We start from the raw sequence: 72089 nt of genomic DNA, 5'->3' as shown, positions 1-72089 counted from the left end.
AAGGGAAATAAAGGAGGTGTAGAACATGTATCAAGAGAATAGGTTAAATATGTCTGCTTAAACAAACCAATAACCAGAGTAACCAGACTAGAGAAGGGAAGAGATGAGAAAAGGAAGGAAGAATATATCTATATAATAAGAGTTGTCCAAGAATTAAATCAGACAATGCAACAGCGCTGGTCTGGAGGAGGGGCTGTCTGGTTTGTCAGCTACAATCCCACTCTTGGAGATAGGCAGTTACCAGGCGTGGAGGGATGTAGTTTGGTGTAGGCAGGTCCCGCCTCCACTGTGGGTCCACTCTCCATTCCCTGAAGCCCTACCTTGTTGGTAATAGGGAGAAAAATGGAAACATCCCACTCTCTTTCCATGGACTGGGGGTCCCAAACCATTCTGTTCAGGCTGTCCTCACTGTGCTGCGGGCACAAACAAGCATGTCCTGTGTTTCCCTGGCCCTTGGCTAGGATTTAAACCCCAATGTGTTTCAGGCTCCCACTCCATCCACCCCTGTTTTGGGGACGTTTCACTCCTTTGAGTGTATATATATTTTCTTGCCACAGCACTCCAAGGAGGGGATTGTTTTCTCCCACTGAGGACTGCACCTCTGAACTAGTTACTGAGCCCAGGGCTGGCTTTCCTCCTCCCCAGGTGCATGAACAAGGCAGCGCAGCCGGCCCCAGTACAGAGAAAGCCCCTCATTTAGAGATTGGATCTTTCTCTTTCCAGTTCTGTGATTTTTCTCTTGTCCAGATACAGGCCTACACTTCCACAGCCTCTCTTTCTCTTCTCTTTGTCTCTTCACAGAAGGGGATCCTTTCCCTCTGTTCCTTTTATCTCTCATAGTTCACAACCACGTACCTGTGGCCTATCAGGTTGTCCTAGTGGGTCCCTGGAAGCACCTTTATCACTTTTCTGCCTGGACTCTTGGAGTTCAAATTCGTTTGGCCTCAATATTGCTTTGTTTGGGAGACGAGAGAACTTGGGATCGCCCTACTTCACCATGTTGGCCCCTCAAAATCTACACAATTTATCTTTAAAAATAGTCAGCAAATGAATCAAAAACCTGGCTATAGACTTAATTCTTGAATGGTAATAGGAGTGGAGTAATCTGATACTACACTAGAATTAGTTGTTTTAACCCCTTTTAAATATGACATTGGTGCTTGAGTGGAAACTAGCCATGTGTCATCTAAACCTCCTGAAAAGTTCTTATAATTTGGAAGTCCAAATTAAAAATTTTCAAACTTCAAGGGTAAGTTCTACCTTCTTTCATGCTTCCAGAGTCAGGGGGAAAAGCACACACACCTTAACGTCAGATAAAATTTTCTACATTCTCTAGCTGAAAAGAATTATAGGGGGCAATCATTAAATAAGAAACACTTTCATGAGGGGTTTCTGAAATGATTCTGATGTGAACAGTGAAAATCTGTAGTTCCATGGAGTAGAAAGACTTGTCCACAGAGGAAATCATCTTTTATAGTCATTGTTAAAGATAAAAACTGATTAGGTAACCTATTAACTTTACTCACCTATTGCAAGGTATTTGCTTAAGACAAATTAGTAGCTACAGAATATCTGCTATAAATGAAACTGTGGAGGGACTCTGGGGGCAGGAGGAAGATGACTTTTTTTTTTCCCCAACAATAATTACTGAATATCTCCTGTATGCCAGGCACTACTCAAGATACTCAACATTTTGGTCGTGAGTAAAAGACACACAAATTTCTACCCTATGATGTAAGTTCTAGGGGGAGGAATAGACAATAAACAGGATACACAGCAATAACAAGTGTTGTAAAGAAAAATCAAGAAAATGGACTAAAGAGTAATGTTAGGAGGCATACACCAATTGCAAGTGACAGGGAAGAATGGTTCTCCATTGAAAAGATGGTGAAGGAGGTAAAGGAAGAATCAGGGAGGATGGCTGCAGGAAGATCATTCCAGGGAAAGGGAATGAGCACAAAAGCTCAGAGACAGGAGATTGGTAAAGTGGAAGAACAGCATGGAAGCCAGAATGACTGGAGTAGCGTATGGGAGAGAAAGAGGAGTAGGAGGTGGGGACAGAGAGGTAAAAGGGGACAGATTCCCTAGTGTCTTATTATAGGTTATTGTAATGACTTTCACTTTTACTCTGAATGAGAAGGGAGCCACTGTAAGAGTTTGAGTAGAGGTGAGAAATGTTCTAAATTGGGTTTTTAAATGTTCTTTGAAAGATTCACACACACAAAAATAGCCTGATATATAGCAAGTAATTACACCACCAAAGAATGAAAGCAATCACTAATATATTTTTAGCTAATGAATTGAGTGCTTACTATATGGCTAAGTAGGTTATTTCACAAATGTGCCCAGTAAACCTATTCTCTAATTTAGTTGAGGAAATTGAAGCCTGGAGAGTTTATACAACTATTTCATTATCAAACAGCAAAGTGTAGCAGAGCTGGCCTTCAAACCTAAGCATTCTCAATTCTGACTCCTTGAAAGGAAAGCTTATGCTTTCTGGGTTCTTCAATGCTCAGGGCAATACAACAGAGGGACTGATTTGCTCTCTCTGGTAAGTTGAAGAGGGCTCTGCAAAGAAAGCAATGGTTGAAAATATCCTAGAAGAATGACTAGATTTCTTGGAAAACAGGAGGTGCAAAGTCATCTAAGCAAAGGAAAGCATGGTAGTTCAGGAAGAGGTTTCGTGCGGCTACAACTTGGTTAGCCCATAGCAGCATCTTGGGATGACATAAGACAGGTGATTTTAACAGGCCCTAACCCAAAGGGAAGATTTCCTCTTTGCTGAGATATATATTTTTTTCTGCAACCAATCAAGGGTAAGAAGAGCCCTACCAAAATGTTTGCTTCTAGGCAGAAAAGTTTGCCTTCTGAGGACAGGAACCTCCTCTCTTATTTGCTGTTGCTTCCCAGCTCCTAAGACTATTAGATTATATGTATTTTCAGTAACAATGTATACTTCTTTTGTGCCAATTCAAGTCCAGGAGTGGGTGTGAATGATAGCCATGCAGAGCTAGGTGCCATATTTTTCTGCCCTCCAAGGGAAATGAAGCATTCACAAAGTTAGCATATACTACACCTACTGGTTTGGCAAATTTGCTCAGCCTAGATGTCATTGATTCACTGGACTCTTGGTTGTCCCTCGTGGCACACAGTTTCCTCAATTCCAGATCTTATTATCTGAGAGGAAAGAATCAACTCAACTAGGAAATGAGTAGACTTTGTTAGGTTATCAACCCTTGGCAGGGGACATCCTCTCATCTCCATGTCTTGCTTATCAGGGGTAGCACCAATGATGTCATGCAAGAGACAATATAGGGATGAGACAAGTTCCTGTTCCCATAGACTTAACATTTGAAAGAAAATAACCCGCTTCTGGAAAAGGAAGTTATTCCTGATTAGACAGATACAAGAGTCTCATGTGTATAAAATGGAACCACTGAAATTCTGTCCATTTCAGAAATATATATAGATTTATTTATTTTTTGTGTATATCTAGATTTTAAAAAGGATTTGGCAATCAAAAATAATGAAATCTTGCCATTAACAACAGCAGGGATGGAAGTAAACAATATAAGTTAGAGAAAGATAAATATCATATGATTTCACTCATATGTGGAATTTAAGAAACAAAGCAGATGAACATAGGAGAAACGAAGGAAAAATATAAAAACAGGGAAACACACCATCAGAGACCCTTAAATACAGAGAAAAAACTGAGGGTTGCTGGAGAAGTCTTGAGTAGGCCGATGGGCTAAATGGGTGATGGACATTAAGGAGGGCACTTGTTCGGATGAGTACTGGTATTTTATATGTATTGTTGGATCCGGTTGGCTAGTATCCTGTTGAGAATTTTTCCTCCATGTTCATCAGGGAAATTGGTCTCTACTTATCCTTTTTAGTGGGGTCTTTGTCTGGTTTTGGAATCAAGGTAATTCTGGCTTCATAAAATGAGTTAGGAAGTTTTCCTTCCATTTCTATTTTTTTGGAACAGTTTCAAAAGAATACATGTTAACTCTTCTTTAAATGTTTGTAGAATTCCCCTGGAAAGCCATCTGGCCCTGGACTCTTGTTTTTTGGGAGATTTTTGATTGCTAGTTCAATTTCTTTACTGGTTATGGGTCTGTTCAAATTTTCTATTCCTGTTTCAGTTTTGGTAGTTTATATATTTCTAGGAATTTTTCCATTTCTTCCAGATTGCCCATTTTATTGGCATATAATTGCTCATAATATTCTCTTATTATTGCTTTTATTTCTGCTGTGTTGGTTGTGATCTCTCCTCTTTCATTCTTGGTTTTATTTATTTGGGTCCTTTCCTTTTTCTTTTGGATAAAACTGGCTAGGGGTTTATCAGTTTTGTTAATTCTTTCAAAGAACCAGCTTCTGGTGTCATTGACCTGTTCTACTGGGGTTTGTGTTGTTGCTGTTTGTTTGTTTGTTTTTGGTTTCCATAGTATTGCTTTCTGCTCTAATCTTTATTATTTCCTGTGTTTGGCTGGTTTCGGGTTTTATTTGCTGTTCTCTTTCCAGCTCTTGAAGATGTAACATTAGGTTGTGTACCTGAGACCTTTCTTCCTTCTTTAGGAAGGCCTGGATTGCTATATACTTCCCTCTTAGGACTGCCATTGCTGCATTCCAGAGGTTTTGGGCTGTGGTATTATCATTTTCTGTGGCTTCCATGTACTTTTTAATTTCCTCTTTCACTTCTTGTTAGCCCATTCATTCTTTAGTAGGATGTTCTTTAGTCTCCAAGTATTTGTCCAAATATTTTCTTGTGGTTGATTTTGAGTTTCATAGCATTGTTGTCTAAAAATACGCATGGTATGATCTCAGTCTTTTTGTGCTTGTTGAGGGCTGATTTATGTCCCAGTATGTGATCTATTCTGGAGGATGTTTCATGTGCACTTAAAGAATGTGTATTCTGCTGCTTTAGGATAAAATGTTCTGTATATATCTGTTAAGTCCATTGAGCCAGTGTGTCATTCAAAGCCACTGTTTCATTGTTGATTTTCTGTTTAGATGATCTGTCCATTGTTGTAAGTGGGGTGTTGAAGTCCCCTACTATTATGGTATTATTATGAATTAATTTCTTTATGTTTGTGATTACTTTTATATATTTAGATGATACCATGTTGGTGGCATAAATGTTTACAATTGTTAGGTCTTCTTGGTGGATCGCTTAATTATGATATAATGCCCTTTTTCATCTCTGTTACACTCCATATTTTAAAATACAGATTGTCTGATAAAAGTATGGCTACTCTGGCTTTCTTTTGGTGACCATTAGCATGATAGATGGTTCTCCATCCCCTTACTTTGAATCTGAAGGTGTCTTTAGGTCTAAAATGGGTCTCTTGTACACAGCATATTGATGGATCTTGTTTTCTTGTCCGTGCTATTACCCTATGATTTTTGACTGGAGCATTTAATCCATTGATGTTTAAAGTGAGTACTGAAAGTATGGATTAATTGCCATTATGTTGCCTGTAAATTTGGAGTTTCTGGTGGTGTTCTCTGGGCCTTTATGTCTTTGTTGCTTTTGGTTTTTTTTCCCCATCTTTTCTCCCTTCAGAGTGTCCCCCTTAAAATTTCTTGCAGGGCTGGTTTAGTGGTCATGACGTCCTTCTGTTTTTGTTTGTCTGGGAAAGTTTTTATTTCTCCTTCTATTTTGAATGACAGCCTTGCTGGATAAAGAAATCTTGGCTTCATATTTTTCTGATTCAGCACATTGAGTATATCCTGCCACTCCTTTCTCGCCTGCCAAGTTTCTGTAAATAGGTCTGCTGTGAACCTGATCTGTCTTCCCTTGTCGGTTAGGACTTCTTCCCTTGCTGCTTTCATGATTCTTTCCTTTCCTGAGTATTTCTTGAATCTGACTATGATATGCCTTGTTGATGGTTGTTTTTGTTGAATCTAATAGGAGTTATCTGTTCTTCCTGGATTTGGATGTCTGTGTCTAACCTGTGTCCCCAGGTTAGGAAAGTTTTCTGCTAGGATTCCCTTCCATCAACCTTCTACCCCTTTTTCTCTCTCTTCATCTTCTGGGAACCCTATGATTCTGATGTTATTCCTTTTTAATGATTCACTGAGTTCTGTAATTCTTATATTGTGCTTTTCTGTCTTAGTCTCCCTCTTTTTTCTGCTTCATTATTCTCCAGAAGTTTGTCCTTTATATTGCTGATTCCCTGCTCTGCCTCATCCATCCTTGCCACTGTGGCATTCATTTGAGATTGCAGCTCAGGTATAGCATTTTTTATGTCATCCTGACTAGCTTTTATCTCCACAGAAAGGGATTGTAATCTATTTTCAACCCCAGCTAGTGTTCTTACTATCATGATTCTAAATTCTGCTTAAGACACATTGCTTGTATCTGTGTTAAGTACCTGGCTGTCATTTCTTCCTGTTCTTTGTTTTGGGGGGAATTGCTTCATTTTGTCATTTTGAAGGAAGAAAAGAAATTAATAAAGTAAAAAAATAAAAATTAAAAAATTAAAAACAACACAAAACAAGCAAATAAAGGATACTAGATACTAGGTATGTTTTGGTCTGGTTGTTGAAAGAAGTTTGATAAAATAAAGAAAAAGGGGAAAGAAAAGAAAAGAATAAAAAGGAAAACAGTTGAAATTTGAAAAGTGAATACAATAAAATAGAATAAGATGAGATGATAAAAGTAAAATAAAATTTAAAAATAGAATTACAAAAAAGTGAAAAATATAATAGAAAAATATTAAGGAAAAATTTTTTATATAAAAATGGAAAATAAAAATGTTTTCTTTGTATATTCAAGAATAAGAAAAAGGAAAAAAATTAATAGATGGAGCAGTGAACAGAGTGAAATATGACTGAAATTACATCCATTTTCCCCTAGAAGTCAAATTATGAAGCACTTTATAATCCATAAAGTAAGCAGGTGGAGACACTTGTGCTCCTCAAGAGTGTGGTTGCCCAGTTGGGTGAGGCTTAGGGTAATTGTTCCATTCTCCACTAGATGGTGCTGCTTAGCTTACTGCGGTGGATTGTTGCAGCGGGTGTAGGCATGTATGCACATGCGCAGGAGGGGTGAAAATGGCATCACCCCGCTAGCCAGTCTCTAGTTTCAGAACTCTGTGCTCTCCCAGACTGTAAATCAAGCACCCCTCCTTTGTCTACAGATTCCATGTACTCCCCACACCTACACTGTCTGTGACAAAGCTGTCAGGCTGCCAGGAGGCACTTCCCTCCTGAGTTTTATCTCAGATGGGGTGGTGTTTCTCAACCTCTCACTTCTGAGGGACTGCAGCCTTGACCCACTCAGTGCCTTTGGGGGTGGTTCTTGTTGAGCAATGGCAGGGTACCGGCTGCCCCCAGGAATATTTGTGCAACCATGCTGCTGCCAATATCTAGGGACTGCAGCTGGGCACTACCCCACCCCAAAAAAAGTTCACACATGTAGCAGCACTGTTTTAGGGACTCCAGAAAATCACAACACACATCTGGCACAAAGCTTCATCCCCATCATTCTTGTTCCAACACCAGTGAATGTGGATGTCTGGTGTCCATGTGGACCCTTGCCTGTGCGGTGGCCATACAGGCTCTACCAAATGTCTTCCCAGGAGGGGAACCCCCTCTCCCCATGTGACCAGAGGACCTCTTGGACCTCCATCTTTGCTCCTGGGGGTTCACCCTTCCCACCAGAGCACTGCCAGGTATCAAGCTACAGAGCCTCACACTCTGCACTCCCCCTGTTTATAGAGTCTTGATAGAATTTAAACCCTCTCCTTTCTCCTTTCTCCCTTTTCTGTCCACTATTTTGCAGATGTTTCCACTCTTCCTCTTTCTCTCCAGCTGCTTTTGGTGGGGCAATGGTTGCTTTTCCCATACTCTGCCCCTGTTTCCATCCTGTCTCCACAAGCAAAACCAGCTCCCTGCCCTCTGCAGATTCCCTCTCCCGCAGCAAACCTCCCCACGTCAGGTACCTGCAGAGTTCTGTGGTTCAAGTTGTGCAGATTGTTGTGTTAATCCTCAGATCAGTTTTCTAGGTGTGCAAGATGGTTTGGTGTTGATCTGGCTGCATTTCAGGGATGACAAAGGCAAAAAAAACTTCCATGATGTTCAGCCATCTTGGTTCCCTCCTATTCCTTACAAATGGAAGAGTTGAATTCCATGTAATAAATGGACATCACTGCCCTAGTAAGATGTCAACTTAATGATTTTCCTTAACATACTGCTGAATATAAAAAACATTATTGAAAGCTAGGGAAACTGAGGGAGGACTTGTTATTTCCATGTGTTTTTTGAATCTTAAGGATCTAGAAGGAGAATCGGGGACCCTATGCTATCAGTGTACTTGTTTGTACACAAGAAACAGTTACATCTTGAATGTCAGTTTGAGTGTGCCTTGCCACCTTTTTTTTTATCTTTGCTTCCTCATTCTGATATAAAATAACTTCAGATTAGTATTTCACTCACATTGTTTTTATCAGGGAACTCATTTATTAACAGTAGATACAGCTTGTAATACAAACTCACATGAGTACTTTGAATAATTGAATCCATTACAGAGAATTCTATAGGATAGCCCATGATAGACTTGCAACTTTAAAAGCAATGAAAGCAATTTTTAAAATGTGCTTAGATTTGACTTGACATATTTTCATATTTCATACTAGTAAACTGAAGAAGTACATTTTAAAATACTTTGAAATCACTGCTATTATAAATAAATATGATAACATTATTTTCTGGGAATCAAGACAGGTAATAGTGTTTGATGATACTGCCCTGAATATGAATTTTAATTTTCAATCTCATGATGGTAATTCTTAAAAACTATTTATTCTTTGGTGGTTGCAGCTGTAGAGCTGAATGTCATGTTCACAGTTTGCATATTTGTGCAGATTTGTTTAGAAAATGGGCTCTGTTGTGAACTTGTTTCAAAATTGCCAAATGGGTGTGTAATGAAAACACATCTGCTAAACAAAAAAAGAGAAAACCAAGTATGAGAAAGGAATTAGCAAGGAAACATTAGTTTTAAAAGTTCTCTTATAATTGAAGTGTGTTGCAAATGAAGTGGATCTTTGCCCAAACATGCTATTCATAGCATCCAGAATCATCAAATAGTAGGCACTCCAGGCAGAGCCAGAAGTAGATAAGCCATAACCAATTACGAATAATGCAGAAGAAGAGGGGATGGCAGATTGGAGGTGAGGTAGTAGTGGCGTGATTGTCCAATATCAAGTACCAAGAAAACATATGTTGAAAAAAACTAACAATTAAGGTGACCTTGTGTGTCTTGCCCCAAGGAGTGAAGATAAAATTTTGAAAGGGATTTTTAAAATTTGTTTGACTTACGGTGTCAGCATTTTGACCAGCTCAGATGCTACCCCATCAGTGAGGTATTCTCTGCAAATACATATGTACACATAGACATATATTTATACATACATACATGTGTGTATATGTATATTGAGAGAAAAATCTTACTGGTGGTCATGTTATAAATTTTATTTACAAATTATTTATGAATTATAAATAAATATATACTAAGACCTCCAGTGGCAGTCTTGAAATCCCAACCCCCCCTTTGTTTGCACCATATGATGTATGATAAACAGTAAAACCTTAGTTTGTGAACATAATTCACTCCAGAAACTTGCCTGTAATCCAAAACACTTGTATATCAAAGCAAATTTCCCCATAAGTAGTAAAGGAAACTCAGATGATCCCTTCCACAAGCCAAAAATATTCATATAAAAATGATTACAATAGTATAATATACAAAATAATAAAGAAAATACAAAATATAAACAAAAAAACTAACCTACTCTTACGTTTGAAAACCTTCATGGCTGGTGTGAGGGAGATGACAGAAGAGGGTTCTTGCATAAGAGACAATTTTCCCTATCACTAACAAAATCATTGCTATCTATTGGCTCAGTGGAATCTCTTTATTTTTGTGCAACTTTAACAAAGAACCTATTCAATTACCTAGAATGAAGCAGAGCATTCCTAAGCTTACTCTTATATGGAAAAGCAAAGTACTGTCCATAGGTGCTTTGAAGGAACAAAAAATACACTAGTGCCTGTTGTGGGCACCTTCCAACATTCTGAAAAATCACTGATTTCTGCCAAACACCACAGCCTGAGACCAAGCATTTGAGTATGGGAGAAGATCACCCACAATCCTGCAGCGAGAAAGAGAGAGAAGAACCATTGTCTCAGTAGTGATCATGTGATTTTCGGCATCAGAAACTACTCATATTGCAAGACATCGCTCTTTACCAAATTAAAATTTATTAGAAATGTTTGCTCGTCTTGCAGAACATGCACAGTACAGGTTACTCACAATCCAAGGTTTTACTGTATTGCCCTATTACCTCTTTATTATCTACTCCATCTAAAATATATGCCTCATAGGGGCGCCTGGGTGGCGCAGTCGGTTAAAGCGTCCGACTTCAGCCAGGTCACGATCTCGCGGTCCGTGAATTCGAGCCCCGCGTCGGGCTCTGGGCTGATGGCTCAGAGCCTGGAGCCTGTTTCCGATTCTGTGTGTCTCCCTCTCTCTCTGCCCCTCCCCTGTTCATGCTCTGTCTCTCTCTGTCCCAAAAATAAAAAAAAAATAAAAAAAATATATATGCCTCATAAGAACAGAAACTCTGTTCTCTCTTCAGTCCTCTATTTCTAGAACCAATACTTGACACAGAGTTGATGTCCATAAAAATGTGTTTAATAAATGAATAAATCACCAAATATGAGCCCCTTTTTAGCACATAGAGAAATATTACCTCTATCTGTGTACCTCTATCTGGGTAAAGAGGCTCCTTTGATCTCCTACTTCTATAAAACATCCATATTTCTCAGATGGATGAGAAAACATCCCACAGACAATTAGAATGTCTTTGTAAATAAGGAAGTATGTCTTGTCTTCTCTATATGGCATTATATTCATTTGGGAAAGAATTTTGCTTCTAGCTTATAAATCTGTATTTGTCCATTGATTATTATTTATCACTCTGTCTTCATACTCAGTTTGAGAACTCAAAGTTTTTTAAGTGAAACTTAGTGAATTCCTTTTCCAAGTAGCTTTTTTTCCATTTGAAAAAGCCAGACTTGATAGTATTAAATCCAGAAAGAAGGAAAGAAATTCTTAACAGCATTATATAGACCACATTCCTCATTTTTTTCTCCCATCAAATCTTAACAATAATTGCGCATTAGAGAACAAAATTGGTAAATGAGTTCCCTTCCACTAAGCTGAAATTCTGCCACGAACAGAAAGTAATTTTTCTAAAATGCAAAGTACATCAATCATTTTACCCCCTTGCTTAAAACCCTGCAGTAGCTTCTCATTGCTCTTGAAGTGAAGAACAACATCTTCATCTCTGCTCACATGTCTACCTGGCCTGGCCCTTGCTTATCTCCCCAGTCTCATTAATCATCCATCTCTCACTTGGCCTGTGAGCTCTGGCCAAACTGCCTTCTCTCAGTTTTTAAATTCCATTCTTTATCCAAATGCCAGGCTTCTATGATTTCACTCCCACATCCTTCAGATCTCAGCTCTGAGGTCCCTTTCTCTGGCAGCTTTCTCTCCCTCAAATTCTCATTCTAGACCAGGATCTTTTGTTACAAGCTCCCATAGAAACTTTCCCTCCCTCCCACTCTTCTCTCTCCTTTCCTTTCTTGAAGAGCACATACCTCCATTTCTAATCATACATTCTTCTGCATTCTCATGTGACTAACACCTTTCTCCCAATTAATCTGTAGGAGAGCAGAGATACCTCTTTTACTCACCATTATTTTCCAAGCTTGAGAACAGTGCCTGGCATATGTAATAGGCCACTAGTACTTGCTACATTAATGAAAACAGTTCTCAAACTCTATGATTTGCCTTGCTGATGGAAGTCAACTATTTAAGTAGTGTTAAATACTCTTAGCTTAATACAGCAATAATTGAGGTAGGGAATTATACTGATGTTTCCTTGTTGCCATGAACATAGGTAGTTAAGGAGCAGCAAAGGAAGAAGGAATGTTAAACAGTTAGAAGTAACTTCCTCAGGGGCTTCTTCACTGTGCTGAGTGCCTATAAGTCCATCTAATCTTGGGACATTCGTTTCCACAGGGAGTATAAAATGCAGTAACATTCATGAAAGTACTCTAGATTCGTTTTGCCTATAATCTCCAAGAAAACGATTTATGACAAAATGTTGATAGTAATAATGAAATGAATATAAGAGAAAAAGTTGGGAAGTGTGAAAACAAAGCACCCAGACCCTGCTGAACATTTCCAGGGAAATAAATATTTAGTTACTCCATAGTGAGAAGGTCATGTTTTGTAATGCGAAATGTTTCATGCCTCATAGCACGGAAGTTATGAAAGATCAGTCAGTAATCAAAGAGTAACACCATCCGTTAACCAAAGCAAGAGATGACACAAAGATGATAAATGAAGTGTCTCTTTCGAAATGGGGAAAAAATGAATGAAGACTTCAGACATTGAAATCAGTCTGGTTTCCCTCTGGGATTTCGGAGAGGATTTTACATTTTTTCTCACTTGGCTTCTTCCATATTTTTGTGTGGACATGAGGCCTGTTAATACTTTCAGTACAAACTCAAATCAACAAAAATAGTTAGAATACATGGAGAAAAGAAACTGGATGATGGCCGAGCTTGTTTTCCTGGATCTGATATTGAATAGTTGTGTGACCTTGATGAAATAACTTGACCTCTTGCTTGGGTCTGACTTTATGCAGTACAGAATTTAATGAGAAACATACAAATGATTGTTGTTATGCCTCCTAACATACCTGGAAGAGGGGATATGTGTTAATGTTTCCTTTTACCTAACCTTATGTGACTGTGTATGTGTGTGTGTGAACTCAAGGTGTATTCCAGAGTGCTGGGATGGCTTTTTTTGGTTTCTTTCAGAATCTCTTTCTAACTTGCCCATTGATGCCTGGAATTCCTCAAAAGGGGCACAGCATTTCATTCTATAATTAGCATTATAAATTAACATACAAATCATTCTGGGAGAGGTGACACATAGAATTTCATACTATGAGTTAAAAAGACTTGAAGGAGCTCTTTTTCTGAGAATAAATTTTGACAGGGTTAAGAAGCTGAAGGAATGAATGCTGACAAATGGGGAAGCATAAACATGAGAAAGCTTAGAGTACCAAAAGCACATTTTACTTGCTTCACATTTTTGTCTGGAGCTGGCCCTGGGGAGCAACTTGAAGAGGACCATTACATAGACTTTGAGTTTTGGTAGCAAACATCTCCCCTCCATCCTCCTCAAGAGAATGTAAGCTTGTAGGGTTGTACCCTGGGCCCACTTCACATTGAGAACACTTAAATTGTTGAGCAATGCTACGCAGTACCAGGAACTGCACCAAAGGGAGCCTATCTGATGGTAAAATAGCAAATGGCATATACTTCAATACCAGTGTTTAGAACATGAAGAGCAATGACGGTTCAGTGAGGTTAATGTAACAACTTTTGCTTGTTTTTTTACTGTTTATATAATTTCTGTTTGCTTATTTATTTGGCAGCCAGCATGGAAAGCCTATCTTTTAAAACTATCCATAGAATATGAGGGCACTCTAGGCATTTTACATTACCTTATACTTAATAATAACAACCCGTTGCTAAGGATCACAGTACAGATGGCATATGAAATTACTAGGAGGATGCAGCATTTCTGACAGTCTCATTTAGTCTGATTTTGATAAAATAACTATTCGTTGAAAATGAGTTTCTGTGTTTTGAGTATTCTGGCATATTCTGGCATGTTGTAGATCGAACATTAAATAATAGTGTCTTGTTCTGTATCTAATATTAGTTCCCAGCATATCTGTCCTCAGTACCCTTCAAACCCAGTGTTCCCTTGGTTTCATTTTCTTTGCCTTTTGTCACAATCATCAAGATGAAAATGAAGTTAAGGAAGCTGCTAAGTCTCTGCATGTGTATATAATGGATATCATGTTGACCCATATTCCAAAGACCTCTGGAAAACACAGGGACAGGTAAAAAGGAGTAAAAAAAAAAGGGGGGGTAGTTATTGATAATGTACAGAGAGCTAGCAGTCTGATACCAGGGACAAGAACTATTTGGGAACCAGACAAAAAATACAGGTATTCTAGTCAGAAAGAGGATTGTGTCTGGGACCACTTTGGTCATCTCTCCAAAAGCCTTTCATTTGAGTAGTATTTACTAGATAAGTCCCACTCTCAGGGGCTTTTTCTTAAAGACACTGCTGGTCTTCTGACACCTGCAGGTATGTAGACTTCCCTCTTCTCCTGCACTAAACATTTTTGTAGACTTATTTAGCAATTCAAGAATCCTTTCAAGATTTTAAAATCCAAACTACTATCAAGAATAACTATCCTAGGGGGCACCTGGCTGGCTCAGTTGGTGGAGCCCGCGACTGACTCTTGACCTCAGGGTTGTAAGTTCGAGTCCCATGTTGGATGTACAGATTACTTAAAAATAAAAATCTTAAAAAAAAAAACTATCCTAATTATGATGGGGTTGAGATTGCTATCAGACTAGATGCATGAGGGAAGATTGCACGAAAAAGGAAAGATAATTATAGTGAAATCCAGGATCTGCAAATCCCAGCACACCACTCCATTGTGCCCACAATTGCTGATACTTGGTACTGCTCTGAACTTAAGTACTTTCTCCTGAACGCTCTTGAAAGGGCCAAGAAGAATGAATAAATTCTTAATATTAAAGAATGAATAAAGAATAGGAAGAGACGAGTGTGTTTTTTGGTATTTTATTCTCCCAGCAACACAAGGCATGTAGACTATCAAAGACAGAAACTATCAAATTACAGATTTTCAAAGGACCCCTAAAAACACCTAGTTCCCACCTCTGTTTCTACATAAACTTGTCATTCTGAAAACTTTAGGTAAGATTTTATCTATATACTTATTTTAAAAGTTTTCTGACAGCCATATAGCATTGTTTTTCCTCAAATATTTCAGTTAGAATTAGTTTCTAATATGTAATACAAGTTTGGCTGTAATTTAAGGCAATTTCTTTTTTTTTGTTTTGTCTTTTTTCACTGTTTTTCATGTTGGTTTTCTTCTTATACATACCTGCTGTTACATTTTAGATAAAGATATTAGGTGATTTTATTCCCTTGGTTATGAGATTAAAATTGCTTAGGATTGCACATTCATTTTTTATCTTCAAGTTCTAGTGGCAAATTCATTCTTTATAAACATGCTTCTTTATATGGTGTGTTCCCGGGTGGTTTGCAGTTCCAAGGGCAGCAATGACGAAAATTCTTGAGGTAAAAGCTCATCTGTGACTTGATTCCTCCAATTCAGTTCTCACAACAATTCAGTGTCTCAGCTTTACTCCCTTTTGAGTGTTCTCCTTGAAACTAATACTATGGAAAACAAAACAAAAACAAAACCCCTCTTAGATATGGATAATACAGAAGGAGAGGGAAAATCTACAAAAGATCTCTTATGGACTGCTCACTGCTTGCTTCAGGGATATTTTTGAAAACAGAAATTATATCTACACAGCCAAAAATGCCTGGAACCAGGGCTGTGCTGAGTTGCAGACTCTGTCTGTCTCCACAGCCAAGCTGGGGCAGCTCTGGCCACTTGGCCCGGGCTCTGGGCCACTCTGGTTGGCAGCCTAGCCACCAGAACATGCCAGGGAGGTGGGGCTGTGGGGCAGCCTTGCTGTATCCCCAGGACTGTGCAAGTGAAAACTCTAATAGGATTCCTGAGAAGGATTAGACCCAATCAGAGTGCTGATGCCACGTTAATCCTTCGGCTACTTTAACTCAAGTCCCCAGTGAGGCTGAGGAAAAAATGGAAATTATCACTTTTCCTGTTCCTCCTTCACTATGAAAGCATGACTCTGCACAACCTTCAAAAAGCCATCTTTAACAATCCCACTATCTTTTATCTATTTCTCTAACTGGATTTTTTGGCAGTAAAGGAGGATGTGAGCAAGCAACGCATGTGCAACTAAACTTAACAAGAGCAAGAGCCAGCCTTGCTGGCTGATGGAACTGATACTCAAAGCAGTGGTTCCAAGCGTTGTAAAACTGCCATGATGTGGAGATTTGGCTATATGTATGTCAACTAGAGGATTGCAAGTCACCAAACCAGGTCATTTGGGTCCATCATATTCCATCTGGGAACTGAATTACTTAATCTGGCTGCCTAAAATAATCAGATTAACTAGAAAACTGCCAGACTATTACCAGAAAACTGGTAAATATAAAACAGTAAGATAAAGAAGTACCATGCATTGCAGATTATAGGGAATTTAAAAAGTGCCATCAGATCCTTCCCATAGAGTCCTCTCTGGCACATATGTGCTTGCTTCCCAGTAGACTGCAGGCTAATATTGTCTCTATCCTAGAGGTATTAAACATACCTTCCCCTTCTCAGCTTTTGCATTAGGAGGGAAACCCGTAATGCTAACTGACCAGCTGGAGATCTCATTATTTTTGGTGATCAAAGAAACACAATTGATCCTTGGACATTGTTTTCCCTTGTGGAACAAGAATTGTAATTTGTGCCATTGGTTGGTTCTCTCCCTACCCAAAGGAAAATTAGGAAATTAGAGTGCAAATCCTAAAATAGATTGTACTTCTGAACTCACTGGTGATTAATAATAGATATCTCTAACCCCTAGACAATTAGTGTTCATATATAATTCCCTTGACTCAAAGAGGGGAAACAAAAGAAACAAACAAAAAAAGAGTAAAGCCAAATGTAAAATCGAATCAGATTTTGTACACTGTTCCCCATAGCCAAAATGGAGACTTGGAAATTTATGCTATCCAATTACAATGTTGCTTCACATTTAAAGGAAAGAAGAATAGAGCAGTTATCTAAAATACCATTCCAGGTCAGAGCATACCACTGTCACTGACTGCCTAAATTTGTCTCCAGCTTTGTGCTTATTCTCCCTCCCCCAGCTTCTGGATCCTTCTCTCTCAGGTTTGACCTTATAATTGTACTGACCCAGACCAATCTCGGAGCAATGGAGACCCTCAATTCAAAACAGATTAATCTCCCCAGGATTGATAATCTATCTAAGGTCTACATCCCCTTTCATTTCCAGCACTGTCAGTAAGATGGACAGTTAGCAGTCAGCAAGAAAAACTCCCTTTGGTCACCTATGGTGCAGTAGCACATACATTATAAAATAGAAATATGTATTTATGGCATGCTGTAAAGAAAGCTCTAATCTGAACACTGAAAAAAAAAAGTGAATGATAATGTCAACCACATACATTCATCTATTTCATCCCCTTGCATTTAAGTTTTGCTTTGTCTTTTTCCCCCAAACTGGGTAGTTTAGACATTTCCTATAATACATCTTCATTAGAGTCCATAAATGTTTTATGGATGTGCATTTAGAAAAGTTGCTTTAAAACTTGAATTTGAGCAAGACCATCACTACAAGAAAAAAAAAAAGTATCATTGACATCTGCTGAAGTGTTAATTTCTCTGAAAGCACAGAGGGTATTAACACAGACTCTCTCTCTTGTTAAATGGTAACTTTTAAAATTGTTCAAAGAATGCCAAAGGGTTTTTTTTTTAATGTTTGTTTATTTTGTAGAGAGAGAAAGAGAGACGGGAGAGAGGGAGAGAGAGGGAATATCCCAAGCAGGCTCTGCGCTGTTGCTATAAACATTGGGTGATGTATACCTCTGAATTAGTATTTTTTCATTCTTTTTTTAATTTTTTTTAACGTTTATTTATTTTTGAGACAGAGACAGAGCATGAACGGGGGAGGGGCAGACAGAGAGGGAGACACAGAATCGGAAGCAGGCTCCAGGCTCTGAGCCATCAGCCCAGAGCCCGACGCGGGGCTCGAACTCATGGACCGCAAGATCGTGACCTGAGCTGAAGTCGGACGCTTAACCGACTGAGCCACCCAGGCGCCCCAGTATTTTTTCATTCTTAAGGTAAATACATAGTAAGTGCAATTGCTGGATTGTAGAGTAGTTCTATTGTTAACTTTTTGAGGAAACTCGGTACTGTTTTCCAGAGTGGCTGCACCAATTTGCATTGCCACCAACAGTGTAAAAGTGTTCCCCTTTCTCGGCATCTTTGCCCACACATTTTGTTTGTGTCGTTAATGTTAGCTATTCTGACAGGTGTGAGGTGGTACCTCATTATAATTTTGATTTGTATTTCCCTTGTGATGAGTGATGTTGAGTACGTGTTCATGTGTTTATTCACCATCTGCACGTCTTCTTTGGGAAAATGTCTATTCATGTCTTCTCATGTTTTTAATTGGATTATACATTTTTTGGATGTTGAGTTTTCTAAGTTCGTTTTATATTTGGATACTAACCCATCAGCAGGCATGTCATTTGCAAGTATCTCCTCCCATTCCATACACTGCCTTTTAGTTTTGATTGTTACCTCCACTGCGCAGCAGCTTTTTATTTTGAAGCCCCAATAGTTTATTTTTGCCTTTATATCCCCTGCCTTAGGAGACATGTCTAGTAAGAAATTGCTACAGCCAGTGTCAAAGAGGTTACTGCCTCTGTTCTCATCTAGGATTTTTAATGGTTTCAAGTCTCACATTTAGGTCTCTCATCCATTTTGAATTTATTTCTGTGTAGGGTATGAGAGAGTGGTCAACTTTTCGTTCTTGCACATGTTGCTATCTAGTTTTCCCAACACTATTTGTGGGAGAGACTGTCTTTGGCCCATTGTATAATCTTTCCCGCTTTGTCAAAAATTCATTGGCTGAATAGTTGTGGTTCCTTTCTGGGTTTTTATTCTGTCCCATTGTTTTATGTGTTTATTTTTGTGCCAGTATCATACTGTTTTGATAACTACAGCTTTGTAATAGAACTTGACGTCCAGAAACTTGATGCCTCTAGCCTTTTCTTCTTTAAGGTTGCTTTGGTTATTCAGGGTCATGTGTGGTTCCATACAAATTTTAGGATTACTTGTTTTAGCTCTGTGAAAAATGCTGGTCATATTTCGATAGAGATTGCATTACATGTGTAGATTGCTTTGGGAAATAAAGACATTTTAACAATATTTGTCCTTTCAATCCATGAGCATGGCATTTTTTTCCATTTCTTTGTGTCATCTTCAATTTCTTTCATTAGTGTTTTATAATTTTCAGAGTGCAGATCTTTCATCTCTTTGGTTACATTTATTCCTAGTTATCTTACAGGTTTTGAATGGGATCAATTCCTTGTTTTCTCTTTTTGCTGCTGCATTATTGATACATAGAAATGCAAAAGATGCCTGTATGTTGATTTTGTATTCTGTGACTTTACTGAATTTGTGTATCAGTTCTATCAGTTTTTTGGTGGAGTCTTTTGGGTTTTCTATATACTGTATCATGTTATCTGCAAATAGTGAAGGTTTGACTTCTTCCTAGCTGATTTGAATGCCTTTTATTTCTTTGTATTGTCTTATTGGTATGGCTAGGATTTCCAGTACTGTGTTAAATAACAGTGGTGAGAGTGGAAATCCCTATCTTCTTTCCGGCTGTAGAGGAAACGCTCTCAATTTTTCCCCACTGAGGTTGATATTAATTAACAGTGGCTTTTTCATAGATGTCCTTCATGATGTTGAGGTACGTTCCCCCTAAACCTACTTTATGAGGGCTTTTATGAATCGATGTTGCACTTTGTCAAATGCTTTTTCTGCATCTACTGAGAGGATCATATGGGTCTTACCCTTTCTTTTATAACTGGTGTATCACGTTGATTGATTTATGAATATTGAACCATTGTTGCAGCCCAGAAATAAACCCCACTGATGATTCTTTTAATGTACTGTTGGATTTGATTTGCTAGGATTTTATTGAGATTTTTTGTATCCGTGTTACTCAAGGATATTGGTCTGTAGTTTTTTGTTGGTGTTTTTTGTTTTTTTTAGGGGAGGCTTAATATGGTTTTGGTTTCAGGGTAATTCTGGACTCATAGAATGAATTTGGAGGTTTCCTTCCATTTCTATTTTTTTGGAATAGTTTGAGAATAGGTATTAACACGTCTTTAAAAGGTAGGGGGCACCTGGGTGGCTCAGTCAGTTAAGTGTCCAACTTTGGCTCAGGTCATGATCTCACAGTTCATGAGTTCAAGCCCCGCATCAGGCTCTGTGCTGACAGCTTAGAGCCTGCTTTGAATTCTGTGTCTCCCTCTGTCTCTGCTCCTCCCCCCCTCATTCTCTCTATCCTTCAAAAATAAATAAAAACATTTTTAAAAAATTATAAATATTAGGTAGAAACCCCTGTGAAGCCATCTGGACCTGGACTTCAGTTTGTTGGGAGATATTTTTATTACTAATTCAGTGTCTTTGCTGGTTATCAGTTTGTTCCAGATTTCTATTTCTTCCTGTTTCAGTTTTGATAGTTTATATGTTTCTAGGAATTTATCCATTTCTTCCAGGTTGTCCAATTTGTTAGCATATAGTTTTTCATAATATTCTCTTATAATTTTTGTATTTCTGTGGTGTTGGTTGTTATTTCTCCTTCCATTTGTGATTTTATTTATTTGGGTCCTTTTTATTTCCTTTTGGATAAGTATGGTTAGGGGTTTATCAATGTTAATAATTTTTTTCAAGAACCAGTTCCTGGTTTAATTAATCTATTCTGTTGTTTTTTTTAGTTCCTATATCATTTATTTCTGCTCTAATCTTTAATACTTCCTTCCTTCTGCTGGCTGTGGGCTTCATTTGTCCCCACCCTCAATGGGGAAAAACTGAGAGCTTTTACAGCCAGAAAGAAAACAGGGATTTCCACTCTCACCACTGTTATTTAATATAATACTGGAAATTGTGGCCATAATAATCAGACAAAAGTCTAGGTGTAAGATTAGGTTGTTTCAGATTTTTTTTTTTTTTTTTTTTTTTTTTTTGCTTCTTGAGGTATGCACCTGTATAGCTATGTTCCTTCCTTTTAGGACCACTCTGGTTGCATCGCAAAGTTTTTGGACAATTGTGTTTTCACTTGTTTCCATGTATTTTATTCTTAATTTCTTTTTTTTCCTGGTGACCCATTCATTGTTTAGTAGTATGTGGTTTAACCTCCATGTATTTGTGGTCTTTCCAATTTTTTTTTCTTGTAATGGGCTTCAAGTTTTATAGAATTGTGGGTAGGAAATATGAATGATATGATCTCAATCTTTTTGTACTTGTTGAGACCTGATTTGTGTAATCTTTTCTGGAGAATGTCCCAGGTGCACTTGAAAAGAATGTATATTCTGCTGCTTTAGGATGAAATGTTCTGAATATATCTGTTACGTCCATCTGGTCCAGTGTGTCATTCAAAGCCATTGCTTTTTTATTGTATTTCTTAGATTATCTGCCCACTGATGTGTAGATGGGGTGTTAAAGTCCTCTACTATTAATGTATCATCAATGAGTTCCTTTATGTTATTGCTTTATATATTTGGGTACTCCATATTGGTGGCATAATTAGAATTGTTACATCTTCTTGTTGGACTGTCCCCTTTATGGTGATACAATGCTCTTGTTCAGTCTTTGGCTTAAAGTAGAGTTTGTCTTAGGGGTGCCTGAATGGCTCAGTCAGTTGAGTGTCCGACTTTGGCTCAGGTCATAATCTCATGGTTCATGGGTTCAAGCCCCATGTCGGGCTCTGTGCTGACAGCTCAGAGCCTGGAGCCTGCTTCCTATTCTGTGCCCCTCCCCTGTTCACACTTGGTCTCTCTCTCAAAAATAAGTATTTAAAAAAACTTCAACTCTAGTTTGTCTGATATAAGTATTACTACTCTGGCTTGCTTTTGATGTCCATTTGCATGATAAATGTTTCTCCATCCCTTCACTTTCAATCTGCTGGTGTCTTTAGGTCTAAAATGAGACTCTTGGGGTGCCTGGGTGGCGCAGTCAGTTAAGCGTCCGACTTCAGCCAGGTCACGATCTCGCGGTCCGTGAGTTCGAGCCCCGCGTCAGGCTCTGGGGCTGATGGCTCAGAGCCTGGAGCCTGTTTCCGATTCTGTGTCTCCCTCTCTCTCTGCCCCTCCCGTGTTCATGCTCTGTCTCTCTCTGTCCCAAAAATAAATAAACGTTGAAAAAAAAATTTAAAATGAGACTCTTATAGGCAGCATATAGATGGATCTTGTGTTTTGTCCATTTACATTCAGAGTAATCATTGGTAGATGTATATTTAGTGCTATTTTATTACTTATTTTGTCATTGTTTCGGGAGATTTTCTCTGTTCCTTTCTCTTTGTCACTTTTGGTCTTTCCTTTACTCTCAATGTGTCCTTTTAATATTCTTGCAGGGCTGATTTAGTGGTCATGAATCCTTTAGTTTTTGTTGGTCTGGGAAACTGGTTATCTCTCCTTCTATTCTGAATGATAGCCTTGTTGTGTAAGAGTATTCCTGGCTGCGGATCTTTCCCATTCCGCATGTTGAATACATCTTGCCACTCTCTTCTTTCTTGCCAAGTTTCTGTTGAGAAATCTGCAGGTAACTTGATGATCTTCCCTTATAAGTTAATAAGTTCTTTTGCTACTGCTTTTAAGATTTTTTTCCTTATCACTACATTTTGCCAATTTAATTGCAATATGTCTTGCTGTAGGCCTGCTTTTATTGGTTTTGATGGGAGTTCTCTGTGCCTCCTGGATCTGGATGTCTGTTTCCTTCCCATGATTAGGGAACATTTTCAGCTATTATTTCCTCAAATTTTCTGCCCCTTTTCTCTCTCTTCTTTTTCTTCTAGGACTCCTATAATATGAATGTTATTACTTTTGATGGAGTCACTGAGTTCCCTAAGTCTATTTTCATGTTCCATAATACTTCTTTTTTCACCTTTATCATTTTCCATTATTTTGTCCTTCTTATCACTTGTGCATTCCTCTTTCTTGCAGCCTTCTGTTGATTGCATCAAGCCTATTTTCAATATCAGTTATTGTTTTTTTTTTTCATTTCTGATTCTTTAACTCTTATCTCTGCAGTAAGGTTTTCCCTGAAGTCTTCCATTCTCTTCTCAAGCCCAGCCGCTATCCTTAGATTGTTGCTTTAAATTCTCCATCAGGCATGTTATTTGTATCTGTTTCACTTAGATCTCTGGCTGTGACCTTATCTAGTTCTTTAATTTGGGATGAAGTCCTCCATCCCGGCATTTTGTCTAAGTCTCTATCTTCTTTTGTATGTTAGAAAAACCCATTATTGTCCCTGCTCCTGAGAGTAATGGCTTTATGAAGAAGAGGTCATATAGTGTCCTGGGTCTGATGCTTCACGGAATGCCTATGGTGTGGGCTGCATGTGCTTTACTGTTGTGTTTTGGCTTCTCTCTATCCTTCAGGCCAATCATCCCTAGAGGCTCTCTTTGCCTGAAATGGGTAGTGTTTGCTTTTTGCCCAGAATATGGCAAGTTAAATGAGACCTGATTCTACTTCCACAAACCCAAAGTTTTGCAGGACTCTGGTCAGGACATGTGGTGTGGTTAGGGATTTCTGCTGGTCTTTTGGGGAAGGATCTTGACATACTGGGACTGAGGCAAGCTTGACTGAGAAGGGCAGTCACACCACAATGCAGCAGTATGGGACTTGGAACAAACAGGGTAGACAGCAAGTGTCAGTGTTTTGCTGCTTAATACAGGTAGTTCTATGTTTATGCTGAGTCGTGGGGGAGGGCAGTGGCAAGAGCTAGCTCCTTTGTTTCCAGAGAGGCATCCCATTAGCACTACCTCTCAGCAACTCACTCCAAGAGGAGCAAATAATCTCCCCTCTGTGCATCCCAGGCATTTCTCAGGTCACTGTTTCAAAGCCTTCTGCCCCCTGTGTGGTTTGCCTGATTTCTCTCTACAAGTAGTGGAGCATGCCCAGGGCTCTATCCCAGGCAAGCCTGTTGGCCTTTATTTAAAACTGCAGTCTTTAAACCCTGCTGGTTGCAAGAAAATCAACCCCTCTCATTTTTGCAGCCGCTGGCTTTGGGGAAGTGTTTTCCTTTCCTGCAGACTCCACTTTCTAGCCTTTCTCTGTGACAAGGGCTCCTTCCTGTCTGTAGCACTTGGAATCCATTTCTCCTCTAAGCCACATCTCCACACTTCCTACCTTCCTCTATGTGGCTTCTTCTCTCCCTTTGGAAGTGCAGTTTGTTCTTTTAGTCCTCAAAATGGTTTCTGGTGGTATTTAGAAAGATTTGATAGCTATCTAGTTGTGTTGCAGGGACAAGACAAGACTAGGGTCCTCCTACTATGCTGCCATCTTAGTATCCAGACATGATTTATTCTTAAAAACTGGAGGGGAGTATTTTCTCCAAGGGAAAATTTTTTATGAGTGTGCAAAGGGGTTTTCAAATGAGTCTTGTTACTTAATAGTAATGAGTGAAAGCAAAATAAGTTAAATAAGTGAAGACTATTATTTCCATCCTATGACCCAATCCATCCCATTTTGAGCTTTTTTACATATATCCTATTTTGAGCCTTTTGTTTTTAATTCATTGTCGATGTTATTATTGTAACTAAGCCCCCCCCCAAGCCAAAAATCCATGTAGCACTTGTCATTCCCCCAAAATGTAACTGCTAAGAGCCTATTTTTGACCAGAAGCTTTACTGATAAAATATACAAAATGTGTTAATCATCTGTTTATGTATTATATATACATATGTGTTTAGGCAATAAAGTAAGCTAGTGAAAAAGGTTTAAAAATCAGAAGAGAATATACATTTACAGTGCTGTACTGTATTTATTGAAACAAAAAACTCCGTGTATAAATGGACCTGTGCAGTGTGGTTTAAGTATGTTGTTTGGATTTTGTTTTACAGTCTAATCTCCCATTTACATTTATTATTATAATGAAAATATTGGGTCTTATGTTTACTTGTTAAAGGATTTCTATCTGTTTTAAAATGCTGTGCTGATGTTTTCATTTTCTGATTTCTGCCATATGTATTCATCTCTTTTGTCTTGTATTTCTGGTTTAAACCATATGTAACCTATTTTAAATTCTAATCTTGTTTTTTACATTTAAAAATCATTTAATTTATATTTTGAGTGGGATGCATTGATCAGAACAAAAATCTATTGCATACTAAACATGGATAAGCATGAGTTTACCGGAAGCAATTGAAGTTAAGTTGTAGAATGAAGAAGAATTGTGCCTATTAGCTAGACATTGAGGGGAAAGGAAGGGAGAACAGGAACAGAGAAAAGTAGAATCCATTGCATGACTTGCATTCTCTTAACATACTATGAAGGTATATTAATTATCTATTGCTATTGTAATAAGTTACCCGAAACTGAGTACCTTCATACCAAATTTTATAACTTCAGGTTCTGTAGGTCAGAAGTCCAGTGGGCTCAAGTCTCTGCTTAGAGTTTCACAAGACTGGTATCAAAGGGTTAGCAGTGTTGTATTCCTTTATGAAGGCTCTGGGAAAGAATCTTCTTGTTTATTTGGACTATTGGTAGAATTCAGTTCCCTACAGTTGTAGGACAGAGGTTCAGTTTCGTTGCTGGCTATCAGCTGAGGGGTGTTCTCAGTTTCTAGATGCTACGTGCATTCCTTGGCTCATAGTCCCCTTCCTCCATCTTCAGAGTCAGTACTTGGGTCAGATCCTCACACTGCATCCCTCTGACTCCAGCTGGGAAAGGTTCTCCTCTTATTTTTTGTTTTGTTGGTTTTACTGCAATATTAAAATAGCACACAAGCAATTTGAATCCAGTCTTTCTCTGATTTAGTCAACTTTTCACCAAAAAGTTGCCAAATTAATTTTTCTTAAATATCACTTAATAGGTATGAAGCAACCAGCTAGCTTGCTTGCTTCCTTCCCTTCCTCCCCTTCCTCTCCCTTCCTTTTATAGGCTGGTGTGATTAGATTTGTCTGAAAGGGATAATCTTTCCATTTCAAGATCCATAAACTTCACATCGGGACAGTCTTTTTTTGCTATGTAACATGACCTACTTATAGGTTTCAGACATTAGGGAGTAGACATTTTTGAGAGGTACTTCTTCATCCTATAGCAGAAGGATAGGCAAGGACCAATTAGAAATCAGCTCAGGCAGCATTAGGAGTTCTGGGCAAAGCTTCATTGTATTGACCTGACAATAGTATCCTACCTTATGAAAATGAATTATAATAAGAAAAACCATATGCAAGTTAAATGAACAGTAATTATAGGTGGAATTACACATGGCCTGGAGAACCTCACTTTGGGGAGGGTCTAGCAAGAGTTTGATAAGGAGTTTTGATGGAGATCAAGAACAGTGTAAGTGAAGGGAAAGAATGTGACACCTATGCAGGGAAATACAACAGAGACCTTCTGGGCATTGCAGACTTACTGCTATTCTTTGTGACCCAGGTTGGAGTCACTCTATACCTTGAATTCTGTTCCCTTAACATTATCCTGGAGGGTTAGGCCATTCCAGGAGAGGTGGCATGGAGACAACAGTATTTGTCAATGTTTGGAGTCAAGGTTGAAGTATTATATTAAGAGTTACATAAAACCATTCCCTTCCCTCTAGAAACCATGAGTTTGCAATGTATTTTATTTTTTTCATTGCATGTACCTAGCTTCTCAATATTTTCTGTTACATCTAAATTTTGCATCTAGATTATTCTTAGTACATTGTTTTTATCTATTCTTTTGAGTTTTATATTCAATTTTACTAAATAGATTTATAGCTATCAGTAATTCTACTGAGAGACCTTTTATAAAACTATTTTTCTATTCTTTAGTTCTTAATTGGATAGAGATGATATTGTATCAGTATGTGCTCAGGGTAAGAAAAGTAGAAACATTTCTTTTTCTGAAATATTTATTCTCTAAAAATCATTTTGTAGGGCAAACATTTAATCAGGCTCTACATAAGATTGCTTTTTCTTTTTCAGCCTATTTTGGATTCATCCTTTTCTCTCCACCTAAATTTTATTCTTCTACTTCAGACAGAAATATTCAGACTTAGATTTCTCTGTTAACCTTTCAACTTCTTTCTTCCCCAGTCTCTGCCCATCTCTTTCAGTCCTCACGCTGGTGCTAATCCACTTTCCTAAAACATTTTGACCTTGCTGGTTTGTTCTTCATGACCTTACTAAAGCTGCGTGATATATGTTACTCCTTCTTGGGTTGTCATTTCCATTTCTTTTCCCTGATCAAATCCTTAGGTTTCTTTCAACACTAAATGCAGATTATATCTTCTTGGCCTGATGACACCTGGCAACTTGTCTTTTCCTTGTCTCAATTCATGTAATATATATCATTCACTTCAAGGACATTAGCCTGAATTGTATGTACTCTGTGCTCTTCTCTCATTGAGTCTGTGAATCTTACTTCCTTTATCATATTTTAAGTTTGGTTAGGTCAGTGATTGTTTTTTCTTTAATGGCCTCCCCTGCACCTGGCCTGGTGCTATGCTCAGAGCCCAAGAGTGATTTGTTGTTCACTAAAATAAATAAGTTTATGCTAGATAACTTGGCTCAATAATTTAATGTAACTTTAAATTTAAATACAGAAGTTAAAAATGTGTTCATGGTTTTAAAATAAACTTGTAAAACAAAGAAAATGAAAACTAAAAATCTCCTTAGCCTCTTTTTTCCCAATGTAAACTCTTAATGGTACCTTACATATACTTACACCTACAAGTAGAGAAAATATATAGGAATCCTATATAGGAATTTATAGGAAAATACATAGGAATCAAAATATGTAGGAAAATATATAGGAAACAGTGGATATACGGGTTTTTTTCTCACTTATTTTTTTCTTAGTTTGGTGATGTTTCCGTATCAGCATTTTTGGCTATATTTTATTACTTTTTAATGACTATGTAGCCTTTCATTGTGTAAATGTGCCAAGCACTATGGTGACAGTCAGTCTTGACAGTTTCTTGCTCTGGAACAAATGTAGCTACATTCATGTCAGATCTCTTAAGTAAACCTCCATCTCCAAAACCAGGAATTTATATTAACAGTGAGAAGAAGTGCATCAGAAAGAGTGAGAGAAACCTTAATCTAACACCAAATTTTAACAGTAAGTGGATAAGATTTGATTAAAAGTTTGGTTAATCATGGGAAATACACTATGTTGAGCTCTATAGTAAAAAGGTATAAAGTTAACATTTGCACACTATTTTCCTTGGGATTATGACAGTCAGGGAGGGAGCCACATAGGAATCTGGAGGAAAAATGTTTCAGGCAAAAGCACAAGACAAATACAAAGATTTGGGGATGGGAACATGGGGCTTAAGTAGAGTGAGGAAGAGAGCAAGTAGTATGAAATACTTTGCCTTGTTCCTGAATCAAATGGGAACATATTGTAGGGTTTTAAATGGACAAGTGAGTTAATCTGACTTATATTTTAAGAGAGGCACCTGCTGTTTTAACACTACGTTGGAAGGGGGCAAGGGAACAGAGTGACTTGTCAAGTGTAGAGGTGTAGAGGCCAGCTCTACAGTAATCTAAGTAAGATTAATTGTAGCAATGGACTGTGAAATCTAAGCTACTGTGTTGGGGGGAAATGAGGGCGCCATTGTGGGAATGAACACTGAAAAACTGATAGGTTCAATGGATCATTAGATTCTGGTGGGGGCAAAGAGTGGTGGAGTATGGATATTAAAAGGACTGGGTGGGAAAACAGGAACAGCAAAGAAAAGAAAGCTGAGATAGGGTGGAGGTTAAGATGACTGAGAGGAAATTGAGCAACTCATAGGCCAAAGTAGTGCAAGGTTCATCTATAGCAATATTGATATTTCAACAAATTATGGCCAGAGTAAGGTTAGAGAATATGCTAGTGAGCCGGGAGCTAATACTTGTAAGGATGATGGGGGTGCTGTCTTCCTTATTGAAGAGTTGAACATTTGTTTCCTGAGAACTTCTTCTATATCAGAGAATATTCAGGGAAAAAAATGCCATGATTAGCACAGTTTAGGGTCATGCTTATAGGAACTAAGTTCTAGAGCCAGACAGCTTGGGATCAGATGTCATCTTCTATTTACTAGCTGGGGGACCTGAAGCAAAATCTTATCTCAACTGTAAATTGGAGATAAAAGTACCTTCCTCCCAAGGTTGTTTTGAGTCTTACTTGAGATAATATATGTAAAGCACATAGACCAGCGCCTGGTGCAGACCATGTGCTATGTAAGTGTTTGCCATTAATAATGTCACTTTTTTCCCTTGGGTATCACAGGGTATGTCAAGGAAATAGTCAACACATGCATTGTAAGTTGGTTAGAGAAGAAATTGGTAGAGAGCAATTTATCAGTGCCTTTACACAGCAATTCTACTTATCCTTTAGCTATAGTTGCCCATCTATAAAATGACACATACAAAGATATTCTTGCTATATCATTGATAATAGTAAAAAGTTAATAAAATTATAATAGTAAAAAGGAACAACATATCCATAGAATACATCTGATGCAGCTCTTTAAAAGAATTCATTAGCTTTGTAATGTTGATACAGAATTCACCAGGATACATTGTTAGGTTAGGAAAAAAAAATCAAATGCAGGACAGTATATATACTTAGCATTTGATATACACATATAAACATTTCTCTGTGTGTGTTTGTAAATGAATATAGGATTTTTGAAAAGTTACACAGGAAGCCTCTGCTTCTCAGGAGGAAAACTGAGTAGAAGATAGGGGTAAGAGCACCATTACTGTTTCAACTCATATTCCGTGGCAGCTTTTATATTTTGTGTTGTGTTTATATTTAAAAAAATATTTTTTAACTAAGTGTTGCTTTTATAACGTTAAAAGGCAAATCCCTTCAGGAAATATTTCTTGTACAACCAAGTTCATGGAAGGCTGTACAAGAGTCTGAGGAACACTAACATTAGTCCTTCCCTTGTACTTGTTGGGGAGGCAGGGTGCATCTCATGAATCATTCCAGAATAAACCAGAAATATGAAATTGAACAATCTAGGGGGTTAAGAAGGCTAAGGGGCTGACAACTGTTTCAACTTGGGACTTTTGAACTCAAAACCAGATCTGAATATACATGTAATGTATTCAGAATGACTCAGGAACATGATCAATATCTATATATTTGGTTCAAAAAAAAAAAAAAACCTCTCAGTTACCTGTCACAATACAGCAATATGAAAGCAATAGATCCCCTTATTCTTGTTCCAGCTGCTTTCTAGTAGCACTGCAACTAAGATGTTCTATTTATTTAAACCTAAATTTAGCATGAGGTGACTGGGCAGCTCAGGACACTGTAATAAAATGTTAGTGAGTGGTACTATGATCCATGGCTGCTGATGAGAATGTGGGACGTTAATGTTTCCAAAAAGTCTTAAGGCCATGACACACATGGAAAAGAAAATAAGAGAGAAGTAGTAATTGAGATTCTGAGAAGGGATATTGAGAATTACCTACAAATAGAAACTGACCTTTTTTTCTTTTTCGTATCCTTAATCCCCTTCTAACCAAATATCACAGCGATGTGTTGGAAAAGCAGGCATGGTTTCTGTGCTACAGGCTATAGCCGATGTGTGAACAGAGCAGTTTCTAATCCTGTACCAAATATAAAATTAACTTAAAAAATGGCTTTCTGTTTCAGTTTGTTTGCTCATAAGTTACAAAGCCTTGATAGATATTTGAGGAAAATGAAAGCAATAAGCTCAAAGTTGTTCAACTGAGAAAAATAGCGGCTTTGAGCAACAGACATTTCTGAGAAACCTCTACCCTCAACCCTCCACACTTAGTCCCACCTTCCCTCTGAAGTCATACGTTAGGAAGAATGTGCTGTGTTGAGCAATGCTGTACCACACATGGGCTGCCGACCAAGGGAAGGCTATTTCCATGCTAGATGGATTCCAAAGAAATACATTTTGTTGGAGCCTAATCCCAGCATCTGATCTTGCGCAGAGAAAGCCCTTGTGGTCTTGAAAGCCAGAAGATCCATCAGAATAATTCAGAGATTGAGAGTTTCGGTTCACTCTAGGGCATAATCAGGGACTAGGTTTGGCCCAATGGTCTCAGGCCACCCTAATGCCATTTTTAGTCAAAGCCCCAAACTGACCTGTTTTCTCAGGAGTCCTTATGAGAATCCCCACCAACACTTGCCCAGCTCTGAGACCAGTAATAAAGGTGTGCTGAGTATAGGACCCTGAGGCCTAGAGAGCCAGGTGTGGTAGTAGCTTAAGAGCTACTACACCCCGGCAAGGAATGTCAGGAATCCTATCTTCTTTCAGAGTCCTCGTGAGAGCATCAGACTTTAGATTCCCTTCATGGATGTCTCATCTACCTAATCAGTCTTTTACCCAAGTCTTAAGTTCTCATCAAAATTTCTGGGCAGTCCAGGGTCTATCTAGCCTAGTTAAAAGCATCCACTAGCAGCCCTTTTCTCCTGGGCTGGAATGCCCAGGAGGGTTTTTTTGTTTTTTGTTTTGGTTTTGGTTTGTTTTTGCTCTGTTCAAACACCCTTCAAACAATGGGCATTTCAACACCAACCTAGGCACGTTTAAAATTTTTACCTCTGTAGCTTGACTATTTAGGCAGCAGTCTGGTCTTGGATTTATTTGTTCCTCCCAGGCTTTCTTCAAGCTCATCACCACTAGATCCATCCTCCTAACTCAGAGCTCCCAGAAAACCTGATGGACAGGGAAGAACTATATGGAATACTTGAATGGAAATGTACCTTGGCTGAGATGTGTCTGGGGGCTTAGTCATAAGTAGGCCCCAAACATCCATGCTATCTCAGACACACACAGGAACCAGACGGCCTCTATAAAAGAAAAGAGAAAACAGGAATGTAAGTACAGGTCTACCTTGACAAATGCCACCCTAAGGGAAACACTCACCTCATCCTATGTCTACAATTCTAAGAGTAAATAGAAATACTATGCTTTTCTGTACTTGTAGGAAGGGTACTGCTTTATTCGTTTTTAAAAAATGACAGAGGAATCCTTGTTCTTCAGTTTTCTAATTCAGGTTGTAGAAGTTGACAGAGCATGACAAGTCTTCCTCTTACCCTAGTCCCACTCCACTGCTTCCAAAAGGTCATCAGAGAAGGAGCAAAGCCAAAAGATGCAGAAGAAGCACTGCATTTTTAAAAGACTGTCAGATTATGTGATTGATAGTACAGCTAACTCAGTATATTGAAACAGTAAATAAACAGGGCCCATGTGCCCTAAGTTAATATAGCTCCCAAGGGTGCCTTGGTTTCAAGGGCACAGTTTATGTCCTGCAGAATCTCACTCAATTAAATAATAAAAATAAAGTAGCAGAAAGCAGGCTCTCAATCAGTGAGTTCCTGCTGGGAACCCAAACTCTGCTTTGTGCTGAGGGGTGCAGATGACAGCTTCCCTATCTTCAGGGGGCCCACAATCCAGTAGTGGAGGGAGAGACTCACACCCAAGAGCAGCACAGCAGAGGACTGAACAATGGGCAATTACGTGCTACTTGTTTGCTGAGACAGAGGAAGAATGGGTGAAAGAGAGGGTCGGGTGCAGGACCCTGGAGGGAAGGAGGGAGGACAGGTGGAGAGAGAGCAGCAGAATGACCTTGCTGGAGGTGGAACCGACAGGCTCTGTTCATGGACTGTGAAGAGGCTGGACGATTAGAGCAGACCATCTGCACTGTGTTCATAATTTCATAAGTACCACTTTCAGATTATGCAAAACAGAAAGAAGAATGTGTTGATCTAATGAATATATATAAATGCAAAAGAGATAGGATTCGTTTTGCTTTGCTCTTCCATCATATGTCTGTGACAGTTGCTTCAGAAATCATACAATACAAGCTTCAAGCTGAGGATGAAACTTTGAAAGAAAGGAACATTTTTAGTTATACCAATTACTTTAGGATCTCCTTGTCTATATTTAACATAAAGCTTTTCTGGTGTTAACCGTCATCATTTAAGTCTTTTCTTTGATTTCCAAATATTAGATTTTCAGCCTGAGATTCCAACCCCATACCTTTTCCTGTATAAAATTAGTGAAGAGTCCAGTTGACTAAAAGTAGAGTATCAGGCTTATATAGGATTTAGAAAGAGAAATAGAGGAAAAGGAAAACAGTTCTGTGCAATAAGCCTCATGTTATATTTAAAATAGAACATAAATATGTTTAGTCTATAAAGCTCTGTCTGCCACTAATAAGGCACATGATCTCAGAAGGAAATGATAAGACTTAAATAGTTCTGATAAATGAAGGGCAAAAGACACTTTGTGGATATATTTTGATCACAAATACTATCTTAGCATTTACTTTTTTTTAAGTATAGGATTGTATTTTCCTGCAAAATGAGTAATATCCAAATTTACTCTTTTCTTTTATTAAAATGGATTTTTCCCTTGCAGAAAAGGCTAATACCAACGAAAATGTTAGGCAAAAAATTGAAAATTAATGAATAAAGAATGTATATGACTTTGGAACAGTCCTTGGGGAGGTGAGGCCATCTGGCTGTATAATTCACAACCCACCTGAGACACATTCCTCAAGCTGTATGCTGCTCACTGATTTTGTACTTCTTGATAAAGATCACGTGAGAAATTACCAGCCTTCTGCTCAAAATGCAAGGTCCCCATACTTAATACCCACATGATGGAAAAGTAAATGTGCAGTATCTTCCTGGTCCCTTGACCAGTTATTCTTTATCAGACTCTAGTTTGAGCTGCTTCTCAGTCAGCCTCTGTGAGCAAGTACACAAGTGAGTGTGTCCCGAGCTCATTGACAATGCATAACTTGCCAGGACCGCACACTCAAGTGCCATCAGAGAGATGAATGTGTGTTCTCCCCACCACTCCTGAAACAGAGCAGGTCTGCATCCAGACCAGTCTCCCAAAATTCAAAAGGAAAATCCTAAACAGCAAAATACTTTTGTCAGAAGTCTAACAAGTTCACGAAAGCAAACAAAGAGGAACCCCACCACACAGACCCACAAATTACATTAAGGAAGACAGTCAGTGGGACCCCCTTATCTTTACACAAAGAAGCATCATAGGCCCTAAGGTACCTGGGAGAATGAAAGCTAAGGAGTTACCAGCTGCAGGCGTGGCTCAAACTCTCACTGCCCCCCTCGGGCAGGTACTTAGCTGGGCTGAGTCTGAGTTCACATTTATAAAAAAAGGACAGTACTCCATCTCCAGGTTTTTTTGACAATTACCAATAATATATTTGAAGTAAATTGCATTCAAAAAGTTCTCAAAAATTAGTCTTAGCCACTAGTAATGGTTATATTATTTCCACTTTTATCATTGACCCAACATAGAGAAACTAGAAGCTTAGAAGCCTAATTTGCCGATCAAAACCCACCATCCTACAGAACTGGAACCAAGAATATCCTATCTTGCCACAGTAACATGTCTTTTCAGTTAGTACTAGACTCTTTGGCACAGAGCATATTTTTCTTTTTATGGAAGTGAAGGCAATATTACAAAGATGCTTTTTAATCAGAAACAGGCCACCTAAGCAAGCAACATCTCCTCAATAGGAAGTAAAATGTTACTGTTCCATCATTTTGCCACAAGGCGGGCAACATGCTGGGAAATGCTTTTGCCCACTTGTCGCTCCTTGTCTAATCAATTTTTATTCTTTTCATAGTTCCATGTAATGGGGTTGGAAATGGCTAAATAAAGTGAAAGATGTTTTGAATTGCATTACTAAGTGGTAGCTACATTATTTCATAAATGAATAGTGCTAACTACATTCATATAATTTATGTATTGAAGTGTCATTCGGGGGGAAAACATGAGTGTCAGATTTTGCATTTAAACGCCTGCATTAGCTGTCAGCTGTGCAAAGTCCCATAAAGACAAACGGCTCCACGGTAGGCACACAGATGAGGGTATTCATGGCCCACATTTGCAAGTAGACGTGCTACTGTAATCACGAAGAAGTTTTCTGTAGTCAACTCCTTTAGAGCTTATGTAAAAGTTCCTAACTTCCATTCAGACAACAGCCACATCTACACGATCCATACTAAATAGCAGAGTCTGAACCTTTAGAGTATCATTTTTCTTTTAATTCTGTCTCTGCATAAAATTAATCTTATTTTTGTCATTTACCTTTAGAACAACCAACAAAAATGAGATTTAATGAACTATATAAGTCAGTGGCATATAATAAGTCTGATATTTATATTGCAAATTTTAAATTGATACTTCTGTACTACTGCACCCTTCCAAATTAGTGGATACTTATGAAGTATGATTATTCTGCTATGTGGTGGTATGTGTGTGTGTAGGTGTTTGTGCATGTACACCCACAGCCTATAGGATAGGAAAAGAAAAGGAGGAAGGGAAGAGAAAGAAGCCTTATGCCATCAAACATTAAAAGTGTGAATGAAAATTGTCATTAAAGCTCAATTTAATGAAACCTGTCATTAAATCTGAACTTAATGAAATCTATCCTTAAGGGGTGCCTGGGTGACTCAGTTGGTTAAGCATCCGATGTTGGCTGAGGTCATGATCTCATGGTTTGTGGGTTCAAGCCCCGCATCAGGCTCTGTGCTGACAGCTGAGAGCCTGGAGCCTACTTCAGATTCTGTGTCTCTCTGACTCTGCCTCTCCCACACTCATGCTTTGTCTCTCTCTCTCTCTCTCTCTCAAAAATAAATAAACATTAACAAAAATTAAATATATATTTTACTTCTCTAATTTTTTTAAGTTTATTTGAGAGAGAGAGGGAGACAGAGATTCCCAAGCAAGTTCCATGATGGCAGAACAGAGCCAGCCTGGTGGCCTGAATTCCTGAAACCATGAGATCATGACCTAAGCCAAAACCGAGTCAGATGCTTAACCAACTGAAACACCCAGGTGCCCCTACATATTTTACTTCTTAATCATCTATTCAACCAGAGTTTATTCAGCTTCCATGTGCTGAGCAAACTGCTGATTGTGAACACATTAAGTCTGCATGATATATGGTCTTTGCCTTCAAGGAACAAGTCAGGAGGCGGAGAAACATAAGGGCCACAGACAAAACAGAAATGCCCTCTGACATCATTAATGGGATAAATGTTTCAATAGAACTATATCCAAGGTTTCAATGGGGGACAAAGGAGGAGACCCTTAATTTAGCGAGTAAGACAGGCTATGTCAGGAAAATGTGGCATTGGTACTGACATTTGGAAACTCTACATGATTTCCAAGGGATGATGAGAAGAACAAGGGCATTACTCCTGAAAATTGCAAATGGATTATCTAAAATATCAAAACAGGATGAGAGGGGACTATGAAAATAGACTAGCAGGGAGCAGCACTACTCAGTCCAGGCCAACAGTTGCTATACTTCAGTAGTCCCAGGATTGTCTGATCTCTCGATTTATAAAGAAAAGCAAGGAACCCATATGTTTATACGCATTATACCCATTTTTAAGTGGTAGCAGCTGATTATCAAATACTGAAAAAAAAATTCAGACCTATCAGAAGATAAATGTAAACCAGATCTGACCTACTGTTTTCTATTTGGTGTCCTCTGATCTCATCGAATACTGTGCACCCAGGAGAATGCTAGCAGACCCTTGGCTGACAGAATAACACTAAGCTTTAGTCCTGTGAAACACAATTTGAGGCAGATATTCAAATATTTGTGCAGTGGAATTTATTTTAGGTGTAAAGAAATGCCAGCAATTCAGTCCAGAATATTTGGGAGCGAAATCACAAGATTAACCAAATTAAGATTATTAGAATTAGAAATTATATGGCTGTTTATAATGGTCCATTAAATGCACTGTTTGATGCCAAAGAAATGAAATGCTATTTCATTAATTTTTATTGTCTGTCAAGTGGTTGTTTTTCTTTCAGATGTTGTGCTTTGCTGGAGAAGGCCGAGCCATTCACATGTGCCTATGCAGTTATGCCTCTGACTGCCCACCTATGAATGAAAGTGGTTAGGGACAACTTGATTGCAGCTTCAAGTCCTCAGAAACCTGATCCTGATAACACTGGTGCTTGATTGAGCTTTCCCAACAAATAATGTTGTAACGGAGCATTGTGCTTCTTAACCAAAATTCAAGTGTTTAAAATTCGTAGCAGCAGACATGCTTAGGTGTACAATTGTCACTGTTCCCCAAAGGTAATCGCAAAATGGATCAAAAGCATGGTGTAGACAAGGGCACCTGAGGTGCTCAGTTGGTTAAGTGTCCGACTTGGGCTCAATTTATGATCTCATGGCTCTTGAGTTTGAGCCCCACGTTGGGCTCTGTGCTGACAGAGCTTGCTTCAGACTCTCTCTCTCTCTCAAAAATAAATAAACATTAAAAAAAAAAACTAAGGAAAAGCATTGTGTATACACAAAAAGATAGGAAGACAGTATGTAAGTATGCAAAATGGTACCATAGTTGTCTCAGATAAAAATGTGTGAAAGTCTTGGGGCGCCTGGGTGGCGCAGTCGGTTAAGCGTCCGACTTCAGCCAGGTCACGATCTCGCGGTTCGTGAGTTCGAGACCCGTGTCAGGCTCTGGGCTGATGGCTCGGAGCCTGGAGCCTGTTTCCGATTCTGTGTCTCCCTCTCTCTCTGCCCCTCCCCCGTTCATGCTCTGTCTCTCTCTGTCCCAAAAATAAATAAACGTTGAAAAAAAAAATGTGTGAAAGTCTAAATGTGCTGTAATTTGTTACGTTTAATGCTTCCTTTCACTTCCCCTGTATAGGGAGTGACTGTAAAACTTTAACATGAAAATAATCTGTCTTCTTTTCTTTCAGAGGGGGAAAGGCCAAGATTAGGCAAAGAGTCCTAAGGGGTAACTTCAATTCATGTCCATCAAAACACAACCTGAGAAAGACAGAAACATGAAGGGCAAATATTTGATAACATTATATTAGTCTGAACGTGAGCTACGGCAACTGTGAGTATATATACTGAAATCAACATTTCAGAGCACTGGAAAGTAGCATTCGTGTCAAAGTTATGAAATAACTTTGATGGTAAACAACAGCAGCAGCAAAACGGGAAAGAATAAGTAACCAGAATTATGCCACAGTCAGCGAATCTGAAAAATTAGGAAGACTAGAAGTCGACAAAACCTTGGTCCCTTTGGGCAATATGGATAGTTTGTTATTAATACTCAGTGTTCCTTTGAGAAGGTGAATAGCTCATTAAGGCTACAGAGAGACTTGCTAAGAAATGCAAAGGATTGGGAATAAAACTTGATTTCTTTAGAAACTGAAAATGATGCTTCTGAAGCTCCCACCAGCTAAATAGGTCCTTAGTGTGCCTAATGCCGAGATAAATAATGCTAAGTGTGTTACTAGCTCCGTGTTTCCATTGCAATTAATATAATCCTCCAGGGATAAAACAAGAGATCATGTAAAAACCCCTGGTACATTAAACTGAACATTAAATTGAGTCAGATCTTCTCAGCTGCCTAAACCACGCTTCAGCAAGTGCAACATTTGGGACATGAGGGTAACATCAAAGGCAGCTTTGATACTCCAGGGCATGGTACTCTAGCACCTGGAAGAATTAAGGGACCAATTTTAAACAATGGGAGAATCTGGCTCATTAAGAAAAATTCTTGCTAGAATAACAAACATAATGTGCACATTAGTCAGCAAGTGCTTTACTCTCTCTTGGGCATGCATGCCACACCTATCATTTCTTCCCCCATTTGTAACATCCCCTTATATAGCATCACTTGCCCATGTAATTAATAGGTTCTTCACTCTGTCTTCCAACTCACTAATGGTTTTTTACGAATTTTAAATTAACAGGATGAGACAGAGCATCACACCTAGTTACACACCATATGGTAGTTCCTCCCAAGTGCCATTTACTATTATTTTATTTATTCAGATCCAGGATACAGACACAGCCATGTTCCTACACGAATCTCAAAGGTCAGATAATCCATTTCTCTCATTTTAACAGATGAAGAAGTTAAGGCCAAGCGAGGTTTAGTGATCTTTAAAAGATGACTTATTACTCCAAATACTGACTACCAAATCTTAGACATTAACCGTTTCCTCTGCAGATATTCCACCTGCACTCTGGAGAGAGTTATGCCATATGCAAGCAAAATCAGAGGAAAAATATTTTTCAAAAATCCTCCTAATGAGTCAAAAGAAATGGCGTCCATGAGCTTGAAAGGTAAAGGACTTGCATGTTACATTATAATTTGCATACTCGATGCTTTTAGGGCCTGGCAAGTTGTACAAATCAGTGAAATGGGTTTTAAGATGATAAGAAATTTGTGAACTGTACTAACTGTAAAGACTGGGCTCCTTTCAAAATTAATTTCAAAAGAAAGTATAAATATAGAAATATACATCTTGGTGAGTTCCAAATCAATTTTACAGAGTCCACCAGTTTGTGATATTATTTTTTAAGTTTGTTTGTTTATGTCTTAGAGAGAGAGAATCCCAAGCAGGATCTGCGCTGTTAGCACAGAATGCAATGTGGGGCTTGATCCCACGAAATGTGAGATCATGACCTGAGGGGAAATAGTCAGATGCTTAACCAACTGAGCAGACCAGGCACCCCCAATTTGTGATATTTTAAATCCATCCTACAGGATGGACCGAATTATCATTTATCACTGCATAAATGAGATACTTTTATTCAGAGAAAAAACCAGGAGTTAGATATTCATCCCATACCATACACAGAAAAATTCCAAAATTTTTTAAGATAAAATCATTTAAATAAATAAAGTGCAGGAAATTTATACTCGGATGACTTCCTCTGATCAAAACACATAGGAATAAAATACAGAAAGGAAAAACCAAAATGGCATAATAGGATAAAAGGTGAACTAAAACTTATCTTGAATCAGAAAGAAAGCAGGATCCTGAGTAGGTCCCAAACCCATTGGTCATCTGAGCTCTGGGTCTGAGAGCAGGCAGTAGGGACCAAGAGCTAAGGTCTATGAGCCCCTGTGAGTAGGGAGCCAAAAGTAGTTCAGGTGAGTCAGGGGCCACTGTTTAAAGTTACAGACAGGAAGGGAGTTCCCCTCTCACAAAACATAATTTTAAAAAGCACTGTGCTGTCAGCACCGAGCCCGACGTGGGGCTAGAACTCACCAGCTGTGAGTGCATGACCTGAGCCAAAGTCAGACACTTCAGTGACTGAGCCACCCAGCCACCTCTTAAATGTCACTGTTTCTATGGAGCTGCCCACGTACAAAGGCAATGAATACATTCAGAATAGTAAATCAAGAGACCTGTATGATTAGCATCCACACTTTCCATGTCTTCGGTATCACTGCAGGAAAGAAGCTTTAAACTTTAATTATAAGACCCACTTCTGGACTTTGAGGCTAATTAGAAACAGCCTTAAAACTATAAGCCAGAGGTAGACACTTGAGAAGAGAGAAGGTCTCAAAATATCTAAATTAACACCATACAGACTTCGGGTTTTACCCACAATGCAAGCAAATTAGATACGAAAGAGTATACATGTATGAAAATACATACGCACACACACTAAAACCTTAAAACGTGCTCCTTAGGTACTCACTCACAGGATACCAAGGAAGCTGTAATGGAAATGATGACACACTTGGAAACAAATGACAACTGAAAATACTATAGAGCAGAATCTATTGGATGGAGGCATTGGTGTTCTAAGAATGTAAATCTAATAAAGTTAAGTTCATTTCTTTGAAAAGTATTTTAAAACTGAGATTTTATTTTTTTTCAAAAACTAAATGAGTTAAGCATTTAACTGAAGAAACTAGCAAAAGTAAAAACAAAATAAATCTGAGGAAAGTCGAAGCAAGAAAGTAATAGGAGCAGGTATAAGTGAAGTAGAAAACAAAGAAATGAAAAAAATCACCAATGAAATCAAACCTGATTTAAGGGGGAAAAACTGAAAGAGAAATAAGATTAATCGATGAAACCTAACACAAACATTAGAAATGAAAAGGACACACCTACAAATAGCACACTTTAAAATGAAATCAAATTCAGGGAGCAATTTGACATAAATATAAATGCCAAGATATTAAATAATACAGTAGTATTTAGAAGTAAAGGTGTATGTAAAATGATACATCATATTCTAAATCCATTTGCCCTGGGAATATAGAAAGAGTTCAATAGAAAACTAGTAAGTGTTACATTAATAAAAGTTAACAGGGTAAACCACCTGATTATAATAAATAGAAGAAAAAAAGCATTTCATAAAATTCAACACTTTGTTTTAAAAAAATCTACTTAGATGACAAATACAGATAATTCCTCTATTGGATTGTAAATTTTAGCCAGTGCAATGTATTATAAATGAAGAAACAAAATTAAATGTATTCCCTACCTATGTATTGTGGGATTTTCACAAATAGAAGATATCACAAGGTGTGCAGGATACAAGGTCAACATCAGAATTATTAAGGTTCCTACACAACAATAACCAATTAGAAGAAAAAATAGAAAAAAAATTTTGTCCATTGTAGGAAACAATAGTAATGACAAAACCACAATGAAGCCAGGAATAGCCCTAACAACAGAAAGACTTGGAGGAATAATACAAGCCTGAAGAACATAAACTTGAATAAATGGAGCTTTAGGTTTAATATTGCCAAGATGTCAATTCTCCCTTTGATTTTTAAATTTATACACATAAGTGTCTTTTTTTAATTTTATGAAGGTCATATGAACCCATTTTTTTAAAAAGTAAACTCACCTAGCCAGCCTGTATTAGCCAGATTTCGTTGGAATGTCTTCTATTTACTTTCAGAGTCTCTATATGACTTACTGGATTCTACAGGTTCCTACTTAGGACTGACCATTCACAATTCTAATTCTGTAATACGTCCACCCTGCTCTTGAGATTTTCTGATCCCTAGTTTGGCGAGTCCTGAACTCTGGTCTTACCTCCAAGCTTAGGTCATCCCCACCCCCCCACCCCACCCCACCCCCAGCGAACCGACTGCTGGTTTGTAGTTGCAGAACCATGTTCCACAACACAGAATATGACCACATTCAGTGGATGGCTTCTAACTTACACTCAGTTTAATTTCTCTGTTTGACATCCAAAAACTTTAGGAAAAAACATTTTTGATGCATAAATGCTTCAGTTCTGCTAACGCATGTCTCATAACGGGTGTGCCGCTGTCCATGATGTTGTGCCCTGGAAATGGGGTTTTCAGGCCAAAATGACTCAGTGAGGCACCATCTCTAGAAATCTAGTCATTTGTACTTACAAGACGGGTCATTCTCCGGAAGTAATGAGTAAGGTACCAAAAGGGAAGCTAAAGCTTTGAAAGAAGTCTTGTGAGATTTGGGTGAGTCAAAGCCTTTTTTTTTTCCAAAAGAAAAATAACCTTGGTTAATTTTCAACGTGTGAAAATCTGATTCTTCCAAAATGAAAAAGCAGCAGAACAAACTTTTTATAACTATGTATTAGAAGAAACCTGGGTAATGATTGCAATTTTTTCAAGTTATTTTAAAAAATACATGTAACACATGAAGCTATAAATTTATCTGTCAAACACTTTTTAAAAATTAAACAGGTCAAATAATTTGTTTACTTAGAGCTTCCCTCTTATTATTTCCAACTCCTTTAGTGCATGGGAAAAACAACCAGATACTGGATAGCACTTTCTTCAAAATAACTAGTTACAAAGAATGTTTAACATAATAGTCTATGTTTGTAAGTCTAATGAAAGTAGTAAAATAAGATTCAGTTCCATTACTGAGCTATCTGGAGGGTTAAAATTTACATTTATACACGATATAAAAAAAAGGACTTTAGAAAGAAAGCATATTTCTTAACTTTTTATGTGAATAGAGGAGACAGCTCAATTATGCCTGAGGAGTGTTATTAGCCACAAAGGTGGTCTCTACTGCCTTTGTCCCTCCTGTTCCACACTTATACAGACATGCATTTCACACTGCTTCTATCCTGTGGGGACAACCCTCTTTATTTCAGTCTGAGGAGCCTGCAACTCTTCATGTTGGGGTTGGGAGTTGAAGCTGCACGTTGAACATAGAGACATGAAAAAAATCAACAACAACAAACGTAATTGTTTTGTCTCATATATTTCTAAGTTCTTCATTTTCAGTTAGTTTAGCATGAGCTTGTTCATCAATAGCCATGATCTGCTAAGGGGAACTAACCGTTTCCCCTTTGATCATCTAATCTGTGTGTGTGGCAAAGATGACCCCGAACAGAATGGTCTCAACACATCAGATCCTTAGAACAGTGTTACTTATTAGTACCTATTAAGAATTGGTAGGACTCTAGTAATTATGATGGTTTATCTTATGTGTCAATTTAACTAGGCCTGGGGTGGTCTCTCCTGTTTTATCCCTTCTTCAGACTCGGCTGAACATACTCCCCACAGTGCTCTAATACCAGGTATGTGCTTAAACACTGTTTCTGGGTATGTCTGTGATGGTGGTTTTTTATTTTTAAACATTGTTTTAACTTCTAAACATAAAACTTTATTATATCTCTAGTTATGTCCTTTTGTAGGATATATTTAGAACCAAGTATTGTATAGAGAATCGTTCTGCTAATTGAGTTTCCACCCTCACCCATAGATGACCCTTATCCCCCTTCCCTACCCAGCTTAAGTAACTTGATCACAAAGAAAGTGGTAGTTTGTTGGACAGATGGAGCTCAAGTCTAAATCCTACAGTATAAGAACAAACAAGGAGAGGAAGTCTCATTCCTCTCAGGGCCCTCCCAAGTTAGCAAAAGAAAAGAATACAGAAGATTCCAATAGACATCACAGTAGTCTTCCATATCTTTCAGGCCAGGTGGGGGACCCCAGTAGCATTTTCTCTACCCACTCCAGTCCCTCTTCTCATTGGTTACTTCTTAGCCACACTTACGATACTACAAATTACCCTATATCCTGACCTTTGCACCTCAGTTTCTGCTCTAAGCAACCTGAGCACAGATTGGCTGAGGCCCACCCACATTAGGGAGGACAATCTGTTGAAGGCTATTTTTGAATAGAATAGAAGGCTCAGTAAGAAAGAATTCTTTCTGGGGCACCTGAGTGACTCAGTCGGTTACGTGTCCAACTCTTGTCTTAGGCTCAGGTCATGATATCCCAGTTTGTGGGTTCGAGCTCCTCATCCGGCTCCACAATCTCTCCCTCTCTCTCTGCCCCTCCCCTGCTGGTGCTCTCTCCAAAATAAATAAACTTTAAAAAGGGAGGGAGGAAAGGAGGAATGAATTGTCTGTCTTTGAGTTGGGACAGTGGTTTCTCCTGCCTTCAGACTCAAAATGCAACTTATACTACCAGCTCTGCTGGTTCTCAGGGCTTGGACTTGGAGTGGAACCTACATCACAAGCCTTGTGGCTCTCCAGCTTGCTGACTACTCATCTTGGGCTTCTCAGCCTCTGTAATCTGGTTCTGTCAGCCAACTTCCTTTGTAACCTCTGGGAAGAAGGTCAGCAAGTCTATGTTAAATATCAATTATTAGGTAGGTAGTCTTCCATGTGCTGGAGATACACTGGTGGACAGCAGGGAAAACAAACATTAATCCCTCTTTCTTAGAGTTTAAAATGTAATGGGAGAGACAGACAACAAATAAAATACCTAATTGTTGAGAAACAATTCTCCATGTGTCTCTCACATTTCCACGTATATTGTGATCAGAGGTACTGCCTGCCTTTGTTCTGGGCTATTTTCTCAAGGTTGTTTATACAGTAAAGAAACTTGAAAAATATAGTCTCTTGTTCCAGAGCAAGGTCAGGTTTTCTTACAGCTTTGGATATAGTGATACTGATAGTGGTAGGCTTTAGAGCTGAGTGAGATGGAAAGTCACTAGGAGGTTTTCAGCAAGGGAGTGACATAATTTGATTTGCAGTTTAATAGAATCACTCTGGGTTCTGGGTTGAAAATAGCTCAAAGGAGACCAGGACAGAAGGAGGGAGTCATGAGATTGAAAGATAAGGCAGAGAAGGAGTATGTAGCTAGAAATGGAGTGTTGCCTTGAGGTACAAGGAGAGGCAAAAGACTGGTGTTCCTTGGATAAAGGCATTTCTCCTTTTCATATTTCAAACCCCAATTAGTATGCTATTTTTCTCATGAGCATTCTTTTTTTTCGTTCATTGAACTATAATTGTATAACCCTAATTAGTGCTAAGAATCCATTAGGCAATAAAAATTTCCTCTCCAGTTACAGAGGAGCACATGTCCTACATGTGAAATTAACAAAAAATTAATTTTTATTTCACCAAGTTAGAAACCAACTCATTGATAATTTGGAACAGATATTGAGCTTTTAGTGTTTTCTGATGCATCGTGAAGCAAATAAAATTGATGTTTTTTTGTTGGGTTTTTTTTTGTTGTTTTTTAGTAAGCTATGTCAATACATAAGCCCTTTTATTCAGAGGAATGTTTTTTTCTATCATTTCAAAAAGTAAAAATCATGACTAGGATAGTCATGGATATCCAAATCACTACTTTCTAGGAATCTTTTCTTCCTAGGCCAGTCATCTCAATCTTTCAGAGATAAAAATCTTACATGAATTCTGGCTGATTCACTACCATAATTAACCTCATATAGCCTCCTATAATATAATAAACCTCATATAAAAATTAAGGGAGGAAATAAGAAAAATGATCATGGCAAGGAAGCCATGCAAGCCCTAGATAAAATCAGGAAAGACCAATCTCCTTTTACAGACTTCACCATCATCCATCTTTTCTTAGTTCCCCAGTGAGGTATATATCCTAATCAGATGGCATGATTTTTGGCTCACCCAGCCAGAGAGAATTTGTAGTTGAAATCCCCTCTTTTCTTTGAACTTGAGATTTCAACTAGACATCAGCTAGACAATGTCATGAATTCTTGATAAGCTACTCTTTGAAAAAACCCCAAATAATACCTGAGTATTTTAACTATTCATCCATCCATCCATCATAGCAACAAATATTTAACACTCTATCCTGGAGGGTACAGTGATTTACATGGAAAATAGACATAGATGTCTAAGATCTGATCTCTGAAGAGAAAAATCTACATGCAAGGAAAGGCATTCTGTGGTAAATGCAGTTTATACTGCTATTATGAAAGTTAATTCAAAAAACTATAGGAAATAGAAGAACCATTAAACTGCAGTGGTGATGGGCCAGGGGCTACTGAGCTGTACATTTAAGGGTGAGTGGGATTTATTCGGGAAAAGAGATAGACGCAGGAGCAAGATCTTCAGAACACAATTTTTTCTAACCCATCTCTGATATGTGTTGTGGCTATGAAAAATTTAATACACTCCCCCAAGAAAGCTGCTTCACATATTATTATGATCTCACATTATTGAGATCGATGCCAGAGGCTTTAAGTAGCATAATGAATGTAAGAAATAATTTTGCAAGAGAGAAGATAGCAGAGGAGTAGGGTGACCCTAAGCTTGCCTCATCTCTAGAACACAGCTAGATAAAAATCCAATCATTCTGAAAACCCAAGAAATTGATCTCAGAACTCAGAGAACCAACTGCACAACAAGAGGGAGAGAAACAGCCACATCATGAAAGGTAGATGCTGTGGAGAGTTTATATGGGGGACTAAAGAATTAGAGGTGCTGCAGAGGGTAGGGAGCCCTGATCACAGAGGTAGGAGTCAAAGAGAAAAAGTGAAAACAGTCTTCAGGGGATTGCACAAGAAAAACCCTGCCCCAAAATCATGGACTGGGAAAAAGAGAGGAGTTGACTACCACAATTTTTTATAAGTAGTGGAGCTCAAGCTGAAACTTTAGAAGTCCCTGCCATCACTGGGATCATGGCTGGGGCCTTAGTGGTGCCCTGTGGGGAAGAACAGAGACCTGAGATCAGGCAGCATGGTCTGAGGAGCCCCTGGGTCACATGGGGAGAAAAACTTCTTGTCCTTTCCAGGGACAAAAGAGCTGGTGGGCACCAACCAACTGCCCTGTTTGCTAGCATAGGAAAGGGATACCTGTTGAGGGCAGCAAACCTTGGTACCAGCTTTTTGCTGCATCCTACCATAAACTCAGTTGCTGCACAGTCGTGCAGCTGCTTTTCTGTGACAAAGCAGCACTAGCCACAGTTCAGTGAGACCCTCCCACAAAGGATCAGCCCAGGTCCCTAAAATCTGGAGTTTTAAAACCAAGCGGCACACCTGAGATAAAACACAGCTGTACTACGTCACCAGGCAGGCAGAGAGATAAGACACAGACAAGGGTGAAGGCAGGGATCTGATGGAAGCTGGCAATACAAGAGGGGAGATTGTTTGCTCTCCTTTGAGGGCTTCCTGAGAAGAGTGGCAGATGTGAACCTCGTGTTCCAGGGACAAGAGAGCTGGGTGACACCAGCCCCCACCCCCCACCCCACATCAGCAATGACCAACATCAGTGAGCAACAAACTTCCCCAGAGTGGAGGCTAGAGCCACTTACACCAAGTCCCACCCCCCGCCAGCCCTGTGCCCTGCAGGTACTTTTCACCAGGGCAATTCTGCCTGAGAATTAGTGCAGCAGTTCCCTCCTGAAGAAAACCAGCACAAATTCCTCCCTCACACCAAGTCTACTGATCATAGAGGGCTGCAAAGCTTCAGCTCTAGGGGAAATGGGATCTAGCTTTTTAAAATCAGACCTAAACACACCTACTTAAAACTTGCTACACAGTAGACCTTGTCTACTGTGCCTTCCCCCACAGCAGGCAAGGAGAAACTCTTCAGAGGACTGACCTAAGGGAACGAGTAGCCAAAACACAAAAGCAGAGTACACACAACATACACCACAATCAATTCCCGATTCGGCACCAGTCCAAGACAGTATAGGACCTCTCCTTCATATATCCATCATTTTCTGTAGCATGAATATAACATGCTTTCCTAACACTCACACAAAAAAATCTGGCCTAGACAAAAATGTCAAGACGAAGGATCCATACCAAAAGAAAGAACAAAAAGTAGAAGTAATGGTCAGGGATTTAATTGAAACTGATACAAGATGCCTGAACCAGAATTTAAAACAACAATCATAAGGATACTAGCTGGGCTTGAGAAAAAGCATAGAAGACACTAGAGAATCGCTTGCTGCAGATATAAAACAACTAAAAACTAGGCAGTCTGAAATATAAAAAAAAATACATCCAGTCAGTTTTACATCTCAGTTACAGCAATGAAAATGAGGATGGATGAAGCAGATGAATGAATTATGTAATGCAATGAAGCTAAAAAGAAGGAAATTAAAGTATGGTCATGAATGTAGACTTAAAGAACTCAGCAACTCCTTAAATCATAATATGTCACAGGAGTCCCAGAAGAAGATAGGGGAAAGGGGGGAAATACTTGAGTAAATTATAGCTAAAAAGTTTCCTAATCTGGGGAAGGAAACCCAGATCAAAATCCAAAATGCACAAATAACTCCCATGAAATTCAACAAAAGCCAGCTGATACCAAGACATATCATAGCCAAATTCACAAAATACTCAGACAAGGAAAGAATCCTGAAAGCAACAAGGGAAAAATAAGTCCTTAACCTTCAAGGGAAGACAAATCAGGTTCACAGTACATCTATCCACAGAAACGTGGCAGGCCAGAGACAGTAACAGATATATTCAACATGCTGAATGGGAAAAGTATGCTGCCAAGAATACTTTATCCAGCAAGATCATCATTCAGAATGGAAGGAAATAAAAACAGTTCCTATCAATAATAACTTGGAATGTAAATGGACTGAATGCTCCAATCAAAAGACATAGGGTATCAGAACGGATTTAAAAAAAAAAAAAAAGCAAGACCCACATCTATATGCTGCCTGCAAGAGACTCATTTTACACTTAAAGGCACCTGCAAACTGAAATTAAGGGCATGGAAAACCATCTATCATGCTGATACACGTCAAAAGAAAGCCAGAGTAACCATACTTGTAGTAGGTAAACTAGATTTTAAACCAAAGACTGTAACAAGAGATGAAGAAGGCCACTATATCATAATTAAGGGGTCTAACCATCAAAAAGAATCTAACAATTGTAAATACTTATGCCTCCAACTTTAGAGCACCCAAATATATAAATCAATTAATGACAAACATAAAGAAACTCATTGATAATACTATAATAATAGTAGGAAACAGATCACCTAAGCAGAAAATCAATAGGAAACAATGGCTTTGAATGACACACTGGACCGGATGTACTTAACAGATATATTTAGAACATTTTATCTTAAAGCAGCAAAATGCACATTCCTTTTGAGTGTGCATAGAACATTCTCCAGAATAGATCACACACTGAGTCACAAACCACCAAGTACAAAAGATCTCAACAAGTACAAGATTGAGATCATGCCACATGTATTTTCAGCTCATAACACCATGATACTTGAAGTCAACCTAAGAAAAAATTTGGAAAGCCCTCAAATACATGGACGTTAAAGAACATCATACTAAAGAATGAGTACGTTAACCAGAAAATTACAGAAGAAATATATATACATACACACACACAAATATATATACACACACATACATACACCACATTAATAAAAGAAAGGATAAAAACAATATGATACTGTCAATACATGCAGAAAAAAATATTTGACAAAATACAGCATCCATTCTTCATAAAAACTGTCAATGAAACGGGGCATATACAAAAGATCTCAGTTAAGACTATATACCAAAGAGGCCTCAACATCATAAAGGCCATACACAAAAGACTCACAGCTAATATCATCCTCAATGACGAAAAACTGAAAGCCTTTCCCCTACAGTTAGGAACAAGACAAGCATGTCCACTCTCAACATTACTATTTAACATAATACTGGAAGTCTTCGCCTCAGCAATCAGACAACACAAAAAAAGGCATCCAAATCAGCAAGGAAAAAGTCAAGCTTTCACTATTTGTAGATAACATAATATTATATAGAAAATCCAAAAGACTACACCAAAAAATTGCTAGAATACATGAATTTAGCAAAGTCACAGGATATAAAATCAACGTGGAGAAATTTGTTGCATTTCTATACACTAACAACAAAGCAGCAGAAAGATCAAAGAATTGATCCCATTTGCAACTGCACCAAAAGCCATAGGATACCTAGGAATACACCTAAAATAAACCTAACTAAAGAGATAAAAGATCTATATTCTAAAAATTACAGAACATTTATGAAAGATATTAAAGAGAACACAAAGAAATGGAAAAGCATTCCATGCTCATGGATTTGAAGAACATTGTTAAAATGTCTATACTACCTAAAGCATCTACACATTTCATGCAATCCCTATCAAAATACCATCAGTTTTTTTGCAGAACTAAAACAAACAATCCAACAATTTGTATGGAACCACAAAAGACCACGAATAACCAAAGCAATCCTGAAAAAGAAAAGCCAACCTGGCTTTTCCAGACTTTAAGCTATATTAGAAAGCTGTAATCATCATGACAGTATGGTATTGGCACACAGACACCTAGATCCACAGAACAGAATACAAAACCCAGAAATGAGGCACCTAGGTGGCTCAGTTGGTTAAGTGTCCAACTCTTGGTTTCAGCTCAGCTAATGATCTCACATTTTGTGGGATCCAGCCCTATGTTGGGCTCTAGTCTGACAGCACAGGGACTGGTTGGGTTTTTTTCTCTCTCTCTCTCTCTCTTTCTCTCTCCCCCTTTCTCCTCTCTCTTTCTCTCTCTCTCTTGCTCTCTCAAAATAAATACATAAATTTTTTTTTTAAAAAGAAAAGATAATCCAGAAATGGGCCCACAACTACATGGTCAACTAATCTTCAACAAAGCAGGAAAGAATAGCCAATAGGGAAAAAAAAATCTCCTCAGCAAATGGCATTGGGAAAACTGGACAGCAACATGCACAAGAATGAACCTGGACCACTTTCTTACACCATACCCAAAAATAAATTCAAAATAGATGAAAGACCTAAATGTGGACAGGAAACCATCAAAATCCTAGAGGAGAACTCAGGCAGGAATCTCTTTGACCTGGGCCATAGCAACTTCTACTGGACACATCGCTGGAGGCAAGGGAAACAAAAGCAAAACTCAGCTATTGGGATTTCAAGATAAAAAGCTTCTACACAACAAAGAAAACAACAAAAAAGCAACCGGAGAAGTTTTTGCAAATGACATAGCTGATAAAGGGTTAATATCCAAAATATATAAAGAACTTACCCAATTCAACACCCAAAACACAAATAATTCAGTTAAAAAATGGGCAGAAGACATGAACAGACACTTTTCCAAAGAAGACATCCAGATGGCTAACAGACCCAGGAAAAGATGCTTAACATCACTCATAATCAAAACCATGATGAAATACCACCTCACACCTGTCAGAATGGCTAAAATTAACAACCCAAGAAACAACAAATGTTAGCGAGGATGTCGAAAAAGGGAAACCCTCTTACACTGTTGGTGGGCATGCAAACTGATTCAGGCACTCTGGAAAACAGTGTGAGGTTTCCTTACAACATTAAAAATAGAACGACCCTATGATCCAGCAATTGCACTACAAGGCATTTACCCAAATAATAAAAATTCAGATAAAAAAAATTCAGATTCAAAAGGGGTACATGCACCTTGATGTTTATGAACAACAGCCAAACGATGGAAAAAGCCCCACAGTCCATCTACTTATGAATGGATAAAGAAGATGTGGAGTATTACTCAGCCATCAAAAAGAATGTTGCCATTTGCAACAACATGGATAGAACTTGAGGATATTATGCTAAGCGAGGTAACTCAGACAAATACCATATGATTTCATTCATATGTGGAATTTAAGAAACAAAACATATGAGCATATGGAAAACAAAAAAAAAGAGATGCAAACCATAAGACTATCAACTACAGAGAACTAAGGGTTGATGGAGAGAGATGGGTAGGGGGATGGGCTAAATGGGTGGTGGGCATTGAGGGCACTTGTTGGGCACCCATTTTAACTAGAATTTAAATAGAATTTAAATAAAAATTTGAAAAAAATTAATTCTTCATCCATGATATTTCAGACATTTAAGATACTTAGCTAGCCAGGACTTCACAGACCCACTTTCCTGTGTGATGGAAGTTTAAGAACCCAGTCCCATCCAGCAAGGCATCCCTTCACAGTGCTTCTGTCCTGATTCAACTACAAACTTGCTTTAGAATATAGTTGCATATATGAAATCTAAATCCAGGCAAACAATTTATGGGGACAGAAACCAGACAAGTGTTTGGGGAGGGGATTTGATGGCAAAGAGAGCACCGGGAAAGGGAATGAAAATGTTTTAGATCTTATTTGGGACAGTAGTTACATGGGTATATAAAACTATCAAAACTCAACAAACTAATACTTATGATTATATTTTAATTCTATCTTAATAAAAAAATAAGAAATGGTATCATTGCACCTTCCTCAAAGTGAGCTTTTTATGCATGGTACTACTCAGAGGTTTTAAGGATAGGTCTGGTGTTCTGCAAGCTACAAGAACAGTCGCAGAGTTTTTCCGACAGCCCATGAGTAAATGCAGGTAACTTTGGCAGACTTTGGCTTTAAATGTGTTTTTATTGGAACTATCTAGTCACTAGTTCATAGAGATGCTGACAGAAAAGCAGCACCTACACCCTAACTCTCTGATATTTACCAAAAAAACAAAAAACAAAAAACAAAAAAAAACCCACCTGACAATACAGCTCAATGGTTGTACTGCCTTCTGTTAATTTGCAACCCTGAATAATAGCAATTCTCACTGTGGAAATACAAAGTCAAGCTACATAGGGAGGGTAGTGTGCTGGTGAATCCCAGTGTGCTGGGATTGTAAGAGAGATCTTTTAGTTCCCTCTCTAATTGCTCGTGAGCCAGGTTTGCAGATGTGCTGAGATATGGCCCACATATCTACTATCCTCACAAGGCCTTCTATAGTGTCTTGCACTAAATATTTAAATACTTACAATGAAGTAGAGGAGGAATAAATATAGAAAAGTTTGTTTCAGGTATATGTTTATTAATTTGCCAAACCAGAAATTTGTAAAGCCAAAAGAGGACAAAAAGAAAAGGAAAAAAAAAAAGGAGAGGATTTGGGAAAAGTATTGACAATTGACAAGAAATAGACAAATATTAGATGCAAGAACCTTGCAAATGTTGTTACTGTCATACTCCCTTATCTCCTCAGTACTTTTCTTCTCTCCTTAGGAGTCTTTCTCTCACCCTATACAAACAATGAGCTTAATTTTAAAACTATTGTTCTTAAGGAGGCTGATAAAAACATCATATCTCAGACTTAAACTATGTTTATTCCGGCAAATGAGTCAGGCTTGGTTTGGTTAAAGCTCTTAAGCTATCTTAAATGATTTCCAAAAACATTATAACCTAAAACTGAAAAGCCACACCTGCATTACATTTTCAATTTTATATACCTATTTATATACCAATTGTATATACCTATATACATTTTCAATTTTATATACCTATATACCTATATCAAATTTATATACCAATTTTATATACCTATTGAAATTTGATAGCATGTGCCTTATTCCTCCACAAATAACAATGAAATAGTTTAGCCTTGATTGAGTGCATACTACAGTGAATCTGATATTTCTGAGGTTATATATTTCAATCTCCTTATTGACTGAATAAACAGAAAAAAATGCACACACAATTGTAATGTGAATACTGCCTCATGAATCAAAAGATAGCAACCCTAGATAACTAGTTTTCCCTGTAGAATAGAAACTCAGGATAGTGAAAAAGTAAGTTTTTGTCACATTCATTTTTAAAATGTCAGTACACGGTGAGCTTTGATTGTAAGGCCAAAGGAGTTGCGGGCGGGCAATGGAGGAATAGTAAATCTGTTGACCTTTTAACAGACCAACAATGTTTAATGTGAATTTGCATTTATATTTCCAGATGCATAATATTTATGGCCCCTAAAAATTAGCGTATTGCTGAAACACCCAGTTTTTTTTGAAAATGCATAGGATACTGCAATGTCCATAGAACAGCAGGCATACAACATGCCTAATACAAGCTTCGCTTTTGTACAGTCTGTTCCAACTACGACACCATGTACCTTGGGGACTTTGCTTACATATTCTAGAATGTTATTTAACCTAAAGATAAATGAAAGTCTTTAAAAGAGAGTACAGAGGCTGCATTTTGAAGCCCAGGTCTTACTTTATTCTTGGGTGCAACTCAACCCACAGAAAGATTATTCACACCCACTCATAGGTCCCAGCTGCAATCCCACCACCGGGTATGCATACACCCAAAATGGTCCCTTTGTATGGAGGAGGGCCTGGAAAGGAGGAACAGTATGTTCAGTCATTCTGCAACCACTGGGTAAGAAGCTCACCTTCTGTCCAAGTTTAAGAATGTTAGTACCTATTCTATACGGTTGTGCAAGCCAGACCAAATGAAATGTTGTTGAAAGAAAGTCATGTTTTAGAGTTTGGAATTCTTGATTTCAGTTTTAGAGATTTCCTTGCAAGCACGTTATTAACTTGGTATTCCAACCTATGTTTGCAAAAGCACTCTGTTGTCCGTTTAGAACGTGTTTTCAAAGAATAGCTGGCATAATAAGCTTGCACAAGCCGTATTAAAATGTTAATGCAGAGTGGAAATGAAACAAAAAGTACATTTATGTTTTATATTAGGCAACAATTTTACATGTAAGGATGAGTATATTTTTAAGTACTTTTGGTGCATATCCTGATCTAACTGGAGCTCACTATAGAATAAATTACTGGATAATACTCATCAAACTCCAAATTAGGAATATCAGAATACATGAACTGATAAGTATGCAGAAACACAATGAGATAGGTTATTTAAATCAGGATTTGTCAGTCAGAGTATTACTAACTTTGGGGGCTGGGTAAGTCTTTGTTGTGGGAAGCTTCCTGTGCACTATAGTACATTTACCAGAACCTCTTGCCTCTACCCACAAATGCCATAAACAACCCCTCCCCATCTTCCAAACTGTGACAAGCAAAAATATTTCTAGATATTGTCACCTGCAGGGAACAGGGGAGGTCAAAATTACCCTCTGTTGAGAATCCCTGTTTTAAATCAAGATAGTTCTATGAAATCCTGAACATATGGTTACTAGTTGCTTAACTCTAAAAATTAGGATGTTGAAAAACAATACAAGTATGAACACAAAACAATGCCACAACTACACATAAGCTCTTTTCTTTGGCTTGAAGATATTAGCTAGTGTCAATAGGCAGTTTATTGCCCAAATATTACCCAATATATCTGATTTAGGAAATGGAGTCATATTTATCTAGACAAATTTTTATATAGGTTTCCTAGTGTCCACCACTTTTTTTCTGTATTAACAAATCTGAATTTTTATTTTATATTTTTTAAGGTTTTATTTTTAAGTAATCTCTACACCCAATATGGGGCTCAAACTCACAACCCTGAGATCAAGAGTCGCATGCTCTATCACCTGACCCAGCGAGGTGACCCAACAAATCTGAGCTTTAAAAAAGAGGCATTTTCTAAATTTTCCACTAAGCTTTATAAGTAAAGTGAAATCTTATTGAATATCAAGCGAGGCCCTGGGTGGCTCAGTCGGATAAGCGTCTGACTTCAGCTCAGGTCATGATCTCACAGTTCGTGAGTTCGAGCCCCACATAGGGCCTCTGTGCTGACAACTCAGAGCCTGGAGCGTGCTTCTGATTCTGTGTGTCTCTCTCCCTGCTCTCCCTCCCCGACCCCTCATACTCTGTCTCTCTCTCAAAAGTAAATAAACATTAAAAAAAAGTTGTTGTTTTTTTATAAATATTATCACCCAATTCTCAGAAACCATCAGTAATACCGTACTTGGAAAACCCAACTTCCATTGTTCCAAAGATAGAAGTAACTTTGTAAAATTTTGCTTTCTGGAACAAAGGACAATTAACCAATGCTATATCGCATGCAAACTATTCTCCTATTTATTTTGAGTCCAATTTCTAGCCTCACAACTTATCTATTGTTGTCATTTAATTTCTGGGTATCTAACTGATGCCTTTTAAACCCAGAAGTTCCCTCTAAACTCTCCCTTCCTTTGCACATCAGTAACTGATGGAATTTAAAGAAAAGTAAAGCTTAAGTAGTGTGGGGGGGGGGCGAAGAATAAAAGGAATTTGCAAAGAAGAATATAAATCACAGAATATTGAGATACCTGCACTCTTCCAGGGTAGGGCAAGTGCTAAAACAACAGGGGATTGTCCCAGCACAGACTTGGTAAGATGAGAAGTCTCTGCCCCACCCTCACAGGGTACCCACCTGAACCTGGTAAAGGTCCCCAAGTCCTGAGATCTCAAATAAAAGCCACAAGAGAGCCTGGTCAATTGTGAGCTGTATGTATTTTCTCACTGAGAAGTTCCTTATTCAGAAGCTTTCCATGAATGTTTCTTGTGATATTCTCATGTGAGGGATTCAGATGTTGCTCAAAAGTTAATGAAGTACTCATCATACCTCTGTTCTCTTAGAGAAAGAAAAGTCTTGAATTCCTTAAGTTTACCCTGTCATGGCTGACCAGCAGGAAAAGAAAGACTCAATTCCAGTATGTACTTGGGAGATAGAGGGCCTGAGATATACAAGTCTCCTGGACTCATCAAGTTCTCAACCTACTGACTTTTATAGGCAAAGCAAAGTTGTTTCATTTCCGCACGTAAACAACAGAGGATGGTAACAGTTATGGGCAGTCCTTCCAGTGTTGTCTCTCATAGGACTTGCTCACCTACAATGTGTGTTTGCTGTTCTAATGCTTCATGAATGTAAATCCTATTATCTGAAATATCAGAAGGAAAAATAAAAGTGCTGGTAAAGATGAAATCATTGAATGTAGTGGAAAATGATGAGGGTTGGGTAGGGGATGAAACATTTGAAATAAGAAACAATTCTGTAAAACAAAGAGTTCACATACAGCATGAGAAAATTCAGAAATGAGTAAGACACAAAGTGATTATTGAAATTTAAAAATGTTTGAATATCAGACATCTGTTAACTCAATGTTAATTGAGGGAAAGTCTAGGTGTTTTCAGAGTTCATTTGGACCTTGCAATCAGTAGACTTAAATGTGGCCTTTCAAAACATAACCTGTTCTTTCAACTGTTCTCCTATAAACATCTATGACTTTGCCATATGTCTTTAACCTGGCAATTTGAATACCATTTTTTATTCTTAGAGAGGTTGAAGAAGAAAGATGTTGAAGTGTTTTGTTTCTTTTGTTTTGTTTTGGTGGCATTCAGGAATCCAAGGAGATATGATTGGAAGTAATCAATATTAGTCTGCTCCCTGAATTCCAAGATTCCATTAATAGTAGGCCTACTCCACTTGCCATACAAGTTCACAACCTCTAAGTCTGTAAGTGTTAAAAGAAAAAAAAAGGGCAGGGGAGCCTACCAATGGGAGTGCTTTTCAAAACTTTATTTACCCTGATGTCTTGGCCTGATATTTCACACCTCAATTTCTGTGTACAGATCTTAAGGACACAGCTACATTCAGACTGCCATCTAGTCACACATACTTCATATTCAGTATTCTTTGCTCTCTTGTTTGAATATATTTTTAAAATTCTTTCTCTGAGAAAATCCCCTCCTTTTTTTTTCACTTTAACAACTCCTATTTAACCAAATTACATAGACTTTTGCCTCTGAAATGTCTGTACAATATTTCCTATCTCCTACTTGACCTATTCCATTCCCAGAATTATTTTGCTTATGCTCTGACTGCACTTCCACACTTATCACCTCCCACTTCTTTCATACATTCGGGTGCTGGTTTGTATTCATACACACAGCTCTGATAATAGACCAAATCCCTACTACAGTCAGTGAATGGCTTCTAGCTCTCCAGAGACATCAAATACAAACTCATCCTGCACATTTTCATGGCTGCTAACAATATCACTATGACTTTATTCCCCTGTCACTCCAGCTTTATCCCTTAACCCTTTCTGTAGTTTCCCCGTTCATCAGGTTAAATGGAACATTATCATCACCCAAGTAGGCCTAGCTGTGTACATGTTGTTCTCTTGCTTAGAATTTCCTTGATGCCTAATTCATCAAATATTAATAACAAAGTATTACCGATATTTCAAGTTCCATCTCCAATGCCTTGTCTCTTTTCCCAATTCCTCCTGAGTGGAGGTGACTGCTGATTTTAAAATGACCAGTCCTTAAAGAACTTTCTTTGTACTCTTTTATGGCATTAAGCCTGCACATATCACCTTGTACTCTATAGTATGTGCCTCCTGGATCATGACATATGCTAGACCATCAGGTCTTTAAGTGTAGAAAATAAAATTTACTCATCTTTGTGGTACTTAACAAGCACATAGTCAATATTTGTAAAGTTAAAAATAAAAGAACAGAAAGTATCGTCAGGTGCTTGAAGAAACATGCAAGTATTCACTCATGTATTCAATAAATATTCTTAAGTATATATATATCACTTGCCAGGAACTGTCCTATGATACATTTAATTCTGCTCTAATGGTTGTTCCCATGGGGAAGCACTTAATATTATGTACTTGCCAATAACAATGAAAAATAAGCCAACTCTACTTCAAAAATAATCAATCTGCTGGGGCGCCTGGGTGGCTCAGTCGGTTGAGCGGCCCACTTCAGCTCAGGTCATGATCTCGTGGTCTGTGAGTTCGAGCCCCTCGTCGGGCTCTGTGCTGACAGCTCACAGCCTGGAGCCTGTTTCGGATTCTGTGTCTCCTTCTCTCTGACCCTCCCCCGTTCATGCTCTGTCTCTCTCTGTCTCAAAAATAAATAAACGTTAAAAAAATTTTTTTAATAAACAAAATAATCAATCTGCAACACAGCTTTCACCAACAAAATCTGGCAGATATAATTTCTCGTTATGTTAAAATACGTAAATGAAATTAAATCTCCCTATGTGTTAATTTACGCATTATCTCTGCATAGAAATCATGATATATAAGTAGAAATTTTCACCTTCTAGGATATACTCGATGCAAAATAAACATATAACTGACAGCTGACAGCTTTGTAGGATTAGTGTTGGAAAAACTCCGTAAAATTAGATCTGTTAGCTCCATAACACACTAGGTAATGGTAAATTTACACTAAAGTAACAGTAGGCATGAAGACTGGAATAGATCTTTGCAAAAATCGTATTATTGTACTTGCTATTTTTTACTAGCCTATGTGTGAATTATTTAAAATTAAGTTACTAAGCATCAGAAATTGGTATAGTTGTGCATATGTGCCCAACATACACATGACTACATACAAATTTTGTAAACTGAAGTTTGTTGGAGATTGACTACTGAATGGCATAAAGACTGGGTTACAATTCCTAGGCCTAGCTGTTCTAGCTAGCCTGTATTTACTAGCAGTACAATCTTAAATCAATTAACTGTTTGAGACTTAATTTAATGAGGTAAAAAAAAAATCACATAATCAAAACTAGCTTTAAGGGACTTCTGCCATCATGGAAGAACATGGAGTAACAGAGTCAGATTTACCCTCTTTCTGAAACAACCCCAACACCCAGACAACATATTGAAATAATGGATTTCAGGACTCTGGATACCAGGCAAAGAAAACAGTGATCTCTGAAGATGGGCAACAAATGAAGTGATCCTTTTGATTGCCCAGTTTACTGCCTTGAGAGAGTTTCCAGATAGTGTTTTGGGGAGGGGAGACCAGGTAGAGTTTGGCTGATTCTTTAAGATGAAGAGATGAAATCTATGAGAGACCAATAGGGTGTAGTTCTCAAGCCAGAGTACTAGAGAGAAGTCAGATGCACAGAAAAGGGAGCACTGCAGATCTGCAGAAGGTTTCCCTTCAAAATTCAGGAGAGTTTAGGTCATTGCATGCATATGGAGAAACTACTCAAAGCCAGGGCCAGAACCATCCATAAGGACAAGTGAGAACATTTAATGAAACACATACAGGACAGGATACTGTCCTAGTTCCCACTAGCTAGACTAAATGTCAATGAAACTCTCTTTGAGATCTCTTTGAGATCATCAATAAACCTCTAGTCAGACTAATCCGGAAAAAAGAAGACAAATACACCAATATTAGAAATTGAAGGGATAACATCTCTAAAGATGCATATATATATATATACATATATATATATGCAATATTATGAACAACTTCATACAAATAAATATGACAACTTGGAGATACAAACTACCTAGGCTCACTCAAAAAGAAAAAAAAGAGAAAATGGGAATAACCCCATATCTATTTAAGAAATCCAATTTTTTAGTTAAAAACCTTCATACAAAGAAAACTACAAACACAGTATCTTCTCTGGTGAATTCTACCAAACATGTAAGGAAAAAAATCGCAATTTTACATTAACTTTGAGAAAACTGAAGACAATTAACAGCTCCCTAAATTATTCTATGTAACTAGAATTACCCTGAGACTAAAACCAACAATGTCATAAAAACAAACAGAACTTGAGCCGAATATCCCTCATGAATATAGTTGTGAACATTTGAACAAAATCTTAGGAAATCAGATAGAACGATACATTTAAAAATTAAAACAAATCATGACAAAGTAGGGTTTGAATGAACCTTTGAATATAGGTTGACTTAAGTCAAAAATTAATTAAGGTGAGGCACCTGGGTGGCTCAGTTGGTTAAGCATCCAACTTCTGCCCCGGTCATGATCTCATGGTTCATGAGTTCAAGCCCCACATCAGGCTCTCTGCTGGCGGCACAGACCCCACTTTGAATCCTCTGTCCCCCTATCTCTCTGCCCTTCCCCTGCTTGCTCACTATCTCTCTCAATAAATAATTTTTTTAATATTTTAAAAATTAAATTCACTGTAATTGTTCATATACTAATAAAAATCCTGTGACATCCAAATTTATGCAAACCAAGTATTTGACAAAATCAGACATCCATTCTTGACAAAAACTTACAGCAAAATAGGAACAGGAGGGAATTTTCTCAACCTGATAAAGGGTATGTATATATGGGTATAGCCTATATCATACTTAATGGTGAAAGACTAAATACATTTCTCCTAAGAGCAGGACGAAGACAAGGAGGTTTCAACCTCACCAGTTCTGTTCAAAACTGTACTAGATGGTCTCGTCATTTCCATGAAATAGAAAAATAAGTCATCCAGATTGGAAAGGAAAGGATTCTGTTTATTCATAAAAAATATGACCCACTATGCAGAAAATATAATGCAATCTTTCCCAGAGCTACTAGATTTAATACATGAGATTAACCAGATGGCAAGATAGAAGATAAATATTCTGTAGGCAATTTTATTTCTATATTTATTATCAACAGGCACTGTATATTAGAATTTTTACAAACTCATGCCATTTATAATAGCAAAAAAATTCAAAAGATATGTACACTGAAAACTGCAAAAAGTTGTTGAGAAAAAATAAAGTAGACCTAAATAAGAGGAGAGACATACTTCATTCATGGATTGGAAAAATACTCAAGATTGTATGCCTTCCAAATTAATCCATAGGTTGAAGCCAATTTTAGTTAAAATTCCAACAGCTGTTTTTATAAAACTGACAGCCTACATATAAAATTCACATGGAAATGCAAAGGACCTAGAATAATCAAAAACAATTTTGACTAGAAAAACAAAGTTGGAAGGCTAATATCTGCTTTACAGATTTATTATAAACCTACACTGATCACTACAGTATGTTATTAGCACAAACATCGATCACTGAAACAGAATAGATAATCCAGAAATAGACCCCTATTTATGGAAAACAGACTTTTTTCAGCTTTATTGAGGTATAACTCACAAATAAAATTGTAAGATATTTAAAGTGTATGATGTGATTTGATATACGTATACATTGTGAAAGGACTAACCCCATTGAGTCAACTATCTCACGTATTTACCTTCTATTTTTTGTGTTTTTTTTTTCACTTTTGGTAAGAATATTCAAATTCTGGGGCGCCTGGGTGGCTCAGTCGGTTAAGCGTCCGACTTCAGCCAGGTCACGGTCTCGCGGTCCGTGAGTTCGAGCCCCGCGTCGGGCTCTGGGCTGATGGCTCAGAGCCTGGAGCCTGTTTCTGATTCTGTGTCTCCCTCTCTCTCTGCCCCTCCCGCGTTCATGCTCTGTCTCTCTCTGTCCCAAAAATAAATAAACGTTGAAAAAAAAAAAAGAATATTCAAATTCTACTCTCTTAGCAAATTTCAATTATACAATATAGTGTTATCAACTACAGTCACCAGGAGCCCCAGGAAACCACTTTTCTACTCTCTGTTTCTTTAACTTTGACTGTATATTTTCTACATGTAAGAGATACCATGCAGTTTTTGTCTTTCTCTGGCTTTATTTCACATAGCATAATGCCCTTCAGTATCATCCATTGTGTCACAAATGACAGGATTTCCTTTTTTTTTTTTTTTTAGGTTAAATAATATTCCATCGTGTTTACCACATTTTCTTCATAGAGGTTAAACTCCTGGACATTGGTCTTGGCACTAATTTTTTTAATTGGCAACAAAAGCAAAAATAAGCAAGTGGAGCTACGTAAACTAAGAAACTTTGGCAAAGGAAACCATCATCAAAATGACATGGACATACATGGAACTTGAGAAAATATTTTCAAACCACTTATCTGATAAGTGGTTAATATCCAAAATATATAAGGAATTCGTAAAATTCAATGGCAAAAAACCTCTAAAAAACAAAAAGTCCAATTAAAAAATGGGCAAAGGGCCTGAATAGACATTTTTCTACAGAAGATAAAAAACCAATGGGTACATGAAAAGGTGCTCAACATCACTGTGCATCAGAGAAATGCGCATCAAAACCCCAATGAGACATCACCTCCCACCTTGTTAGGTTGTCTACTAACAAAAAGACCAAGTGATAACAAATGTTGCCAAGAATGTTCAGGAAAAGGAAGCCTTGTTGCACTAGTGGTAGGAATATAAACTGGAATAGCCACTATAGAAAACAGTATGGAGTTTCATGAAGAAACTAAAAAAGAATTGCCACGTTATTTAGTGATCCCACTTCTGGGTAAACATCCAAAGGAAACAAGATCGTTGTATCATAGAGCTATCTGCACTCCCATGTTCATTGCAACATTATTCATAATAGCCAAAGTATGGACAATTGATTTTCAACAAAGTTGCAAAGGTAGAGAGAAGATGGTCAAGAAATAGTGGCAGAAATAACTGTCTGTATGAAAAAGCATGAACTTTGATCTTTAACTCACACTATAATAAAAACTAACTCAAGATGAGTTATAGAAGCAAATGTGAAACCTGAAACTACAGAACTTTCAGAAGAGAATTTAAGAGAAAATCTATATGGCCTTGGATTAGGCAACAATTTCTTAGACACTGAAAGTATATCCATTTAAAAAATTGATAAAATAGACTTTGTCAAAAATGAAAACTTCTGCTCTCCAAATGACATTATTAAGAATATGAAAAGACAAGCCATAGACTGCAAAAAAATATTGACAAAGCATATTTCTGATAAAATACCTGTATTGTAAAAATACAAAAACTGTCAAAATGCAATTATAAGAAAATAACACAATAAAAATGGGGGGGGGGAGGGAAATGCATGTGAACAGATGCTTCTCCAAAGAAAATATATAGGTAACAAATAAGCATATGAAAATCTAAATATTGTGAGTTATTAGGGAAATGCTAATTAAAACCACAATGAGATACATACATCATAGAATGGCTATACTTAAAGGGACTGGCCATACCAAGTATTGACAAGGATGTGGAAAAACTGATGCTTTCATACACTGATAATGGAATGCATAATTGTCAAACACTTGGGAAAAAGTTTGACAAATTCTTAAAATGTTAAATATAAACTTATAATATGATCTAGCTATTCCACTTTTAGCTAGTTACCCAAGATAAATAAAAACATATGTCTACACAAAAATATGTATCTGAATGTTCAAAGAAGCTTTATTTGCTACAGCCCTAAACTGGGAACAACCCAAATGTTCATCTCAAAATAATCGCACCGAGTGAAAGAAGCCAAACAAAGAGTAAACACTGTATAATTTCATTTCTACAAAGCTCTAGAAAGATATCTAGAATTATCTCCAACATTTGCAGATGACATGATTCTTTATATAGAAAACCCAGAAGCCTTCACCAACAACTGCTAGAACTGATTAACAAATTTGGTAAAATCTCAGGATACAAAGTCAACACACAGAAATCCGTTGCATTTCTATACACCAAAAATGAAGAAGCATAAAGATAAATTTAAAAATCAGCCCCATTTACAATTACATCAAAAACCCTAAGATACATAGGAATATACCTACCGAGGTGAACAAGAAAACTTCTGGATGTAACAGAAACATTCACTATCTTGATTGTGGAGATAATTTCACAGGTGTGTACATGTGTCAGAACGTTTTAGGGACACCTGGGTGGCTCATTTGATTAAGCCTCTGACTCTTGACTTCAGCTCAGGTCATGATCTCACCATTTAGTGAGTTGGAGCCCCACATCGGGCTCTGCACTGACAGCGCGGAGTCTGCTTGAGATTGATTGATTGATTCATTCATTCATTGGTTCATTCTCTCTCTCTCTCTCTCTCTCTCCCCTGCCCCCTAAATAAATAAATAAATAAATAAATAAATAAATAAATTTTAAAACCTTTTTAAGTTGTAAAATTTAAATCTGTGCACTTTATTACATGTCTGTTTTACCTCAGTGAAGTTGTTTAAAAATGTCCTTTGAAAACCTATGACATTATTTATACTTGAATTAAAAAATGTCTTGAAAACCCATTAGCTTGCCCCTACACTATAATAAACATACACATATTACATACACTGTAAATTCTTACATGGTGAACCACTGTGAGAACCACAAGAGAAGACTAAAAAAGGACCAAAGGAAAGTGTGTACACAGATATTAGGGCATTCAAACCATTCTGCTTCTAATTTCAGTGATGAAGACAAGAGCAGGGCAAAAAATTTCAAGACATTCTTATGTTCAGTGTTTACTCCTTTTGGTTATACTATAAACCTGACCATGTGAATGCACATTACTAGATGTGTTTGTTACTGTACAAATAATAGGGTCCTATCAAATTTTGTTGTGGCTTGTTGGCATAAATTAAAATCATTTCTATGTTCAGACTCCACTATAATTTCTACCTACTGCATTGCTTTTTGGATGTTTGAATATAAAAATTAGCTTCTACCCTAAAGGCCTGTACATTCTATTGGGAAAGTCAGCATGCAAACATTTATAACACAATGTTGTTACGGCTACAGACAGGCAATTGATTTTGCATAGGGACAGAGGGTCAGGTAAAGCTTTAGAGAAGATGTGAAATTAGAACTGTGACTTGAATTAAATACAGTTATTTTCCTAGAAGGGAAGAAAGAGATTATTTCAGAAGAAAGTGTCTTTTCTTGGTTAGAAGCACCTTTAAAATCTCTCCTTGTTGCCACCCAAAATTTTTCAATTGCCATCTCCAAACCTTGTGTTGGTTACCAGTTGCTAAGCTTTAATGTATGTATTAATGTATATCTCACTCTGTCTTACGTTAGCTTTGCAGAATGGGTAATGTTACCCCCACTTTATAGATAAGAAAATGTGTAAATCACTTTAGGCTAAGGTACTATGTAGTATAGCAATAAGGGTTTATTTCCTGCTCACATTACCGGTCTCCAATGTGGATAGATTGTGTCTGTGCTTCATGTCTTCTGTTTTTCCAGACAAAAACTGAAGAAACAGCCCTTATCTGGTATAGACCAATCTTGTAAGAGGAAAAGACCAATACCGGAAACACAAAATGGCTCTTAAAGCTTTTATTCACAATATGTTGGCTAAAGCAAGTCACTTGGTCAAATGCGATGTAATGGCTGGAAGTCTAATACTCTTATGGAAATCTACCATGAGCCACATGCCATGGGAAGAGACATGTCATTCTCTCACTGTTGAGGGTAGCAAATATCTAGAACTTCATAGAACTAAGGTTCAAAAATTTGTATAACTTGCAAGCCATAGAGCTGAGTGGCAGGGACAGGGTTCAAAACTGTTCATTATCAAAACCTCTACTTTTTACACTAATACCACATTTCCACACTCATTTATCTCAAATGTACAGGTCAAGTTTAAGTGTAGCGAATATCCTTGGTAGGGAAGAGAGAATCTCAATAGTATGTGTGTATACACACAAACATGCATGTGTGTGAAATAGAGAACGAGGCAGGTAGACAAAGACAGAGACACAGAGATGAACTAGAGAGAAATGAAAACAGGACTTGATCGTTTAGTCTTACCTCAATTCTATGGCTATAATAAAGAAGTTCTTTATTTCTCCACAAATTTATCCCACCCTTCCCCTGAATATGGATAAAAGTATTAGATACAAATTTGAGGCTATTTAATATAGTCTCAACATATGGCAATACGTCACTTGGCATTTAGTAAGCACACCATGGATATAGCACTAAACCAGGGAGTCTAGAGAGATATCAGTCAGATGGCAACCCATGTGAAACAGCATTAGAGCTCCTACAACCCAAACAACAAATGCTTAAGATACTCCTTCAGATATGTTGCTAATTAGGAGCATGTCCCACACACAAGTTAATCTCACCTAATCCGAGGTTCCACATCCCATTCCGCCATGGGCAACTCATCTTACCCTCCCTGTTTGTCTTCCCTGGAATCCTTTAGCACACAAGTATTTCCACATTAAAACAGAAGGACGTGCATGATAGAGAAGCTGGCCTCCTTGTCTTGAGCTTCAACATAAATCAATGAGAGAGAACTTCAGTAATCATCCAAGTCCTCATCATTCCCCTCTGTCTTTGCATGGTTCTGACCGAGTGTCACTTGCCAAAGTTAAACTTTCTTGAGGTATTTCCTTCTAAATCATCACAATTAAATAAATGCAGCTGACTGTATATAGCAAGGAAGGGGCAACAATTATGTGGCATTCTAAGCACAATGGAACCCATTAATTTTCTTTCCTTTTTAAAAGAATGCTGTCACTTTAACTCTGCACTTAAGGCAAATTTTCAGAAGTCTTAAGTTGCTAAGAGTATCTAGAGAAAATTGTTAAAACACCCTAAGTAAAGCTGTGTTACATTATATAGAATAGTCAAGTACCAGTCAGCAGAGGTCTGGAAAAAAAAAAAACCAAGACATAAAAGATAAAATTTTATTTTGAGACTGTATAGTGTGATTCTCACCTTGAGGGCTGCTGTGTCCACTAGTCAAATGTGTCATGGGCATCGTGCTTGTGAACTACTGGGAAATTGGTTTGTAAGGAAGTCTACTGGGGCTCTTTGGAAATAACTGAGCTTGTATCCATTTATGGGGTTCAGTTGTCCTCAGGTCTGCCTGGAAAACTGGAGTAGCTGACAGAGCGCATCAGGGGAAGAGAAGGTGGCAGAGTGTGCAGACAGCAATTGAATTCCACAAAGGATGGCAACATTCATGGTCAACTTGGCTCAGAAAAAATAGATTTGCATGGATGGTGCAAGGAGTTTTTAAGTATAAAGGAAAAGTGGAATTTCTCAGAGGCAGGTGCTGTTTATGCCCTGGCAGCAACGCCAGCTCACCTCAGAGCCTGCGTCTCTTGGTTTCTCAGTCATTGGGCTTTCTCCAGAATCATGCAAATTTGCCCAGTGTTACAGGGTAGCCCAGAAATAGCCCAGTGTAGCTCGAGATTTATCACTCCCCAGGAGTACCCCCTCAACAAATGAGAAATGGGAGCCAGCAGATAAATAACCAAGTTTCCTAGACATTCAGTGGACAATTGTGACATGTATTCCACCCAATATCTCAAATAGCCCATAGTGAGGTTGAGCCCATAACCCACTTATGAATGAACCTTTATCAGTGCTTCCCTCCCCTCCCCATCTCTTTCTTTACCCCTTTACTTGTGCTTCCTGGAATACTCCATAAACAAACCACCTGTTGTTATGTCATCTCAGAGTCAGCTTTTGAGGAATCAACTCTAAGTTACTCACCGAATACAGTGTATCACTGGGTCCAAAGAACTCAGCTTTTGAATTCTATTAAAAAAGGTATAATACAAAGGAGGCAAAGACACTTTTCCCCGATTCTGCAAGATTATCTCAAAGCTCTGGCACCAAGAAGATGCAAGGTGATCACCAGGAGAAACATGTATCTGATAGAGCAGTGAGAGAACAGAACCCTTGCAAGGCAGTTACAAAGACTGAAGGGTAGAGGCAGCACTCACCACCCTGTTGGGGTGACAGATGTCATGTAAAGAGGGCCATGAATCAGTGAGGCATAATGGCATGGTAGATGTCTCACAGGGGGAGAGTAATAAAGGAGATTTTAATAGGAGTGTATTTTTATTGATGTGTTGCTTACATAGTGGACATTTTGAAATTATAAATAGTAATGGATGAAGTAAAATCTGACACAGAAATAAAGATATTCCATGCCTCATTATTGATCAAGCAATTATAGTTACTTATTTCCTGCTGGTAGGGTTTAGGAAATGAATATCAGAGCAGAGCACAGACTGCACAACTGAGAGCAAAGACTGAAAACTGAAATGAATGAAAACTGAAGTAAAGCACCCAAGTAGTGGACTAAGAAGTTCTCTTAAAGATGTCACCAAGAGGATTCTCCAAACTGAACCCTGAGGGAGGGGTTAACTCCCAAGTTAATGTAAGGAACCAATACAGGGTAAACAAGATCCATGTACTAATTAAAATACCTTGAAAGTAAAAAATTGGCCTACTAGGATAGAGGTTAAAAATTCCAATTTTGGAAAAATATCACTAAATGAAACTATTAAATTTTACATAATAAAACAAGGATCTACAAATGGTTATGGAGATAATAAACACATTTCAAACAAAATACCAAAATACAAACATTTGTAGACAAAAAAAAAACCTACACAAAAATAAATCCAAAAAATGCACTGGAAAATATGTAAATATATTTGGATATGAAATAGAGTTAATATTTGAATATAATAGATCCAGAAGAAATAAAAATCTCCAACAACCTAACCTTACACCTGAAGGAATGAGAAAAAGAAAAACAAAAGAAGCCTAAAGACAACAGAAAGAAGGAAATAATAAATACTAGAGCAGAAATCAATGATATAGCAACTAAAAATCAAAAGAACAGATCAATGAAACCAGGAGCTTGTTCTTTAAAAAAAATTAATAAAACTGATAAATTCCTAGCCAAACTTATCAAAAAGAAAAGACAAAGGACCCCAAATAAAGAAAAACACAAATTACAGAGGAGAAATAACAACAAACATCACAGAAATACAAACAATTGTAAGAGAGTTTTATGAAAAATTATATGCCAACAAATTGGACAACCTGAAAGAAATGGACAAATTCCTAGAAACATATAAACTACCAAAACTGAAAAAAGAAGAAATAAAAACTAGAACAGACCAACAGCCAGCAAAGAAATGCATTCAGTAATCAAAAATCTAAAAAACTAAAGTCCAGGTACAGATGACTTCAGCAGAGAATTCTACCAATCATTTAAGAAGAGCTAATACCTATTCTTCTCAAACTATTCCAAAAAATAAAAATGGAAGGAAAACTTCCAAATTCATTCATGAGGCCAGCATTACTCTGATACCAAAACCAGATAAAGACCCCCCTAAAAAGGGAACCACAGGCCAATATCCCTGATGAATATGGATGCAAAAAAAATCTCAATAAAATCCTACCAAGCCAAATCCAACAGTACGTTAAAAGAATCATTCATCACAATCAAGTGGGATTTATTCCTAGGCTGCAGGGATGGTTCAATATTTGTATCTCAATCAACATGATATACCACATTAATAAAAGAAAGAATAAGTACCATATGAACCTCTCAATAGATGCACAAAAAGCATTTGACCAAGTACGGCATCCATTCATGATAAAAACCCTCATAATGTAGGTTTAGGGGGAACATACCTCAACATCAAAAACCCACAGCTTACAAAGCTGTAATCACAGGCACTGGCACAAAAACAGACACACAGATCAATGGAACACAATAGAGAATGCAGAAAAGGACCCATAAATGTATGCCAACTAATTTTTGACAAAGAAACAAAGAATATCCAATGGATAAAAGAGTGTCTCTTTCGCATATAGTATTGGGAGTACTGGACAGTGAAATGCAGAAGAATAAACTTGGACCAATTTCTTACACCATACATAAATTAAACTCAAAACGGATCAAAGACCTAAATGTGAGGCAAGAAACCATCAAAATCCTGGGGGAGAAAACAGGCAGCCACCTCTTTGACCTTGGCCACAGCAATTTCTTGAGACAAGGGAAACAAAAGCAAACATGAACTATTGGGACTTCAAGATAAAAAGTTTCTTCATGGTGAAAGAACAATCAACAAAACTAAAAGGGCAACCGACAGAATGAGAGAAGATATTTGCAAATGGCATATCTGATAAAGGGTTAGTATCCAAAGTGTATAAAGAACTTATCCAAATCAACACCCAAAACACAAAGAATCCAGTGAAGAAATGGGCAAAAGACATGAATAGACACTTTTCCAAAAGACATCCAGATGACCAACAGACACATGAAAAGATGCTCAACATCACTCATCATCAGGGAAATACAAATCAAAACCACAATGAGATACTACCTCACATCTGTCAGAATGGCTAAAATTAACAACTCAGGCAATAAAAGATGTTGGTGAAGATGCTGAGAAAGAGGAACCTTTTTGCACTGCTGGTGGGAATGCAAACTGGTGTAGCCACTCTGGAAAACGGTATGGAGGTTCCTCAAAAAGTTAAAAATAGAATTACCTTACAACCCAGCAAATGCACTATGAGTCATTTATGCAAAGGATACAAAAATGCAGATTCAGGGGCGCCTGGGTGGCTCAGTCGGTTGAGCATCCAACTTCGGCTCAGGTCATGATCTCGTGGTCTATGAGTTCGAGCTCCGGGTCGGGCGCTGTGCTGGCAGCTCGGAGCCTGGAACCTGCTTCGTATTCTGTGTCTCCCTCTCTCTCTGCCCCTCCCCTGCTCATGTTCTGTCTCTGTCTCTCTCTCTCAAAAATAAATAAACACTAAAAAAATTTTTAAATGATATTGACAAAAATAGCATGCACAAGAATAAAACTGTACCATTTTCTTACACCATACACAAAAATAAATTCAAAATGGATAAAGGCCTAAGTGTGAGACAGGAAGCCATCAAAATCCTACAGGAGAACACAGTAACCTGTCAGCCATATCAACTTCTTACTACATGTGTCTCTAGAAGCAAGGGAAACAAAAGCATAAATAAACTATTGAGACTTCATCAAAATAAAAACTTCTGCACAATGAAGTAGACAATCAACAAAACTAAAAGTCAAGTGATGGAATGGGAGAGGATATTTGCAAATGACGTAACTGATACAGGGTTAGTATCCACAATTTATAAAGAATTTATAAAACTCAACGCTCAAAAAACAAATGATTCAGTTAACAAATGAGCAAAAGACATGCATAGACATTTTTCCAAAAAAGACATACAGAATGCCAACAGACACATGAAAAGATGTTCAACCTCATTCATAATCAGGTAAATACAAATCAAAACTACAATAAGATATCACTTCCCTCCTGTCAGAATGGCTAAAATCAGCAATACAAGGAACTACAGGTACTGGCAAAGATGTGGAGAAAGGGGAACACTCTTTTTTGTGTGTGTGGAGACACAAACTGGTGCAGCCATTCTGGAAAACCGTATGGAGTTCTCTCAAGAAGTTAAAAATAGAACTACCCTATGATCCAGCAATTGCACTACTAGGTTGTTACCCAAAAGATACAAAAATACTAACTTGAAAGGATACATACACCTCGATCTTCATAGCAGCATTATCTCCAATAGCCAAATTATGCGAACAGCCTAAGTGTCCATTGACTGATGAATGGATAAAAAGGAGGTATGTATATATATGTGAACACACACACACAATGGAGTATAACTCAGCCATAAAAAATAATGAATTCTTGGCATTTGCAATGATGTGGATGGAGCTACTGAGTATACTAAGCGAAATAAGTCAGACAGAGAAAAATGTATGATTTCACTTATATGTGGAATTTAAGAAACAAAGCAAATGAACAAAGGGGAAAAAAGAGAGAGGGAGGCAAACCAAGGAACACTCAACTATAGAGAAGAAAGGTGGTTACAGAAGAGAGGAGGGTGGAAGATGAGTAAAATAGGTGATGGGGTTTAAGGAGTGCACTTGCTATGATGAACACCAAGTGTTGTATGCAAGTGTTGAATCACTAAATTCTACTCCCGAAACTATTATTACACTGTATTTCAACTAGAATTTAAACAAAAACTTAAAAAAATAAAAATTTAAAAAATATTTAATAGATATAATTATTTGAATAAAATACAAATATTTGG

This window comes from Lynx rufus, unplaced genomic scaffold (assembly GCF_022079265.1).
Source record: "Lynx rufus isolate CCGP_SWC_20201006 ecotype Redwood Valley unplaced genomic scaffold, mLynRuf1.p SCAF_1, whole genome shotgun sequence".
In the NCBI taxonomy this organism is placed as follows: domain Eukaryota; kingdom Metazoa; phylum Chordata; class Mammalia; order Carnivora; family Felidae; genus Lynx; species Lynx rufus.
Note: the sequence above shows the minus strand (reverse complement) of the source record.